The 67819-nt window shown below is 41.2% G+C and overlaps 1 long non-coding RNA gene across 1 annotated transcript; it reads left to right on the top strand.

The window, feature by feature from the left end:
• The first annotated feature begins 7497 nt into the window (after positions 1 to 7497).
• Gm39156 lies at positions 7498 to 31815 on the top strand. Its single transcript, XR_870306.1, has 3 exons — positions 7498 to 7584; positions 9478 to 9581; positions 31715 to 31815. It is a non-coding gene; the product is annotated as a predicted gene, 39156 (long non-coding RNA).
• The last annotated feature ends 36004 nt before the right edge of the window (positions 31816 to 67819 follow it).

The raw sequence follows: 67819 nt of genomic DNA, 5'->3' as shown, positions 1-67819 counted from the left end.
TTAACTGACAAAGCAATCACCCAGCTATAGCATCTTTGATGCTCTTCTGTGACAAAGGCCAGGAAGGAAATATTCATGTTTTGAAGCTTCTCTTGCAGCTATAATCGATTGTGCTATGAAATTTTAGACATAGAGTATTTTCTGGTGAAGTTTACAAATATGTTAGAACTGATTTCTCTTTCTGTTTGACTGCTTAGACTTGTCACAGTCACCTAGAACCTCTAAGGAGTTCAAAATGGCCTTAGGGACTCCAGTGCTCAGGATATTGAGCTGCTGGTCATGCATCAGCAGTTGGTTATCTGAAAACAGATTATGTCTGTTAAGTTTCTCTTGGTCCAAAAGCTGAAATAATTCCATTTGACACTTTTTTTCTTTCCTTAGTTTACTTTTATTTAATCACTTGCCCTTGGTCTGGGTTATCATGGCGTGATTGACAATGCCCTTTGTCACTTGAAACCAATCCTCTTCCTACCTCCCATTCATGGGTACAATGCACAAGTATCAAACTATAAATGATTAAAGGACCAAGGAGAAGCCGAGTGAGCATGAGGGCAACAGAGGGAACTTGCAAGTTTTCCTTCTCTGGTTAGTTCTGATTTCAGAGATCCAACACTCATTTTCTGAGAACTCCAAGGGCTGTGCATTTGGCAAGGGATGTTCATTTTTCATCTTCTGTGTTAATTTCTTAAGGGAGGGCAAGATAAATCTGAATGTCATTAGGATGCAGATGGAGCTGAGGACTTCGGTTACTTAACATTGTGCTTTCCAGAGACTCATTTTGTTGTTCTACTTCAGGAAGAAAAGTGATGGCACAACTTCCTTTCTTTGGAGTTGAAAGACCCCCAAATTATTATTCCGTAAGGAAAGTGATATGAGAAGGCTAAGATGCTTCTATAGTCTCCCCGTGGTGCTAGCAAATCTGAAAACTACTGTATTCATGTGAATACAATATTCTTGTAGCATCACTGAGGAAATAGTTTCCAATCATTGTGAGCACTGAAACATTTTAAGTGTTGCAAACTAACCCCAAATAGAATCCACTTAGACTTTGCCAAATTCAAGAATGTCACTTTCTTTTAAAAAGTTTAAAAATTAATTAACTTTACATCCTGACCACAGTCTTCCATCTCACCTCTCCCCACTTTGCCCCAGGCCTCCCCTCCCATCTCCCCTCCCACCCCCATCCACTCCTCCTCCCTTTCTCTTCAGAAAAGGGAAAGCCTGCCATGGATACCAACCAGCCTTAGCATATCAAGTTGCAGTAAGAAATGTCATTTTCTTGAAGATTGAAGAGAGGGATAAGTAATTTGGGAGCCAGAGAAGTCCTCTGCAATGTGGTAGTTTGCCTTCCTGAGGTTCAAAGTCCTAGAGTCTAGCAATGGGCAATTCAAGAGAAAAAGGTTTGCCCTGTCTTTTCCTGGTTACCTTCCTTAATCCACACTGAGAACTTGAGATGGACTTACCAATGTTTCCCCTAAGTTTGGGCTTATTAGTCTGACGTGACTCGTCAAAATCATGTTGAAATTATTCCAGGGTTCATCTCTGAGTTCTAGCTTGAATTGTTGGTAAGCCAACCAAACAGACAGAACTTATATTTTTATCACTTTTTTTTTCCTGTGGTACTGGGGATTGAATCCAAGCCTTGTGCAAGCACTCTAGGCAGGTGCTCTACCCCCAAACTAGGTTCTTGGAGACCTGTTCCAATTTTAACACGAAAGTATATGGGCTTGAAGATAGGTAGTCCTGAATTTTGTGGAGAGCACTCTCATTTCAGTGTGCGGATTAATTCCCTGGATGAAGGCATAGTTTTCTTTGAAGCTCATTCTATAAGATGGACCTGGAAGGTTTTTGGATCTCGTCAGGGACAAGGATGCTCAATGAATCTGAGGTTTCTCTTAGCTCATGTTCCAGAAAGTTGACCCTTGTTTCTAGGAAGAGTTTCCAAAGCTGTTTTCAGAAGCGAATTCCCATGAGAATCTATTTTTCTACTCTGTTAAAGTAGAATAAAGCACTTACAATTCGGGGACATTCTCTGACGGCGGGGTAATTACTCTATGCAGATTGCAGACTGGCAGCTTGTGTAGGTTCAAAAATGAAATTGACTTGACAATATCTAGCCAAACATCAGAGTAGAGCAGGCTGATCGTGACAATAAAACCAGATCTTGTTTTAGCAGTAGAGACAAGGAGATAAATTACTTGAATTTTGTTTCAGGATAAAAATAAACACTTGTTTTATTGAATTTTGCCAACTGAAAGTGGCATTCTACAGTCTTCTTAGTTTCCAGACAATTTCCAACGTTAGCTGAATGTCTATAAATTCCCTGATCATTAGAGTATAATTATCTTCTGTATGGCAGATGGAATTCTGTCATCATTGTGGCCTTCAATAAGTAATGACACAATTTCTTAATAAAGACAAGTTTATTTAGTAAAATTTCTAGCACAACCATGTTTTGAAGATCTGCAATTTATTTGCCCCAACTTGTTTGTTTTGAAACCATCTCCCTGGAATTCTGCTTACAGCGACAACACAAGATGAAATCTTAAACTGGTGGTCTCAACCCTTGTATCTCAACCCCTTCCTGGTCACATATCAAATATCCTGCCTACCAGAAATTCACATTACAATTTGTAAAAGTAACAAAATTATAATTATGATGTAACAACAAAATAATTTTATGGTTTGGGGGTCACCACAATGGTGAGGAGCTGTTCAAGGGTCTTAGCATTAGGAAGGTTGAGACCAACTGATTTCAACTTGATTTACTTTTATTCTAGGAAGTTATCTTTCAAGCATGTGTCTTTATTCTTCTGTCCTGCCTTTAGGATTCCTGAAGGAAGTCAGAATAAGTAGATTTCATTGAGACAGTTGCTTAATGGTAATAAAAATAAAGGAAGGCTTTAATGATTCAGGAAAGCAGAATATAACCATGAGTTCCCAATAGCTATTGCTGGTCTGTGGCAGACTCCAGAAGACACACAGTTTAATCATGGGGTGATGAGGAAGGTGGAGGTAGATAGTGGGCTGCAACTGTATAGAATCCGGATGCTCTCAATCAGACTGATGGTCAGAAATAGAGCCGTGGAACTGGTCAGAGTCTGAAATATTAGACCACAGCAGGCAGTTTCACCATCAGAGGAAGGAGGTAAACACTTACTTTGATAAATGGCAAATAAGAGAGGCAGTCAGGACTATAACCTACAAAGCTATGAAGATACTAAAAGATACCATCTTTTTAGGGGCTAGATGGATAAGCAGTTAAGAAGGATACTGCATAAGTCATATAACCAAAATAAACTAAAGATGAATGGTTAGAATGCTAAGGGCAATCTCCTCAATGAAAGTCCTTATTCATTGTTCAATTCTTGGATCTGGGGTCAGGTCTCATATTCCTCATCTATAGACTCAAGTAGAAACATGAGACCTACGAGGAAGAGCCTTGCAATTCATGAAGTAATTCTTTATATCCTTTATAATCTGTACCACTCCACCATATCCTTTTTCAAACAGACTATAGACAGTTACTAGGATAAAGATCAAACACCAGGGAGAGGGGAATTGCTAGATGTTGAAGATGGTTGGATGAAGAGTCTGATTTGCATTGGTACCTGGGGATTCAATGCTGTCTCCAAGACCTCAGTAAAAGGAGCCTTGGCTATGAACTAACTGCCTTAGTATGAATCTACCCTGTGAACCTACATGGGTGATGGTTCCTTGGTCCTATCAGTATGCAGTGGGACTTAGTACTTGGTAAAACACTCACACTGGCTTCCTGACCTGTGAGGCAAGATATATTATGAAAGAGTAAGGCAAAATGGAGGCCTCTGACTTTGGCACAACCTGAAATCTCTATCCTTGGCCCAGAGGGAACAAAATATGAAAATAAGCATCGTGCCCATGGGAAAAGTTTACTGCCAATCTGTTGAGTACTTACTGAATGTGAGGATGCCTTTGCTCATCTCTAGACTCCTATCAGAATCTGAGGGAATTCTGAAAGATCTGGACTGAAGTTGGACTGTGACCCAGTTCCCCATCTCTTTGCTCATTTTCAGACTCCCATTGAGACCTGCAGAAACTAACTCACCCACACTGAAGCTGGGCACGAGACCTTGTTTCCTGTCCCTTACTCATTTCTAGATTCCTGTCAGAACTCTTAGGGATCCTGATCGACTCTTGGTCAGGTCAGAAATACATATTTGTTCCTTTATCTTCTGGCTTGTCTTCAAAATCTTGCTAGCACCTACAGACACTCTGACCCAGTTGAAGTCAGAGATTCCCCATGTCTACTCCCAGTTCTTTATGGCCCTCATTTTTGTGCAGGTTTCTGCTGAGATCCACAGAAGCTCTGATTGATCCAGAGTGAGGTGAGGTTAGAGATCTACAACTTGGTTACCTACTCATGTACTCACAATTAAGATCCTACCAGGGCTTCTGGGTCCTCTGCCTGACTCTGTGTGAGATCTGTAATCCACAACCCATAACCTAGACCCAGTTTCCACCTACATTTCTAGGCTTTTGTTAAGACTCACAGGAATCATGACTGTCTCTCCAGTCATGATCTATATAGGTCAGAGATCTATAATCCAGCATTCTAACTCATTGACTGATTCAAACTCCTTGATGGGACTACTCATGTGAAGTCTGAGACCCCACAATCCTATTCCCATGCACATCTCCATAGTGAGACATTAGCTTGCTTGACATTCTCATTATGAAAACTAGATTAAGCCATGTGGATTCTGCACTGAAGGAGGCTCACTTCACTGTGGGCCCAAATTTTCCTACTTACAGTTTGGTTCCCTTTGAAACTTTTCATGCTGTGGCTTGGTGTTGCCTGAACAACACTACTCCACCATAACATAGGTGTGTTTTAAGGTTATTTCAAAGACATTGTCAGTAGAGTCTCAGGAGTAACTCTTTCACTGTGCTTCTTACAGCCATGAGAAGGAACCAGGAGGCATGAGAAACCTAAGTCTTCATTGGTTGTTAAAGCAACCCATGGATTCTTAACACCTGTGAACACAGAGAGAGCAATCCCTTGTGTTGTCTGCCTCCCACTGCCTGCCCTCTTGGCCCTGGTGGTATCCTCGACTTCTTCAGCCATATGGACTAAAGCCAGAATCTGAGATGGGTAGACAACCTGCTGCAGACGGACCTCAATTGGGGCCTCGATCTGCAGGAAAACGGGGTTCTGGTGGTTACAGGCAGGCAAGGAGTTGACAATGAAAAGGGTGACAAAAAGACACAAACACAAGGGAGTGTGGTATCTGAATGTAATTTGTCAAATCGAGCATCAAACTTTTAATACAGAAGAAAATAGGGACGTTAGGTGACACATCAGCAAGGTACAATGAAGTTACCGGATGCTTAATGACTCTTACACAAAACAGAGGAATGCAAACACAAAGACTGGCAGAAACTGGGCAATAAAACAACTGAGACAAAGTCAGCTCTATCTAAGGTCAGCTATAGTCTTAGAAGCCAGGTGTGAGGTCTTTACACTCCCGGGGCAAGGGCTTTCAGGCCCAAGTCATGGTTCTAATTAGGGAGTTCCACTCTAGCTAACCTTCTCATGAATAATGCAATACTCTAAAGCCATAGCCCGTTCTACTTCCTAAACCATTGTAAATTCCTGTATATGGGAGCAACTTGGCTTTTATTCTGAGTGATAGTGTGGGGGACTTTCTACTAATAAGTAATATAATCTGCCATACATAACTATAATAAGAATTCTAAATTTACGCTGCTAAGCTTGCCCTGAGATTTCTAACTCTATGTAGTAGATAGTAATGCCTGATTTCTTTCACTATCTCTCATACAATACTAGAGGCAATTCTGAATGTCACTGAATAGGCAACATTCTTACTGAATTCTAGGCTCAAGGACTACCTAGGGCATTGGTAAAGCCCAGGAAGCAAAGTTCGATTTTGCTTAGGTACTTGGCAAGTCATTGCTTGGAGGCACCTATAATAAAACAATACTGAAAGAAAGCACACAGATCCATTTGCAAGGACAAGTTTGGACCATTTGTTATACAGGATGCCATGGTTCCAGGAGACTAAGTTTCCACGAAACTCTTTGCCTCAGGACTGCGTCCAGGTTTCTAGTCCTGTCACGAGTGTCACTACTGGAGGATGTAGCAACAACCAAGAACTAAATGTGGACCCAGAGCCACAGGCAGGGAAGAGAAATATGGGAGCTGCAGAATGAGCTTCCTGGAACCTCAGATGAGTAAAACATTCATGCAGCAGCAATACCAATGCATACAAGGGTATAATTCTATATTTCAAAGGAGTTTCCTTCTAAGTCAATAATTGGGATGGATTTTGGAAGAAGCTTTCCTACGGCACTTTTCTTACTACTACACCCACTCCACCCCTGACATCATACATAAATACATACAAACACACAAATAGAAACAAACACACAGAATATACACACATATACAAACACTTATATATAAGAACACATACAAACACACAAAAGAATTTTAAACATACCAACACACTATTCATGTTATATTCTATTGATTATTTGGGACATTCTAATACCCCACTCCAGTTTTGTTGGATTTGAGTTTTTCAGAGCTATTTCTAACCAGCTGAAGGATTTGAACTGGATAAGGCAAATGGAGGTGAAAGATATTCCTGACTTATTGTATTGATGCAGAGATTGAACACATTAGTATGTCATCATGGCCTTGTTTGTGCTATGAACCTTGTAATTTACAAAGACTCCTGAGACTTTGGTCACAATGAATGTGTTATGTTTAGGGTCTGCCTGGTTTATAGGCAATGGTTCTTATATTTGCAAATGGAAGATAGAGGGTTTTAGTTTTAAGCCCTAGAAACTGAGAACCCTGCCTAAGTAGTACCCACTATAAAGTTATAAGATCCAACTCTCAAGAATTTGTTAAGGGTTTATCACTTTATTCTTAGAACATCTGTGAAGCAAGTTTTGCATTTATATGACTTTTTTCAAATTATCTTCCACTAATTTTATTAAAAGGGCTAATCATTTCTTGGTAGAAAGATGGAAATGTCTGATGATGGAATTTTCAAATATTAGTTAAACCTTTTTGTTTAAATATGTGAAACAGATATTAAGTTGTCCTGATCCATTGTTGCACTGCTATTCTGTAGTTTAAATGTGAAATGTCACCCAGAGGTTCATATGTTTAAACACTTGGTATCCTACAATTTCTAGAAGGTTATAGGATCTTTAGGAGGTATGAGATTTAAAAATTTGGTCTCTATACCAACCCAGTCAGAAACTTTCAACTCCAAATTTATCCTGTCTACAAAAAAGTCAAGCACTGGGGATGGAGCAGTTACTGAGACAATGGCCAACCAATAACTGGCCCAACTTGAGACCCATCCCATGTCAAGCACCAGTGCTTAACACTATTAATGATACTCTGTTATGCTTGCAGACAGGAGCAAGTTGTCCTCTGAGAGGCTCCATCAGCAGCTGACTCAGACAGATACAGACACCCACAGCCAACAGTGGATGGAGCTTGGAGACTCTTATGGAAGAACAGTAGAAAGAATTGTGGCCCCAAAGGGGATAAGAACTTGACAGGTAGACCAACAGAGTCAACTAACCTGGACCCTTGGGGCTCTCAGAGACTGAAGCACCAACCAAAGAAATACATGGGCTGGACCTAGGCCTCCCTGCACAAAAGTAGTGGATAAGCAGCTTGGCCTTCATGTGGGTCCACAACAACTGGAGCAGGTCTATCCCAAAAGCTGTTACCTGTACTTGACATATGTTCCTGTAGCTGGGCTACCTTGTCTGGTCTCAGTGGGAGAGGAAGTGCCTAGCTTTGCAGAGATTTGAAGTGACAGGATGGAGGGATTCTTAGGGGGTTCCCATCTGCTCAGAGGAGAAGGGGAGGGGTGGATGGACAGAAGGATTGTGGGAGGGGGTGACTGGGATGGAGGCAGTGAGTGAGATAAGTAAACAAGTAAAAACAAAAACAAAAACAAAAACAAAACCAACTAACCAAACAAAAAACCCTTGGTCTCTAGTTAGTGTCATTATTCTGGAAGGTTATAGAACCTTTAGAAAGTGAGGCATTGCTAAAAGAAGAGTCACTGTAGCAAGACCTGAGGTAGCACTGTCCAGTGTCATGTCATGTTCACCCTCTACTTCATGACCATGGATATCATGTGACCCTGGGTATCATCCTTCTGCCCCAGGCCATGATGGGCTCTGTCTCTTTAAACTGCAAGCAAATAACACTTTCTCCCTTAAGTTTCCTCTTGTGAGGTCTTTAGGCCTAGGAACAAGACCTGACACAAGCAGATGCATTTTGGAACATTCTATTATGTCAGATGCTTTGTTAAATTTCTAACTATATAATTCCACTTTTCATCAGACCCCTGTGAACTAGGAGTGGCCACTGCATTTTACAGATGAGGAAATCTAGTTTCAAGAGAGGTTAACAATATTAATCAAGGTCAAATTATACTAAGTGTCTGAGCAAATCTTAAGCCTGGAGATGGCTGATGTCAGTGGCTGCACTCTTTCCAATAGAAGATGTTGCATCTCTAAGTTATAAATTTTATTACAAGTCTATGAGTCACCATATCAATGACAAAGGTGAAAGATTCTGTAATTTGGCTCTTTCTCCTTCTGAACCACGGCCAGCCTACATTTCTAAGCTTTGGTAGCGGTTATTTACAGCTTGGCAATTAAGTGCTGGCTGATACACTACACAAAGAGAAAATGAGCATACGGTTATCAGGTGTGAGTCACAAATTCTTTTACATAACTTCTTTTTCTTTTATATTTTCTTACCCATATTCCAGGGAATGACAATATTCAAAGTAGTCTTGGAAGTTGTACAAGCCGTGTGTAGATGATAGGACAGCATTTGCCCACCTTAGGTCTGAATGATCAAATGGAATAGCATTCTGTGTTGGCAGCATCTTTTGTAACAAGTAAGCTTTGTGTAGTGAGTTTACAAGTAAGCTTTGTATAGTGAGTTTTGGAATGTATAGGTGTACTGGCTAGTTTTGTGTCAACTTGACACAGCTGGAGTTATCACAGAGAAAGGAGCTTCAGTTGGGGAAATGCCTCCATGAGATCCAACTGTAAGGCATTTTCTCAATTAGTAACAAAAGGGAAAGGCCCATTGTGGTGTGGGTAGTGCCATCCCTGGGATGGTAGTCTTAGGTTCTATAAGAAAGCAAGCTGAGCAAACCATTAAGCCATTAAGTAACATCCCTCCATGGCCTCTGCATCAGCTCCTGCTTCCTGACCTGCTTGAGTTTCAGTCCTGACTTCCTTTGTTGATGAACAGCAATGTGGAAGTATAAGCTGAATAAACCCTTTCCTCCCCAACTTGCTTCTTGGTCATGATGTTTGTGCAGGAATAGAAACCCTGACTAAGACAATAGGTTAGAAAATTGTCTTAGTTTGTTTTTCTGTTGCTGTTTGTAAGGTACAAATGTTTGTTTTCTTCTCAAGGTTGTGCTGACAGAGAAGTCCAAGACAATGATGAGCCAGAGCCTCGTTTGGCCTCTCTATTCACTGTAGCATGACAGAGAGTGTTACGTGTTGAGACAGAGCAGGTATGCTAGTTTGGCTCATTCTTTTTTTTTTAAATAATAATTTTTAAAAGTTTTTTTAAATGATAATACAATGACATAATTTTCCCCTTCCTTTGCCTCTCTCCCACCCTTCCCATGTATTCTCTTATTCTCTCTCAAATTTCATAGCTTCTATTTTTGTTTTTGCACACACACATACATTTTATACATGTGTTTTTAGATGTTTATGTTTATACCCTTATATACATTGCCATGTATATGCTTTACACACACACACACACACACACAGACACACAGACAGAGACACACACAGATGCACACACATACATACACACACAGAGACACACAGACAGAGACACACACAGATGCACACACACACATACACACACAGAGACACACAGACAGAGACACACATACAGAGACACACACACACAGACACACACACAGACACACAGAAGCACACACACACATACACACACAGAGACACACAGACAGAGACACACATACAGAGACACACACACAGGCACACACACAGACAGAAACACACACAGACACATAGACACACAGACACACACAGACACACAGATGCACACACACATACACACACAGAGACACACATACGGGGCACACACACAGAGACACACACACAGACACACAGATAGACACACAGACACACAGACACACACAGACACAGACACACAGACACACAGACACACAGACACACAGACACACAGACACACACACACACACACACACACACACACACACACACACACACACACACACACACTCCTAAGTATATAAATACAAACTGCTCCATCTGAGTACTGTTCCTTGAAGGTGTAATTCCAGGGCTGAGCACTTGATATTGGATGACTGCCTGGTGTGCTCTCCCCTGGTGATGATGGCTGTTTCTCTAGCTCTCAGCTTTTCTTCCTTGCCTGTAGTTCTTTGTTTAGGCTTGAAGCCTCATGATCTTCCCTATTCCATGCTGCCATGTCTATGGCTGTTGGTATCATCTCTGGTCAGGTCTTGTCTAAGCAACTATGCTATTGAGACTTCATGGATGTAGTATCTCTGCCATTTCTAGGAGACAGTCACACAGCAACCTTCTCATTCCTCTGGCTCTTACAATCTTTCTGCTCCCTTATCCCTCACTCATCCACAATGATGCCTGAGCCTCACATGCAGGAATTGAATTGTGTTATCAGGTTGGACTAGAGACCACACAGCCTTTTTTCCTTTCATTTTGACTGGTTGTGGATGTCTGTAATGCCCTCTGTCCACTGCAAAGACACCCACCTGTAGTATCAGTTGTCTCCCAACTCCACTGCTTAAGCAGTGTCACATGCTTTATTATGTCACAGAAATTTATACCTCAGAAGTGATAGTAGCTGTTTGTTAAGGTGTGATTATGCTCACTGAAAGGTTTTGTATTCTAATTCATATGTTAATCATATTTGGAGAAAAAAGTCCTTTTGACAGGTAATTAGGATTAGATGAAGCTATAAAGTTGAAGCCCCCGTGACAGCATTAGTAACTTTATAAAAAGAAGCCTGAAGGACCTGAGGTGGGCCCCAAAGAAACCTCTTTTATGATGAGTGAGAACCACACTTATCTGTGTATATAGGAATACAGATTTATACTGTCATTCGGGATTATGTTGCTTAGTAAAGTGTTGGCTGTCGATTCTTCTTTAAGATCTATGACCCAGCCAGTTCCTGGTAACTGGCTAGATGTCAATCCCAGGCATCATTTCCATCTTGTTAAGAGAGCTGTTAGTTACCACTGAGGTATGGGTGCCACTTCTCCACCCTTAGTTGACATTCCATTATGGTCATTGTGTGTCCTAGGTGTCACAGCTGGATAGGACTCTGCCTGCCTCTCTTCTTTGGATGCTTGCATGGTCCAATGACAGCAAGTCTCAGGGAGAGAGTATTCAGGTCAGGGGCAACCATTTGGATAGAGCCGCTAACCTGAGGAAAATTGAACTCAGTCTTAGGCTAATTGAGTCCGTAGGTGCAGGATGCAAGGCTGGAAGGCAGCGTGTTGGGAGTGCATGTTGGCTGTTATTGGTTGTCCTTGGTAAGATACCATAAGACAGAGATGAGTTTAGGAAGAAAAGTGGCTGATTTGGAAATTAAGAGAAAAGGAAAGGGCAAAGTCCAGAGATCAAAGACTTAGGAGAGCTGAAAGGTTTTACTCTGTCAGTGAAAACAAATCAAGAATGTTGGGAATGATAAGATCTATTAAAATCCAGCCTCTGGTAAGAATTCTTTCAGTAGTGGAGATCATTTCCATATCTAAAACCTCACTAATGTGTTTGCCAAATGTATCTAAGTTGATATAAGTTCTGTTCCTTTAATGTTATAATAATCTGGTAGAATCTATGAAATTCCAATTTTGTGGGAATGTGTCAATTTATCAAGCAGACTCCTGCCTAAGTAGAGAAAACTAGAATTGTAGTTGGGCAACGATGAAGGTGATTCCTCACGACCCCCCCCCCCCCTTAAGTTAGTGATAGGTAAAGGGTACTTATTGCAAGAAAGGCATCAGGCTGTATCAACTGTAGCAAGACTCACTTAAGCTTCGCTGAAGCAGATACCATAAACTAAGTCTTAAAATATGAAGCAAAACATCGAAAACTGTTCAAAGAGAAACAGAAACTGTTATGGGACTTCAGAAGACAAAAGTAACTAGCTATGCACGTGTGTATGGTGCATTCTGTAGCTAAGAAAGCATTTGAATTAAACTGAGTTATATAGGTAGAGATGGGCAAAGGTATTATGAAAGAAACATGGATATGATCAGGATTGAAATGGCATCACTTGTGTCCCTAGTTTTGAAGAGACAGGTTGCGATGTGAGAGAACCGTCAAGCTCCAACAGCCTGGGAGTATGGTAGTGTAGCAGGCATGGGCACATGCATCAGGACAGCCTGGAGCGAGTGCAGTGGGTGTGGGCACATGGGACAGGACAGCCTGGGAGCTAATGTGAGGACTTTGATCAGTTGCAGGGCTTCTTTGAGTTAACAAGAAGTCAGATGTCCCATTCGGACATACAGAAACCTGCTTCCCAAGGTCTCTGGGGAGTGATGATGTTAGGCTTTTGTTAATCCACTAGCAATCCTCTGTTTAGCCCATCAGAGTCTAGTCTGAGCTAAGCCCAGATTGTCATTTGGGACATTGTGTGAACAGAACTGCCATCTCAGGGGCCCATTTTGGCTCTAACACTAACAACAACAAGAAAGGAAGTGAAGCTAAGAAGTTATACAGAACGAGTTTGTAACCAGCCCCTAGACCTTAGCACAAGTGATATCATGATGGAAATACCATTCAGGCCTTGGAGCCCAGCACACAGGCAGCAACACATGCCAAAAACAAGAACAATGACCTAATCCATCAAAGTCCAAAGTTCTGGCAAGTCCCTAAATGTACTAACCTTGGCTTCTGGCTTTGTAGTTCTGCTTCTGGCTAACTGTTCCTGCTAACTCGAGGGGTGTCAACCCAGGATGTGGTTTTTATTCTTAAAAATCCCACCCCAACAGGAGAGTCTCTGAAGTTAGGTTTGCGTTGCTTTGTATGGTTTTTAATTTCTGACTTCCTGTCTACTAATGGATCAATACATTTTATGCTACCATTGGAGTATAAAATAAGTAAGAAGTAGATGAGTTTGTTAAGGTATTTATAAATTTAATTTGGTATGGACTTCAAAAATTAACAACAAGAATAGCAATGAAAAACAATAAAAAAGAGGAAAAGAGGAGCAAATTTCTTTTGTTTACAAACCAAACCAAACCAAACAAAACCAAACAAAACAAAATAAACCCAAAAAACCAAAAAACCATCCCAAGGAAGGTCCCAAGGAAGGATTTGGAATGTACTTAGGCCTTGAACACCTAGTGTAGTTGCCATCCAGTTAATAAAGACTTTCTATTGGATTTGAGCCAATAGGTATAGGTATAGGTATAGGTATAGGTATAGGTATAGGTATAGGTATAGGTATAGGTATAGGTATAGGTATAGGTATAGGTATAGATATATCCCTGCATACACCAACATTCTTCCCATTTCAAGGAAGAATTAAACAACCAAGTCACATAGATGTTACTTGCAAGTTGGCTTGGAAATGTAGTTTGCAGAGAAAGAATACTGGGACCATCACTTCCTGCTCTGTGTTAAAGGATAGAACTGCATTGGTAGCTTGAAATTGGCCACCCTGCCAACAGTTAACTGCATGGAAATTGGAAAACACTACAGATCAGGGTTGCTCAAACCTGTGGTCAATGGTGTTTAAATTTGCCAGCACACTCTGATTTCTACAGCCCAGTAGATGCATCTCCAGCTTAACTCTATTACATTGGATGATGTAGAGAAACCACCAACATAATAAAACAATTGCATCATATCTCAGACTGTCCTTGACACTTTGTAATACACGTCTCCGCCCATTATCATATCTCTGTCAGTATAGAATTGTTTGAGTGGTTAGAATTTTATATAAGTTGAACCATAGTATGTGTACACCTTTGGCATGATTTCTGTAACTCAGGGCAATGATTTTGTGGTTTTTCAATCTATTGCACTTATCACTCTTTCTTAAAAAATTGTTTAGTAGCCTCCTACTGTACATACACATTATAGTTTACAGAAACAGTCACTTGATGACAGCAACGGTTGCTGGTGTATTGTTTTCAGCTTTTAGTCAACAATAATAAAACTACTCTGAACACCCTGGAACAAATATTACAGTAGAAGAATTATGCTTGAGAGCTAACAAAGTACTCTCCAAAGTATCAATTTCTCTATTTTTCTTTGCAGTGTACAAAGGTTTTGGTGTTTTCTCAGCCCTGCCCCTACTTACTTTACTGGTCCATTTTTTTTAATTAGAAGAATATCTATTTTCTCTGTTCCTTTTGTCTCATTATTTTTCCTATACCCCTGCTTTCTTTTCTTTTCTTTATTTTTTTCCATAATCTATTTTTGGGGGCGGGGGAAGAGTGCTCAAGGAATTTTGCCCTTTATCCTGATTTTTCTATTAATTTGTCTGCCTGTGGTAATATCAAATCCAGATTTAAGCTCTTCTAGTAGATGGCTGATTTTCTATCATTTTAGATAACGCCCTGCGGGCCATAACTTGGTTTACAATCTGATTCAATTAAAATTTGTGTTGGGATACGTGTGTGTGGTTTTTGTTTGTTTGTTTGTTTATTTGGTTTGTTTTGTTGTTTCAGTTTTCTTCCCTTGCTGGGGATGGAGCTCCACACTGGGTTATGCTATCACTGAGCTAAGTCTCCATTTTTTTCCCCCATTGGGATGACTTTTTGAGGCCAGATCTGGAAGTATGCTGTTTTCCTAGTGGCTTTGCATTAGCTGCAAGTCTTTTGGTAATGTCTGTCAAACTAAGCTTCGTTTTCTGCCCTCATGCAGATTTTTGTCTTCTCTGAATTGTTTACTACTAAAATTTCTTCTGATTTTGAGAGTTCTGCTAGGCATTTCCCTTTCAATAAAGTGAGCCACAGAGGAGGCAGCATTCAAGATCTCTGTTCCTGGAGATTGTCCTTCCAAGCTGTTGCTGAGATGGGACTGGGGAATAGAGAACCATCTTTCTGGAGAGACACCCATGCCTTAAGAGTGCCCATAAGGGAGGGAGCCTCTGGTCTGTATTGCTTGCTTCTTCCCTATGAAAGATCAAGGCTGAGAGTGACCAGGGACCAACTATTTCCAAATTTCCATCTCTGTGAGTATGAGCTAGAGATGGGTAAAGGGAGGGAGCCCCTGGCTTCTTTAGTGTACTCTCTGGAAGTTTAAGCAGTATAACTCAGGGCAGGAGATGATGGGAAGGAAGCTGATGGCCTCTCCTCCCAGGGACATTGGGCTCCTTTGCTGAGCACCCAGGGAGAATAGATCTTTGTCCTTTTGGCTATAGTTGCCCCAATAAACTTTATTAAGCTAAAGTAGAGCACAGGGAATGATGGAGTGAGCCCAGGTTCAAGTGCCTCAGACTCTCATAGTTCTTACTAAGGCATGATAGAGTTTTAAAAGGATATATTTATGTGTCTATACACCACACACACACACACACACACACACACACACACACACACACCCCACACAGATATGTAAACACATATACATACACACACTCACACACTTAAGTTATCAGTATCTCTCCAGAAGGGTAGATCTCTGTTCCCCAGTCTCCCCCCCCCCCCACACACACCCACACACCCACATGAAACATGCTCCTTTACGCTCTTAGGATAATTTTCAAAGAGTTTACACATGTATTTAAGAGTGGACTTTCCCACTTACAGCTCGCTGGTGCCCACCCGTGGGTTCCATACATCACCATTCCAGATGTGAAACACTCAATAAGCTTCTTCTCAAAATTGACCCCACACATCCTTGACTGTGCTCAGCCAATCGAGGATGACAATAAAGAACTCATTTACAAGACACATTCATGTAGCACACAATGTAGTTGGGAATGCGAGTTGTTTGAGAATGAATGGAGACAGTGTCTCAGGAGAAAAGAAAGTCAGTGTGCAGCATGATTGTTAGGAAAACAGACACACAAGGCAGTGAAGGTAGAGACAGTGTGGGCCAGTGGGAGGAGCACTGACCTCACCACCATCAAACCTGGGTCCCAGTCTTGGTCCTCTCTTAATATGTGTGAGCTTCTTGGCAGATATAAAGAGGGGAAATAAAACATGAAAAGGCTTTTTGGGGCTATAGATAACTAGACAGCCACACCCCTACTGGCAAAACGGGCAAAGGACAGGGGATGGCTGTCAGAAACGGAAGAGAACCGGACTGCTGGTGAATTGTGGTCAAGTGCTTCCCTGCAGGAAGTTGAGATCTCTTCTTTCTCCTGCATTTTCAAACTCCAGAAAAAGAAAATAGGCACAGTCTTCCTGTCGCAAAGCAGACAAGGAACCAGGTCATGAATTGCCTTCATTGCTGTTGTCTTCTCCTGCTTTATAATTTCCCGTTGTCTCACATTGACTCAAGTCTGTAGAAGCTAGAGGACAAAGATAATCAGTTTATATGGTGCATGGAGGCCAGCTCCCCGCTCCACAGCTAGGGTAGAGGAATGTGATGAATGGACAGATTTGGAAGGTGGTAGAAATGTCGTGAGCAACCACTGACTAGTGATGTGACCTTCTGCCAATTGCTTTCTTGTACACTCATTCTCCCTAGCTATATTAACTATAAAATATTAAGGTGATATAAAGCAAGAGGCAAAGTTAAGGATGTAAATAAAATTTTCAATACTGTTCTTCAAGCACTTAAAACATCTACAGGTGTTGGCCCGACTATTACCATAAGAAGCATAGCGTTAGTGATACTTTGGAATTCACAGTCTCTGTCCAGTAGTGCTACATGGAAGCTTTGCTCCTGAACTCACTGCTTCTGGAGCAGGATGATGTCTGTAAGCCTATATCAGCTACTTAGGTATAAATAATTCCTTTTTGAAGCTTTATGTGTAAAAAAGAAGGGACATGGTGCATTTATGGATAATTTGGAAAGACACTTTTAAAATATGCTAACTGTCTAGAAGCACATACATAGCTGGATTGTTCCACTTAATATGCACCTCCAGGGGTCCTGACAGCTGCCACCCTCTCACGTCTTGTAGTTGCTTCTAAGGCAGCCCAGTGCACTTGTCGTCATGGTGACATTCTGAATGGGGAGGGGACGACTGAAGGAACGGATACAGATGATAGTGTCTTTACCAATGAAGCATATGACGACTTCATACAACAGGGACCTCTTAGGATTGTATGGCTAAGTAATTTATATAGTGTTTAATTCTTATCATTCTGATAGATCATCTATCTCTGCAAATAACATTTCTGAATTCCAGGAACAAATTGAGTTAAGTCCACTTTGAATTGTATTTGAATAGTTGTTGTCTGGGTGGAGCTGCCTGGAGAGATAGCAGCAGCAGGGTATGGACGCGCATTTGAATGCTTTCAGTGTGAGGTTGGCAGTCCTGAGATACCCAGGCTTTTAGCCTGAGAAGACCCAGATCACTCTGACTCTCCACCAAGCAGACAGCCATTGCTGGACTACCCAGCCTCTACTGGGTATTGTTCTTTTGTGTTTGTGGCCCTTGAGATCTATTCCTCTAATGATTTATAAAAAATATATGGAGATGTTGTGAATTACAATCATACTGATTTTCTTCAGAACACTAGATATTATGATCCCTACATAGATGTGTTTCAGTAGCTATTAATACATTATCCCACTCCTAGGGTATAAATTCAAAAGAAATTATGTTAGTATATTAATTCCATGTTTATGTGTGTTGCTGTATTATTCATACTAGCTAAGGTGTTGAATCAATCTTGGTGCTCATCAGTGGACACATAGGAAGAAGTGATCTGTCTATCTATCTATCTATCTATCTATCTATCTATCTATCTATCTATCTAATAATGGAATATTATTTAGTCATCAAAAGAATGATATCCTATTATTTGAAGTAAAGTGATTGGAACCTGTCTTAGTTAGGGTTTTACTGCTGTGTACAGACACCATGACCAAGGCAACTGTTATAAGGACAACATTTAATTGGGGCTGGCTTACAGGTTTAGAGGTTCAGTCCATTATTATCAAGGTAGGAACATGGCCGAATCCAGGCAGCCATGGTGCAGGAGGAGCTGAGAGTTCTACATCTTTGTTTGGAGGCTGCTAGCAGAATACTGGCTCCCAGGCAGTTAGGATAGGGGTCTTAAAGCCCACACCCACAGTGACACACCTACTCCAACAGGGCCACACCTTCTAATAGAGTCATTACTTGGGCCAAGCATATTCAAACCATAACAGAACCTAAGGATATCATGGTAAGTGAGGTAAGTCAGACCCTGTGGCACAGACCTGTAATCCCAGCTACTTGGAGAGCTGAGGCAGATGCATTCCAAGTTTAAGTCCAGAAGTAGAAGACAGTGAGTTGCTCGTTAGCTTGGGCAGCTTAGCGAGACCGTGACTCAAAATTAAATGGGTAAGTAGATTGTGATGTAGATCAATGGTAAATTTGGTACTGTTAGCTATGCCTTGACTTTTTCCAACTTAATATTTTTATTGAGTTGTTGGTAATTTCATATCATGTACACCATCACACCCACTTCCCAGGCCTCCCTGTCCTACCAACATCTCTTCCCCAAATAAAAATAAACAAAGTCCAGTTAGTGTTATCTATATACTCACTGGAGCATGGTAAAACTCTCAATGACCTGCCCCTTTAAATAGAACTGTGTCATTCCCCTTCCTCACCCGTACCAGAGCCTAACTAACCTAGCATCATTGTCACACTTTTAAGAGATTTCCTGATGTCTTCCTTGTTTAGGCTGTTACTTTGGTGGTGATGGTGGTGGGGGGTTGGATGTGGGTAAGGCTTGTCATAGAAGCCTTCTATGCCTTCTTTTCAAACCATGTATCTGTAGTCACTGATATCACTGCAAAAGTAGCTTTCTTGCTCTTTGTAGTTAGCAGGAACATGAATCAATCATTTCCATACCCGTTTTGCCAACAGACAGCACAGGCCATGAACCCAACCCCAGCTGCAATAGGTTCTGTGACCCAGACAAGGCCGTTGGAGACAGCCTGGCCCAGATCATGGTCTCAGGTGGCAGCAGAGGCCATTCAGATCAGTATGGCCTCAAGTGGCAGCATAGCCCTTGGGTATCAACATGGTTTCAGGTGACAGCACAGAATGCAGGTGTCCTCACAGCCTTGGCTGGTAATACAGGCCACAGACATCAACACAGACGCTATCTGTGGTATGACCTCAGCCCTGGACATGCCTTCGGCTCGAGCACAGCGTGGATACCATCAAGGTCTCAGGTGGCGGTGCAGGCTACTCTCATCAGCCTGGTGTTCATTGCCCTTGAGTCTCTGGTTCTGCCTCTTTCCAGTGTGCATGTTGCTCTGTGTTTCTATCTGTCAATCTCCCTATCACATATTTGTCCATCATAGTGGTACCCTCTATCCATGTCAGGAAGGTAGGCTGGCCCGCAATGCAAAGGCGGAATGCCCTGGCTCCTGTTTGAATCCATAAAAATTTCCAGTCCATTTGGTTGACCAAAGATATAAAACATTGCTCAGGTATAAGTGATGGTGAAACTCCCTAATTTGTATCATTAATATGTGTTAGTAGTTATAAAAAAAAATCATTGCTTAAAGTGAGAAGGTGGGTAGACCACTGAGTTGGGGGGCAGCCACGAGATGATCTTGTGATTTTGAATGAAGACAATGATTTTTTAAAAAAAGAGACAGGGTCTCACTGTATAGCCTTGACTAGCTTGGAACTTGGTATATAAATATGGTTAGTCTTTAACTGACAGATCTGCCTGCCTCTGTCTCCTGAACACTGGGATTAAAGCTATATACTACTACATACAACCCAATTTTGAATAATTTTAAAAACCTTCTTTAGAAGTCATTTCCTAATTTAAAAACGTTTGTTACTTCCACAGGCTCCTTAATAATTCATTATTTCTCTCACAAAGTTAAACATGATATTCTCTATATTTTATCTTACATTAGAATTAAGGATTTTAAATTATACAGAGATTGCACAAGAAGAACTGAGGTCTTTACCTCCAGACAGAAATATAAATTCAATGTATTTACTTAAAAAGACGTTGAATTTCACAGTGCCAGCTCCCAGGAATAGGCTCATCATTCAGTGTCAAGTGAGCAAACTCCGTGTTAGGAAGGAAACCAGCCCCCCCACAAACTCGCTGATTGTCCTGATACATCTTGCCTCTTGACATTATCAAAAAACCTTTTTAAAACTCTAGACTCTGAACATGAGAGCTGTGTTTTTTTAGATTTAGCTAAGGAAGTAAACATTGAAGCCATACAGTTATTTCTCCCATCTAAGTCCTCAACATATCTGAAAAACAGTTGGTCGCAAGTTTCTATTCCCAACTTTCTAGATATTTGTGTTTCTAGAAAACGTCCTCTGTGAGTACTGCTCTTATTACTCTGGGTTTTATTTTATCTAGAAGTCTCTTGCTTTGGAACACTGACAGAATCAGGGATTATTCTGGTTTTTTGGACCGTGATTCACTTTAACACATCACTGAGTATGACAAAATAAGAATTACTGCAAGGTTGAGTTCCCCAGAATCCCGCTGGGATGAAGGAGCCATGAGTTAATGATGCTGGGGAGCATCCCTGAGCAAACTGAGATCTGCCAAGCTGAGCACTGTTGAGCAGGCTGGGAGGGGAAGAGCTGAAGTGAGGCTCCCTAGCAAGCCAGCAAAGATGGCAATGGTAGTAGGCTTGGCTCAAACCATAGAGAATTTTGGAGACGAATGGAAGCCATACTTACTGTTAAAGACTCAGGAAATCAAGACCCCAGTTTCTGTTCAACCAGTGGGTTGCTTTTCTATTTTGACTTCAGGATCTCAATAATTCTTAATTAAATTCTAAGATGGAAAAAAAACCTCTCATAAGATTAAATTCAATTGATATAATTCAGTTTCTTTCAATTAACTTTTGTGTTTTATTTTTAAAGATATCAGTCCCTATGCTATAAGATATGTAAGGTTCATACCGAGTACTCATGAATTGAGTCAGTTGATGGAACAACGAATTGTTGCCTTTCTTTAGGTGGTACACACAGTCTACTCTGGTGCAACAATTTCATATCAAAGATGGTTGCCATTATAGCAGCTGTCAACAATTGACAAGCTCAGCCTCACTGGGACTTCCAAAGTTTTTCCTTCAATTAACACTTCGCCATGACCAGTTACAGGTGATCACTTGGTTAGTTGCACTGTCCCTGCATGCCACAAGTTAGTGACATGCTATTTGGCTTTGATGAGTAACTTAGTGCCAAGTTCAAGTTTAAGAGAATGACCAAATTAGTAGTCACGTCTCATCTTTAGAAATCTGTGTCCTGGGATTATATCAGTCATGGTCTCACTGAGGCAAAGAAAATACATAGCAATAGGAAAAGGGAAGGCTCCTACAGATCTTTGAGGAACAATGACCCTCCCCTCCCCAAGGCTACCCTGGCATAATTTTGGTTGCCTCTGGTTATCTACGGTTTGAAACATTAAATGGACGACTCTAGAAATAAATTATAAGCTTTAAGTTGTAGGCTGCTTTGAGTGTCATGATAGAATCAGATCTCTTGGTGTAGCTGGTCTGGGCTGTGGATTATTCTTTCGGTCATGGCTGACACCTTTCTGTGCCAGTCTCTTCAGTTTGCTTAGGAGCCACTATTACCAGATCTACCATGAAAGAGTTATAGAGAACACACTCAAACACCTGTGTTAGCTAGTTTTCTCATCATCACTGGGACAAAATGTCTGAGAAGAATCATCTTTTGTTTGTTTGTTTTTTGTTTGTTTTTCTTTTTTGGCTCACAATTCAGAGAAATGAAGCACATGAGGGAGTGACTTGCTTAGTGGTAGCAAGCAGGAGTCAGGGTGGACTGGAGATTTGTAGCCTACTAACGTATTATCTTCTTCCAAGGGCATTATCTCCTGCTCCTGAAAATAAAATACAACGTGGGCAGTTCTCATAAACCTCAAATGAGATAACATATTACAGACACTTTGCAAAGGCAACGGCATCACCCTCCAAGCGTAAGAGGTTGTAGTAACATGAACATCATTGACACCCCAGGGTGGCAGTCAGCTCGTTCCATTTTTTTTCCCCTTTGCTGGTATTGTGGCTGGGAGGGAGTTTGACAGCTATTCAGGTAAGAGATGAGGATTTGTATTCCTGAAGGATGCTGCCCGCAAATTGACAATCATTCAAATTAACCTGTGACGTTAATTGCTGTGTCTGACACCATGCCTTTCGGCTTGGGCGGTTATGTTCTTGACCAGATCAGGTCTTCCTTTTATTAGTTTCTGAGTCACAGGGCAGGCGTGGGTTTGGTACTGTGAATGCTAAGTTGGAATCAAGAAGCTGGCATTGCTCCTGGCCTTGAGAAAAAAAAAAAACCTCTTTTGGCATATCTAATTTTGATATGCTATGAGGGAAGGAACCCTGTTTCTGCTCAGGGTGCAGGCAGTCTTTGAAGTCCTCGGACTTGGGGTCTGCTGTGACCTGTTCCCTTTTCATCGCTGATGTTCTGGCTTCCAGGGTTTGGAGACTATGTCAGATCTTCGCCATTTCTTGTGCCCCCTCCTCTGCCCTGCCCCCTCAGACCTCATTGCCTCTCACAGGAGGATTGCATCATCCTGACCACAGACTGGCTGGAGCTTTGGGTACCCTGTAGCTGCTAATGCCCTTTCCAGTCAGTTCCTTCAACCGAGGAGGATAGTGACAGATTGCTGGCCGAGACCGCCAAAATGCCTGTTGCCTAACGATTGCTATAAATTCTGACAATAATAGCAATCATAAATAACATAAAACACTAGTGTGGAAGCAGAAATCACCCAGGCTGTTCTGACTTCTATTTGGAGAATTAAAAAAAAAATACAGAGAGCAGACTTACAAGAATTTGGGGCCATGTGGTCCCATGTGACACAAAGACTTGATAAGTAGTGATGAGTAAGGTGTTTCTTGAAGGGCAGGCAGACAGAAAGACAAAGGAAGTCACCTACCAGAAATGAGAAGTGGGGAATGTTACACAGCCATGGAGGTTGTAGCTTTATTACAATGGTGTAGCATAAAGCATATGTCCTGTGAACACAAAAACACACACAGACACATAAACACACAGATACACAGACATACATACACACAGACACACATACACACAGACACACATACACAGAGACACACAGACAGACAGAGACATACAGACACACATGCACAGACACACACAGGTACACACAAACATAGATACAGACACAGGCACACACACACGTAGATACAGACACAGGCACACACACACACACACACACACACACACACACACACACACAAATTATTCCTATTCAACTCCCTGTTATGATCTTTCAAGTGTTAAGCACTGGGGACGTCTCCATGAGTTACCTTTAGCTGAAGATGTTTGTCATTCATTGTACTATTCTCTCGATAAAAGGTGGTATTTTGAGATACTTCCCATTCATATTGTAATTTTTAGTAACTTGGAAACTACAGGGACATTGAATATATTTTAATTTTAAATTCTAAATAGATGGTCATTGTGTTGAAAGAGTTAAGCCGTTCCCAACTCCCATTCACATCTGGTTGTTTCAGAAGCAAAGTTTGTTGATCACAAAGAACAATTTGTATGCTTTGTGTCTATAGTCTACTTAAATTCAAAAAGCAAAACCATAAGTGTACTGACTAACTTTTTGTCTAGATAACATTCTATAATAGGGAAAAGTAGCTACAGGTGTCCGAAGTTCTACATTTGCCCTGTGGAGATGACATCTGGGCTCCTGATTGCGAACAACAGAAACTTCCCTGCATCCAGTTGGGTGCCTGTATATCATCATAGGGTCTGCATCCAGACGGATGTTCTCATATCATTATACAGGGGCCTGTATTTACAGTGGTTGCTTCGCATTAGATTCTGAATTTCTGATGTATTGATCACTCACTTAAACTGTCATCATTGGGGGAGAGAGAGACAAAGAGACAGAGAGACAGAGGAAGAAGAGGAAAAGGAGAAGGAGAGGGAAAAAGAAGAGAGAAAAGGATAGGAGAGCATGTTAAGTAATTGAAACCTGTGTTTTCATCTACCTAGAATGCTAGGGAAACAAAAATAAAAGGATCCATCCTAAGTAAAAACACACACACACACACACACACACACACACACACACACACACACACACACAAACAAAAAAAGACAAAAAACAAACAAAAAACCCCAACCTTCCATTGAAGTTCCAAACAGAATAACTGCTTCTCTTTTGCATGTTAATAGAAATGGGGATTTATGTCCTGTGATATGATAATCAGTCTCAACTTCATTTTTGTTGTCCTAGCAGCTGTGTATAGGGGCTGGGCCTGTCATTGCTGTCATTGTGGTGATGTCATTGCTGGCAAACTCCACTCTGATGTGCTCTGAATGATCTAGTTGTTCTCTAAGCCTGCACTTACCCTGAGGCGTGAACAGTGAGTGGTCCAGCGCCCCATCTCTCTGTCAGCATCTTCCTCAGCCATGGAAAGTTAGATTCTCAGTCTCTTCTTCATCTCGTCCTGATTCTATTTTTCTGGAGGTCCAGTGAGAAGTGAAGGAGAAAGGGAAGGAAGCAGGAGAAAGGAGGAAAGGGGATCTTTCAAGTATAGATGAGGAGGAAGGTTACTGTAGAATCTTACATACTCTCAGGTGACATACTTGAGACAGTGTCATGGTTTGAGTGTGATGTGATTAGCTTTTGTTAAAATTCATCATGAAGTTTGATTCCTGGAGGAATGTTAGTGAGATTTGGTGGCACTTCACCTTCATGAAGGTATCTAGGTGGATCTTGCGTGGATCACCTAAGTATAATTAGGACCAATTCTTAAAGAGACAGTACGGCCCTTCATCATCCCCTCTTGGGTATGACCTCATTGTCTAAGTTTGACAATGGTTCTGCTTTTCCACTGTGGATTATAGCTCATAAGACATGTGACAGAGATGGCTCTCTGCTCTTGCCCCTGCCAGTCACCAGGACCATGGGATTAAAGGAACTCTTTTCCTTGTTACCCAATCTTAGACATTTGTTACGGTGACAGAAAATGAAGGGAGAAGACCAATGTCAACATCTGACTGGCTCTTGGGTCCCAGGCTGTGTTCCAGAGCAGGGATGTAAGCTCTAGGCTTAGTCACAGGGAACTCAAGAACTTCTCAGCACCTGGTATCTTACAGGTCCACTGGGTATGGTTAACTGGGTAGTTCCATACTCCCCTATCCTTAACAGTCTGAGAACCAAGCTGGGAAACAATCCCAAGAACTTCAGGTGAAGAAATGACTGCATGAGGTAGACAAGAGTTGATCCAGGTATATAGTGAAAAGTTACTGCTGTGGGCAGCTAGAGCTCAGAACCCTTAATGGACACGCAGGTCCTATAAGGAGACATCAAAGAGAGAGATACTCATTCTCCCTTGGGTAAATGGTGTCATCTCATATTTATGGTTATAACTGGTCATAGGTAAGGTCTCTTGGTGCCAGATAAAGGACATGAAAGACACAGAAGCCACACAGAGGTGGAAGACTGCCTAAAGCCCAGGGACTTGGTGCTTATACCTGCCAGTACAGTTATCTGGGTCAACGGATATGGCCAAAGACACCAGCAGAGGCTGCCACATCCTAGCATTTCAAATGGCGTCAGGCACTTGAAAGAGACTCAAGAAAATTAATTGAATCTGTTGGATATAAAAGCAAGTCATTGTAATCTAGACTAAGGCAGTTTACAACTAGGACAGACTTCTTAGGTTGGAGGGTTTGTCAAGGAGAAAAAACAGAGAGAAATCTCAGAGAGAAGAAAAGAGTGTGGGAACAGAAAACCAATCTCTGTAGGTTGGGAAAGACAGGTTCATTCAGAATATACTTGTCGAGGGCCTCTTGGGCACTGGGTGATGGTTTGAGCTGTAAAGAAATAAAGCAAAGAATAAACACTATGCTCTGTGCTCACCTGAGGGTTGTATTCAAGTGGGAGGGAGGAAAATGATTATTAAGAGAAATGTTTCATTCATATCTAGGCAGAAAACTTTAGCAGAAGTGGGGGTTTTGGGAGGAGGCACTGAGGCAGGGGATAGAGGCACACTCAGAAGGTGACTGAGTGGGGTCAGGGGTCAGGGGTCAGGGATCAGGGATCAGGGGTCAGGGCCTTGAAGATAGCTAGGGGGAAGAGTCCCAGGTGCAGAAAGAGCAGGTGTGAGGAACACGACTGGCATGTTTGCCAGCTGCTGCGGGGCACTATGAAGAGTAAGAGTCCAGGGCCGTGAGTCAGAAGAACACCGCAATACACATTAGGCACACCACGGGAGGGCCAACCCCACAGCTCCTGGCAGATCCTCCCCATTTTTAAGACAGGAAAGACAAGTAATTTTATCCATGTTCTTAGACCTTCAAGTAGTCTTGTATACATATTTCTCATTTATGTGCATAGAACTGCTCATTAATTGCCCGTTAAATGGCTAGCTACTGTTTTTCTATATTTAATTTTTATTTACTCTGATAAAATAAAATTATCCTTTGAGATACTGACAGCAGAATTACAGTGATAACTCCTTCTGTTTTAGGGTTTACTGTGTCAAGGAAGGGTGCATATATTAACTGCAACCATGCATTCTGAAGCCGGGAAATATACCAAACCATCATTCAATTGATAGGCTTATTTCACCCTTAGAAACCACAGCTTGCCCTAGTGGGATCCCACTGTAACGTCCAGTGTGATGCCTTCGATCAAAAAGCACTGTCTGTAAACCCTGCAGGGTTTAGTTAGGCCTCCCCCACCCCCCTTTAAAACTTTTTATTACTTCTGTGAGAATTTCCTGAAGAAGATGTTTTCACTCTGCATGAGACAGGAAGCCACTGGAGGGACTTCTAGCAAAGATGTAATGAGATTTGAAAACATCAGAAATCACTGGACCTTACAGAAAAATGGGAAGTGCTAAAGAGAACAAGGGGTCTGGGGGAAATTTAGGCATAATCACTCCTGCTAACGTCTCTATTCAGTTTTACTTTATGGGGAGGTGTTTTTGTTTTTGTTTTTCAGGCAGAAAGACAAAAGAAATGCTTAACATTGTATTTGAATAGAGTTGAATAAATCTAGAGATTATTCAGAGAGAGAGAGGAAGAGAGGAGGGGGAGAGGGAGGGGAGAGGAGAGAGGGAGAGGGAGAAACAGAGAGGGAGAGGAAGATGAGAAGTGGAGAGGGAGAGGGAGAGAGAGAAGGAGGGGCAGGGGGAAAGGGAGAGGGGGAGGGAGAAAGAGAATGTCTGTAAAATTAGCTCTTGGAATTTTTCTGACTCTCCTTGATTCCTGCCATGTTTTGGCACTGTGCCATCATATATCTTGGCTAGGCTATTTCCAATTCATAGGGGATAGTTTAACTGACACAGCGTGAGGCAATCTTTAGGGAAGTGGTGGCTTTGAAAACAGAGAAGCTTAGAAGAAGCAAGTGCTGGAGAGAGGACCCAGAGATGCCTCCAACCCTGACCTGCATCAGCTCCAGACAGTTTAGTTTTTTTTGTTTTGTTTTGTTTTGTTTTTGCTCCCAGTTCCTGTAAACTCAGAATTCAAAGTCCTGGCAGGAAATGTCAGCCTCTGGGCTCACTGGAGTACCTATGGTCTAGAGCAGAGGTTTTCAACCTGTGGTTTATGACCCATTTGGGGTTGCATATCAATATCCTGGATATCAGATGTTTACATTATGATTCATAAGTGTAGCTAAATTACAGGTATCTAGTAGCAACAAAATAATTTTATGGTTGGGGATTATACAACATGAGGAACACTCCTCCATTGCTGGTGAGATTGTAAGCTGGTACAACCACTTTGGAAGTCAGTTTGGTGCTACCTCAGAAAATTGGACATAGTACTACCTGAGGACCCAGCTATACCACTCCTGGGCATATACCCAGAAGATGCTCCAACTGGTAAGAAGGACACATGCTCCACTATGTTCATAGCAGCTGTATTTATAATAGTCAGAAGCTGAACAGAACCCAGATGTCCCTCAACAGAGGAATGGATACAGAAAATGTGGTACATTTACACAATGGAGTACTACTCAGCTATTAAAAAGAATGAATTTATGAAATTCTTAGGCAAATGGATGGACCTAGAGGACATTATCTTGAATGAGGTAACTCAGTCACAAAAGACCACACATGGTATATACTCACTGATAAGTGGATATTAGGCAAAGAACATGTAATACTCACGATACAACTCATGGACCACATGAAGCTCAAGAAGAGGGAAGACAAAAGAGTGGATGCTTCAGTTCTATTTAGAAAGGGGAACAAAATCATCTAGGGAAGTAGAGGATAGGAGGGACTTAGGAGGAAGAGAAGAGGGGGAGGTGAAAAAGAGGAGAAGAATCAGGTATAGAAGGAGATGGAGGAGATGTACAGAGGGTCAGGAAATTGAACAGAGGTCTGTAGCAATGGGGAATGGGGAACTGGGAATAGCAACCAGAAAGTCCCAGATGCCAGGAAAGCAAGAGCCTTCCAGGACCCCACGGGGATGACATTAGCTGAAACACCCCACAGAGGGGAGGTAGAACCTGTTGAGACCATATCTAGAGGTTAGGCATGCCCTCTCCCCTTTATTGAAAGATGGAGCCTCCCACCCATCTCCAAAATTTTAATCCAGAATTGCTCCTGTATAAAGGAAATACAGGGACAAAGAAGGGAGCAGAGACTGAAGGAAAGGCCATCCAGAGACTTCCTCACCTAGGGATCCATCTCACATGCAGATATCAAATCCAGACACTTTTGCTGATGCCAAGAAGTGTTTGCTGACAGGAGCCTGATACAGCAGTCTCCTGAGAGGCTCTGCCAGATACTGACCATACAGATGTGGAGACTCACAGCCAACCATTGGACTGATCACAGGGACCCCAGTGGAGAAATTAGGGGATGGACTGAAGGAGCTGAAGGGGTCTTATCTAGTATCAATGGGAGGGGAGGCCCTTGGTCCTATGAAGGCTTGATGCCCTAGTGTAATGAGGAGGGAGAGGGTAGGTGGGTGCAGGAGCACCGTCATAGAAGCAGAGTAAGGGGGGATGGATTAGGGAGTTTGCAGAGGGGGAACTGGGAAAGGGGATAACATTTGAAATGTAAATAAAGAAAATATCCAATTAGAAAAAAAAAAAAGATAATCCCTCCATGTTAGTTAGTTTACATGTCTGTGACCAAAAGACATGATCGAAACAACTCAGGGATAGAAGCATATAATCTGCCTCGTAGGATTTAGTCAACATGGGGAGACATATTGAATAGCTCCATCCCTGTCTAAAGTAGAAGACTAAGGCTGTTCATAGGGTAGTGAGCCAGGAAGGAGAGAACAGTTGAAGCCACGGGCTCAGCCACACCCTTCAAAGGCTCCCCTTTAGAGGCCTCCTCCTGTAGAACAGGCTCCACTGTATGAAGGTCCAAGTCTCTCCAAATGTCATCTTTTGTTGGGAATGAGCCTCTTCGAAACGTGAGCCCGAGGAGACAGTTCACATCCACACAAGGTTCCCTTTAAGAAGAACCTGGACATTATCCTTGGAGAAATATGAAATGAATGTAGGGCAAGCTCAAACTGCAGATTGCCTCTAGTTTTTAATCTGTATCCAGTGGTCACTTGCCGTGTGTCATTAAAATTATAAAGTGATGGTAAAGAACACAGAAACTTGACTTTTTAAATTACATTCTCCACATTTCAGTTGCTCGGTAGCTACTCTGTACCAGGCAGCATGTATACACAACAGTTTTGCTGCCAAAGAAAGTTCTTTTGTACGGTGTTGTTCTGTGATATATTAGCTATAAACCGGCACTTACCTGTTATTTCAAACTAGACCTCAGTCTCATTGAATCAGAGTTGTGATCAGTGTAGATAGTATGTGTTGTTATTTGTACCTTGCACTTGTGGAAACTGAGGCTCAGTTGAACAAGTAACACTAACAATCACCCAGATAGTCCAGTATCACACAGTCTGAATTCCAGCCGAGGCCATTTGCTTTCCAATACAGACCCCTTCATGCAAATCCAAGCTTAGCTGCCCCCCCTGGCAGTGCAGTATCACTGTAAAACAACCAATTCGTTGTCTCAGTTTCAGCCCTTATAAATTCCCCATCAATGAAATAACTTTAGCAAATTATCTTTTATGGGATTTTTCAAGGCTTTTTTTTTTTTTTTGCCCAAGGGCACCATAACCCATGACATAAAATACCAAGATGTATTGACAGATAGAAAATTGTCTGTCATTGGCTGGAGCAGAAAACAAGGGAAGACATTCCTATATCGTGCCCTTCCAAAGCTGTCTACATATCAGAAGCAACCTTCCCTAGTGTACTGGGGCCTGTCTACTGGTGAGGATGCGTTTGCAGACTGAGGAAAGTGCAGCTTCCCAGGAAATCAAGTCAAGACAGAGCTTACAGATCCTATCATGTAACTCCAGTCTCTTAAAACATTTATTTATCTATAATTATTAATTTATTTGTGTGTGTATGTGTGTACGTGGGAGGAGTATCTAAATGCAAGTATGGTGGTCAGAGGACAGCTTGTGGGAACTGGTTCTCTTCCTCCCTGGTGAGGATTGAACTCACGTTGCCAGGATTGTGGCAAGGGTTCTTAACCCTCAGGGCCATCTTGCTGTCCCTAAACCACAGTCTTGATAACGAAATTATATAGAAGTTAGGTTTGTTGTAGCAGGCACTGTTGCCCGTGTCCTGGACTACTCTTGGGGGTTGTAGGTGAGGTAGTGCGGAGTCAGCAACATGGACTCTGGAGCAGGTAAGAAACAACACAGGGAGCTCATCTGAATGCTGCTGGAAGCTCCTTTAATACTCTACGCCCACGACTCATTGGCAGTTCCTGATTGGCTGGCATTGTCTGCACCAGCAATACTTGGTCTCTCAGGCAGTCTTCAGTTATGTTCTCATGCAGGAGATGCCTGCTTTTTTTGGCTGCCTGGCCCCTATTGTTTACATAGAGGTGGCCCCACTATTCCTGTTACAGGGCATGATAAAATTGGGCTAGTCTGAACACTGCGGGGATCGGGACTAGAGCAGAACTGGATTCCCATGAGCTGTGTGGATAAAATGATTTCAGTTACAAATGGAGACGAGCCCGAATCGCATCCTCCTTTCCAACTTCAAACACCCATCTATGAGGAGCAAGCCCCTCTAGTCGTGGCTCTGCCCAGTGGGTCTGAAGACATACCCATGTCTGCCGGTCCACAGCAGGCGAGTGCTGGTTCCAAGACCCTTGTCCTCAGTGGTAACTGGACGCGTCTTCATCTGGGATGGAGTTTGACTCAAATATCTCAGGAAGCCATTGAGAGCAGGCTTTTCATGCCGCCCCTCGCTTGTAAGCTTAAGGGTTTCCAGACAGTTCTAAGCATCTTGTAAGTAATGCATCTCCTGAAATGTAAGAAGGAGGAAACAGTTGTGTTCTGAATAGCCCCACAGGAGCCTCTGCATGCTGAGGAGCGTCCATTCCTCAGGCAACCCCCCCCCCACACACACACTGTGGATGTCATTTTGTAGTGACATGCTTGATGTCTTTCTGTTCTCTGCAGGTCTCCGTCTCACATCCTGTCCTGTGACCTAGTTGAGGCTGTGTCAAGCCTCCACTCTCATGAATTCTTTCTCATAAGACCAAGAGCACATGTAAGATTGAGAATCGACAAATGGGACCTCATAAAATTGCAAAGCTTCTGTAAGGCAAAGGACACTGTCAAAAAGACAAAAAGGCCACCAACAGATTGGAAAAAGATCTTTACCAATCCTAATCTTATAGGGGGCTAATATCCAATATATACAAATAACTCAAGAAGTTAGGCTCCAGAGAAACAAATAACCATATTAAAAATGGGGTACAGAGCTAAACAAAGAACCATTAACTAAGGAATACAGAATGGCTGAGGAGCACTTAAAAAAATGTTCAACATCCTTAGTCATCAGGGAAATGCAAATCAAAACAACCCTGAGATTCTATCTCACACCTGTCAGAATGGCTAAGATCAAAAACTCAGGTGACAGCAGATGCTGACTAGGATGTGGAGAAAGAGGAACACTTCTCCATTGCTGGTGGGATTGCAAGCTGGTACAACCACTCTGAAAATCAGTCTAGTGGTTCAACAGAAAATAAGACATAGTACTACCTGAGGACCCAGCAATACCACTCATGGGCATATACCCAGAAGATGCTCCAATATGTAATAAGGACACATGCTCCACTATGTTCATAGCAGCCTTATTTATAATAGCCAGAAGCTGGAAAGAACCCAGATGTCCCTTAACAAAGGAATGGATACAGAAAATGTGGTACATTTATACAATGGAGTACTACTCAGCTATTAAAAACAATGAATTTATGAAATTCTTAGGCAAATGGATGGATCTGGAGGATATTATCCTGGGTGAGGTGACCCAACCACAAAAGAACTCAAATAATATGTACTCACTGATAAGTGGATATTAGCCTAGAAGTTCAGAATGCCCAAGATACAATTCACAAACCACATGAAACTCAAGAAGAAGGAAGACCAAAGTGTGGATACTTCAATCTTTCCTAGAAGAGGGAACAAAATATCCATGGAAGGAGTTACAGGAACAAAGTGTGGAGCAGAGACTGAAGGAACGGCCATCCAGAGACTGACTCACCTGGGAATCTATCCCAAATACAGTCACCAAACCCAGACACTATTGTGGATGCCAACAAGTGCTTGCTGGCAGGAGCCTGATATAGCTGTCCCCTGAGAGGCTCTGCCAGTGCCTAACAAATACAGAAGTGGATGTTCACAGCCACCCATTGGACTGAGCACAGGGTCTTCAATGAAGGAGCTAGAGAAAGGACCCAAGGAGTTGAAGGGTTTTATAACTTTTTCATATATATTGACCAAGAGTACAATGAAAATAAAACTAAGCAGGTAGCAATATCTCCATTTCATTTCACTAGGACCCTCTATAGTACCAGCCCCTGGAGGAGCCTTGCCAGATCTCTTCAGATCTTATGGCTGAGTTACAAACTTTCATTATTTCATAACCACACCGTGGGGCATCTTATTCCATCTGAGAATTGTGCTTCAGTGGTACATTTTGTTTAAAGGAAGGATTTAAATATGCAGCCTGATCTTTTGTTAAAACGAGGCTACGTCATCGCCCGAGGGAAACCATCCCTACTCGTGGTGAGCTATGTTCACAATCTGATTGCTACCCAGGAACAGCTCAAGCAGCTGGAAGGTGCAGCCCTGAAGGACATGGGGAAGAGGGAGTACGTAGGTGGAGAGGTGCACACTTGGCCCATATGTCTAAGAATATGGGCACAGGGTATCACCCACTGGTTCTTTTTTAAGATAATTGAAAGTCATCGTCTTGAGTGGGGCTGACATTAGAGGCCATGGTTGTATTTTACAGACCAAGGAAGTGAAATCTAAGTTCTGACAGGCCAGGGGCAATTTCTTTTCTTTTTTTTTTTTTTTATTACTTTCAATTTTTTACAGTCCAATCATTGCCTCTTCCCGGTTCTCCCTCCCACAGTTCCTCATCCACCTCCCTCCTCACCCCCCATCTTCAAGAGGCTGTCCCCCTACCCTGCCCACTCCCCATTCCCTGGGGCCTCAGGTCTCTCGAGGGCTAGGCTCATCTTCTTCAACTGTATGTGCACACGTACATATTCCTAAACACCTAAGTACAACCTGCACAGTCTGTTGAATGTTACTTGTTGGTTGTATGGCTTCAGGGCTGACCATTTGGCATTGGACAACCAGCTGGTGTGCTCTTCCCTGGGGAAGACTCTTTCTTTCACTCGTAGCATTCCTCAGTTGCCTATAGTTCTTCCTGTGACATAGAGGTGGGCTTTGGATCGTTTGCCACCTTGCTTTTTAACGCCTTTGCTATCTGTACCACAGATCATACCTTTGCTGCTTGAATTATATGGAGGATTTTTGTCTGCTTTTCACTCTCCTAGTTTTATTAAAATTAAAAAAAGATTTATTTTAAACAAATAAATATTTTGCTGCTGTACCATGTGCATGTAGTGCCTGCAGAGGCCAGAAGAGGGCGCCAGGAGCTCTAGAATTGCAGATGGTTGTGAGCTGCCATGTGAGTGCTGGGATCCGAACCCCGGTTCTTAGGCACAGCAGCTGGTGCTCTTAACCACTGAGCCATCTCTCCAGGCTCAACTGTTCTAGTTATTTAACTTAATTTTACAATGATTTCAACAACTGTTCTATTCTGAATGATCAAATAAAGGAATACTACGTTTTCAGTATCATGTGTATCATATGTATCTGTATCTTTAACTCTCTATATATCAGTTTGTAATGTATGATGAAGACCTTGACACATCTTTCCTCTAGGCAACATCAAGTTTTGGCAAAATATTCACTTTAAAGGGCTTTAGATTTGTAGCTATTATTTCTGAAAACTAGACACACACACACACACACACACACACACACACACACACACACACACACACACACACAGAGGTCCTGTGCATGTAAACTATGCATTTTATCATAAAGGATTTGAGCTGACAATTTTTCTGTGCTAGTTATTTCTATAAGGTAGAAACATTCAGAGAGTTGATAGGCTCCTCAACCAGCAGCCAGCATTCTTCCTGCTTTTTAGAGAAACTTCCCTCACACTGGACAAAGGGTCAGATCCAAAGAACTGTCCAGAATCACAGCTCTAGGCTAGATCCTATGTCTAGATCGTCTGGATCCTAGGTCCCAGAATAGACTCTGTCTCCTGTGCCATGGATATGTGCACAGCAGTCAGTAATTCTGAGGCCAAGAGGCAGGCACAGATAAAGATGCCTTCCTTAGGAAGTGAGATATGAGGACGACACCACCCTAAACCCTCCAGTTCCTGATCCCTGACAGCCCCTTTAAGATTCTTCCTTCTGTTGAACTCTTGTTTGGCAAGAAGCATGCATTTAGAACATGCTGGAGCCCCTGCTGCACGATATGCTTGCCCTTGAAGGCCTCGACTTTATTTGGCTACAACGTTAATATATTTTGACAGGATGCTGTCTCTTCTTTTGTGTAACACTAGGCTAAGCAGGAAACATGACAGGCAGCAGAGATGTCAAGCTGAGCGTGAAGGCCTGGACGAACAGCATCATGCCAAGCTGATGTCAGAGAAGGACCAGGCAGGAGTCAGGTGATAATGGGACTTTGTCTTCTAACAGTGTGGTCCTGCCTCTGAGGTTTATCTTTTTAACGTTGTGGTCTGAAAGACTGACATGTGATTGGTGTAGCAACCATTTTCAAAGGGAGACAGACACACTGTTATTTACCAGTAATATTGCTGCTGTAATTATTCCTGGCTAGTGTATTGTTAGTGTTTTCTGAGTGCCCAAAATTATAATGTTCAAAAACAAAAAAATGTGCCACAAAACAAAATGAGGTGAGAACAACTGAGCTGAAACTTTTTTTATTGTTAGTTAGAGACAGAGCCAAAACAGCTAATGCCTAGAGAAATGGATGGCGACTGCTAAAAATAAAGCTACATAGTTTCAGAGTCACTTCTATTCATCAACCCAGCACAGTGTTTTGGTTCTAACAGCTTTTAACCACAGGAGAGATCTTCCGTCAGATAGTTACATCTGATAACAAAAATTTCCATTTTCCCGAAAAACATTCGTTTAGTCTCCATTTAAACTGCCCTCCTCTCTGGGAGATTCTATTGAGGGTGTACAACTATAGAGGCAACTTTTATTTAGATAACTCAAATATTTTCAGTTTCCCAACTTATTTTTTTTTTTAAATCTTAACTTCTGAGTTCTTAGATTCTTAGTTTTCAAATCAGATTTTTCCCCCTAGAGATACAAAGTGACTTCTCTTGCAAAAATAGGAGACTACCTTACATTACTATGACGGAATTTATGTTTCCGAGTTCCCAGTTTCTTCTTACCTACGTATGTCTCCAGGTCACGAACTTGCCATGTGCCGTTACCCTGCTGTCTTTTGCTTTGTGTCTTTTTGAGCACATGCCTCGGTGCACAGTGAGACGCACCCTCTCATTCTTTGCTGTTCTTCCTCCTGAGGTCCTGAGACCCAGGCTAACATTTCTGCTCAGATGCAGACCCCTCATCTTTAGAGACAGGTCTGTTAAATCCAAGTGTTACATCATTCCCTCATCTCGAGAGACAGGTTGACGGAGGCAGTGCCTAGAGTACTGGTTCTCAAAGCAGTCCTAGTCTTCACGAGGTAAGTCCCTCCCCACCCAATCTGTGGATGCTAATACATAAATGTAGCCATTTCCAGGGTTGGAAGCTTGGCTGGAAGACCTGGCTTTGGTTTGCTGCAGCTGTGTGGTAGCTCACAACCATGTATTAACTCCAGTGCCAACGGATCCTGCGCCCTCTTCTGGCCTTCACGAACACTGCATGCAAGAGGTGCACAAACACGCAGGCAAATAAACACTTAACATTGAAATAAATAAATAATTCATTTTGAAAGATGTCTTTGAAAAAAAAAAACCAAAACCCCAAACCCAAATGTACCCATTTCCCATAGAGAAGTGCCTGCCAACTCTACAAAAGGCCATTTACAGACCCTATTTCTAGAATCCTTTATTTCTAGTGATGAGGTCCAGCTAACAATAGACTGTGTATACCAATTGGTTCTTATTGGTAAATGATCTGGATAAAGAGTTCTTCTTTTCATGCTGTAGTTTCAAAATCTCTGTTGAGACTCCCCTGGCCCAGTGATTTCTTTATGTTATTTTGTCTTGCCTACAGTAAAATAATGGCATCAAACCCCATATATTATTTACACTACGGAGATATGGCTAATCTTGTTCTTGTAGAACTCTGAGAAGAATTCTTTTTCAATGTATAGAAAATCATTGATATTAGTATTTCCATCACCTTAGTAGTCCTCTCTACTTCCTCCTCCTCTTCCCTCCCTCTCCCTACTTTCAAGCACACCCCTCCCCGCTCACAACATGCTCAGACGTGAATCACTACTGCTAAATGGCTTTGCCTGAAAGGCATTAGGCAGCTAGCCTTAAAACAATCAAGATGTCCTTGGCACTTGTGATTCAGTAGAAAATCAGATAAAACAGCCCTTTGCTGTATCAAGCTATATTTTCCATGGCTGAGGATTGGAGAATAACTATCCAATTCATTTACCAAGGTGGCCAAATGACAACTCTGTGATGATTGTCACATGAAGAAGCAAATAGCTGGCTGCGTTTAAACCACGCGTTCTCTAAGATCCCTATGCAATTATACTCTTTTCTAGTCCTGGACCTGAAAACGTTTCCTGAAACACTCTTTTAAAGAGAAGATAAAGTCTACTTAGTATTTGTGAAAGTCATTTCTCATCACGTGCTGCTGTCTATTTTCATCGGGAAGGAAATAGAGTGAATAAATCTACAGCAATTTAGAGGCCAATTTTAGCCAAAAATGATTCAATCTTTTTTTTTTCCAGAACTTAAAAACAGTCTACTGCTTTGAAATTTCTTTCTCTCTCCCTCTCTCTCTCTCTTGATCTACTAAGGAACAGTGAAACCATCCAAATAAAAACAGTAGAAATTAGACAGAAGGGACCTTAGACACAATTAATATTTGTTTCTTTTGTGTTCCTTAAAAAGCAAAGTAGTTATAGCTACATAGTAGATGCCTAATGCACACCCCCCCAGTCGGGGTCTCATGTAGCCCAAGCTATCCTCTAATTTACAATGTAGCCAAGGATGCCCAATGCACACCCCCCAGTCAGGGTCTCATGTAGCCCAAGCTATCCTCTAATTTACTATGTAGCCAAGGATGACCATAAACTCCTGGTCCCCCTGGTGGTGTTTCATATGAGTGCCATCATGCCTGGTTTTGTGCTATATGGAGGATTGGACTTATAGTTTTATTAGTGAGCATGTACATAATTAAAGATATAATCAGAATGGTAAGACTCAGAATCTTGATATATTTAACCTGTTTAAAGTTAAGATATATATACAATATCTGTAACATTATATATGTATAATCTATATATGAATGTAATATAAAATGTAACATGTAATATATTCATATATAATATATTCATATATATATATCCTAGGAACAATTTTAAGTGCTTGGAGGATAAAAAGGAACTGACATGTCACTTATAAAGAAAGCTTCAATGAAACATCCCAGCAGATGGACAGGAGCAATGACTTGTAAGCCCCAGCCTGTATTACTGGTGAGATGGGAAACTGTAGTAATAACTAAACAAGTCAGATGAGCCAGTGGCCATTTGGGCCATGTTGGACTCAATCTTGTCTACTTTCTCCGGTCACCTCCCATACTCTGCCTTTGTCAGTCAGTGATGCATAGACATGCTGAATGGACTGCCTCCTTCTGGATATGGGTGACAGGTCACATTCCAGTGTGGAGGCATACGGTCTTTGGTGTTTTTGTTTTGTTTTGGTGGCCCCTCAGGGAATTAGATGGCACAACTGAGGAGTGTATGCAAAGAGGGTTTTCAATGATAAAAAGAAATACAAATGACAGATGTGACTGCTCCTAGGTGTGGTGGAGGGGAAAGTTTACTGTAAATAAAAAGGAGCACATAGCCAGAGGCAGAGACGTCTGAAGGAGTCCAGAGTGGACAAGACCCTGATTGAGGCCATGTGAGGAGAGGGGAAAGGGGAGACTGGAGAGCCACCAGACTAAAGGGTAGACAAAAGGGCTTGATAACCAAAATGGTTAGATATTATTATATCAAGGAACATCTAGACTCACAGAACTCACCAGAGCAGAAGAAGAAAGAAGTAAGAAAGTCAGATATAATAGAATTGAAAGATCCTGACAGAACGTAAAAGGACACAGAAGCCCTGAAATTGGCAAGATAGACGTCAGTGTTAGCAGAACTAGCTTCACTGATTTAGAAAAATAGAGGTGCACAATGCTCTGGCCACTCCTCGAACCTGTGTGTCTGCCAATGTTTTGACCAGGTGTGTGCCCATTGCTGCACCTTCATTAGACTCTTTCCTTGTACCCCTCCCATACCCATTTCTTGAGAATAGACATTGTTTAGATCTGGAAATCCCCTACTCCCCCCACTTCTCCTTTCCCCCCTGAGGGCCTATAAAAACTGGGACCTCTTTCCCCTCGAGGTTGACTCCTCTACCCCTGTGTGGGATATGAGTCGTCCCCAGAGCTCTGGCTTTCCCCGAATAAAGCCTCAGGTTTGCAATAAGCTCGGTCTATCGTGAGTTCTTGGGTGTCCGCTATTGTCCTGAGGCCTGAGCGAGGGGCTCCTTTTGGAGTCTTTCAGAATAATTATGCACACCAAGGCCAACTGAAAAGCAGTCATGCACAAATGAAATCTATATAGCCATTGTCTAGGGCTAAGGTTAGGAGAAATGTGAACAACTGTTTTTTTTTTTTTTTAAACAAAGAGCTACCTCGGGCTACTGAGATGTCTCCATCTCAGCCTACTGCAGGCAGTCCCTGACATTGTACGTTGTCTCCAGCAAGATATTTTCCTTATTTACATTTCAAATGTTATCTATCCCTTTCCTAGTTTCCCCTTCAAAAACCCCCTATCCCCTCCCCCCTTGCCCTGCTCCCCAACCAACCCACTCCTGCTTCCTGGCCCTGGCATTCCCCTATACTGGGGCATAGAACCTTCACAGGACCAAGAGCCTCCCCTCCCATTGATGACTAACTAGGCCATCCTCTGCTACATATACAGCTAGAGCCATGAGTCCCACCATGTGTTTTCTTTGGTTGGTGGTTGTACTGGCTGGTATTTGAGTCAACTTGACACAAGCTGGAGTTATCACAGAGAAAGGAACTTCAGGTGAGGAAATGCCTCCATGAGATCCAACTTTAAGGCATTTTCTTAATTAGTGATCAAGAGGATAGGTCCCCTTGTGGGTGGTACCATCTCTGGGCTGGTAGTCTTGGAGTCTATAAGAGAGCAAGCTGAGCAAGTCAGGGGAAGCAAGCCAGTAAGTAACATCCCTCCATGTCCTCTGTATCAGCTCCTGCTTCCTGACCTGCTTGAGTTCCGGTTCTGACCTCCTTTGGTGATCAACAGCAGTGTGGGAAGTGTAAGATGAATAAACCCTTTCCTCCCCAACTTGCTTCTTGGTCATTATTTTTGTGCAGGAATAGAAACCCTGACTAAGACAGTGGTTTAATCCCAGGGAGCTCTGGAGGTACTGGTTAGTTCATTTTGTTGTTCCTTCCATGGGGCTCCAAGGTAACTCTTATAAGGACAACATTTAATTGGGGCTGCCTTACAAGTTCAGAGGAAGGAGATGATCTGAAGGTTGAGAATTGCTGTTCTAGAGCAAGTAAAGACAAGAATAGCAGAGGTTTCGTCTTACCTTCATTTATTCCATTAAGAGTGAGCCTGCCTTTTCATATATGCATATTAAAGCTTGATATTATATTCTATCTGAACTTAGGAACATCTCTTAAGACCCCTTGTGGAAGACTACAAAAAATATGGATTCCATGTCTGTTTTCCTGAGAGGGGAAAATCTATATTTTCCTTTATTTTGAAAAGCATTCTATATGCATATATTAATTATTATATGTGCATGTATACATACATGAACACACATATACATATATACAACAATATATATTCATATATATATAAACATGCATATATGCATATATATCATATAAATATATACATGTATTCACACACACCATATATATACATATATTGGGGGGGGCATAGAGTTTGTGGTCAGCTGATGTTTTTGGTCCAGCACCCTCATGCCATTGTCCTGGGTATCCTTTCAGGTCACATTGGCAACATTTGGAGGCAGTTTTCATTGCCACAACTGTGATGGTGTTGCACATGTTCAATAAAGAGCACTGTGGGATGCTGCTACACACACTAATGCACAGAACAGCTCAATACAGAGAAATCCAGCCCAAAATGTCAGTGTGACTAGCTTCCAGATCAAAATCAGTACTCTCAAAAACAATTTTCTAAAGAAAATCAACAAAACTGTATTTTGTGCCCATAACATCTGCCAAAATGCAGGTTATGCTAGTCCTATGATTTGGATGTGGTCCATTCCCATTGAAAACTCATGGAGATTTGTTTACATTGGAAGGTGGAGCCTTCAAGAGGGATTGATGGTTTAGTTCTCATGGGAGTGCAGTTACTCTCTTGAGAGTGGGTTGCTGTATATCATACGGCCATCAGCTGGATCCTTGTCTCCTCCCTCTTTGTGCTTGTTCCTCTTTTGCTATGTCTGTATGAAGCCATGTGTGTCTTTTACCAGAAGCTGATTAGTATGACCTCTGACCTTGGATTCACAGTCTCCAGCACTATGAGTTTAAAAACCATGTTTTGTTCATAATGTACCTACCCAGTGTCAATTATTCCTATAACAGAGAATGGACTAAGACAGACCTAAAGTACAAATTGGGACTACATTGCTGTCCATGATATTTTTAAACAACACAGGAGATATTTAAGATAGGCTTGTCAGGTACAGATGTATACTTAAAACCCAGGGCAACCCTTCAAAAGAACAGAGATAAAATAGAACAGTTGAATACTTCTAGCTCACAGAAGAGAAAGCTTAAAAGGGGGGATAAGCCCCCCAAATACCTCCCAGCCCCCCAAACAAACAGACACATAAATAGCTTGGAAGACAATGGGGTTTAATTTTACTGTTTCAATAATCTCACAAAGCTCATTTTATGAATCCTGTATTACACCAGTGCCCAAACCAAGTAGACATAACAAGAAAATAAAAAAAAAATTCATGCTAATATCCCCCTAACCTTTATACAACTATCTTCTTAAAACACTGGCAAATTGAATCTAGAAATATATGCAAAAGTACCATAGAATAAGGTTGGGTTTATCCAGAGTAGCAACAATAATTCTGAAGTAAAATAATCAGTAAAATAATCATGTTAATGATTTGAAGAATAAAAACCAGAAGAGACTTTGTCTCAGAAAATAAAGAAGAAAATGGTAGCATAGACACCCAAGTCTGATCTCTGACCCCCACATGTGTATGGATAGAGCAGGGAAAGTGTTTGATAAGATGAACCATCCAGTGATAATCAAAAGTCTCAGAAAACTGGCTACAAGAGGAACTTTCTTCAGCTGGGAAAAAAAAATCACTACAGATAACATCGTGTTAATGGTGAGAGGCTGAGGTGCTGTTATCTGAAATGAAGTGCGAAGCAGGCTTGTCTGGCTTAACACTTCTGTAATTTATAGAACTATTTGTCTTGTCCAGTGGAGTGTCAATAAAAACAACTAAAAGCACACGCAATGAAGAAAAAAACTGTCCTTTTCGCAAAAAAGCATGATTATCTATGAGCTATCAAGAAATTTACAAAAAAAACATTCCTAGAACAAATAAGTACATGGATCAAAGTTGTTGGCATCAATGTCTGGACGTAGAAATAAATTATATTTTGATACACTAGCAACGGTGAATTAGAAAGAGTGATTTAAAATAGTATCATTTGCTATGGCTTAAAAATAAACACGTGCAATGCCTTAAATACAAATCTCAGAAAACGCGTATAAGATTTATATGCTTAAGCATGCTAACTACTGATGAACAGAGTCACAGAGGACATTGATGGGGAGGCATGCTCTACTCATTGGTCGGATGACAACATAGAAATGATGTCAGCGTAGAAGTGATGTCAGCATAGAAATGATGTCAGCATCTCTCTCAACTGATCCATAGATTTAATGCAATACCAATCATGGCTGTTTGAATGAAAATGACCCCCATCGGTTCATATATTTGAATACTTGCTCCCCAGCTGGTGGAACTGTTTGAGAAGGATTAGGAGGTGGGACCTTGTTTGAGGACATACTAGACACATCACGGGGAGTAAAGCTTTGATGTTTCAAAAGGCTCATGCTATCTCGAGTCTCTCTCAGCCTCATGGTTGCTTTCAAGATGTAACCTTCCTTTTAGATGCCATGCCTACTTCCCTTGGTGCTGCTTGTCATAATGATCATGGATGTTAGTAGCTGAGAACAGGATATTGGGGTCATTGGCTGCCATCTTCCACCCACCAAAGATAAACCAGAAAACCACACAGAAGCAAAATAGTCGATGAAAATCTATAACCACCCACCTTTGCACTTATATATATATATATATTGGCTCCTACCTTTCCAGTGTCTGAGCATTGTCAATGGTTTAGGAACTGAACTTTTGATCTTTCTAATGGTGAACAAAGATTACTCCATTTTCTAATTTATGTATTCAGTCATCCACAAAATAATTATAGAATTAATGACTATCTCTCAAAAAAAGTCTTAAAACTTTGTTTAAAATAGAGGATTGTTAAAAATTAGCTAGAGGATTGACATGTGGAAAATGTGTTCGATAATTTAGGATTATATAGCAAAAATGAATGGGTATAATCTCAAAATAAAAATGAATTATAACAGAATTATTCTTGATATTTTGGGACTGGGAAATGTTATACTTTTTCTGTTATATTCTTTTACTCATCATTTAAAATACTAACTGGGTAGGTATTAATAATAGAAACGAGGGAGCCAAGATGATAGCCAGAGTACTTACTCTTACTTAAAATCTTAGAGTAGAGACTATATGTGCACAAATAAATGCTTGAACTAAAAATTCAGAGTGGTATAAGCAATACAAATATGTGGATTTATAATCTTTTAGAGCCGTATCAAGAAAAAGGTGCCATTTTGAAGCATATCTTTTGTTTTATAATGGATTTCTGTATTTCATAAGTGGGTACCGTGAATCCATTTTGGTTCTAGGTTATCAGGTAAACTACTTCTTATAACACAAGACTTGCAGTAATGTCTGTTCCCATAATAGAAAGAAGCAAAACATGACCCCTGTGTATTAGTCCCTAACTTATTACATTTCTTCACAGCATACAAAATCCCACAGGAGCTGAGCTGAAATCCCTTTAGTCAATTGCTTCACATTTAGCCAAAGTGAGCATAATTCCAGCAGCCTGCAGGCTACCCTCTGTTAAATGTCCTTTAAAGCTGCACCCCATCTCTGAGGCCACAGATAACGCAAACCACAGTGGCCAAGGATAACACAAACTGCAGACTTACAAATCCCCAAACTGCTTCTGTTTGCTGGGGCGCTTAATCCAGAGCCTCAAAGCTGATGCTGAGCAGGACTGCTCATGGGTTCAGTTTCCCACCGGGTCTCTCTTGTCCTTTTCTCTTTCTGGGTGGTGGCCCCACAGCGCTGTCCCTGGTGGGTCTGCTGTGAGGGACTTCTAATACTCTGTTGCTCTCTGCACCACAATGCCCTTTCATGGGCCTATTTGCCTTGGCAATCTCCCAGAATTTGAGACGTCAAATTCAGCATAGATTTCTGATATATATATATATATATATTCACACACACATATATGTGTGTGTATTTATGTATGTATATGTATATGTCTCTCTCTCTCTCTATCTCTATCTCCTTTTGGATTTTATTTATAGAAGGCCCAGTCTTTAAAATGCCGTGTCTTGAATGTCCTTTGGTTGGATCCTTCTTTCAAATATCTGTCTAAACCACCCCAATGAGTCTTTCCCTGACCAATCCTTACTAAGGTTACAAAGAACCTATTGTTTTTACCACCCTGCAGGGCCCTAATCTTCTCTGTCTTGCTGTTTTATCTTAATCTTCCAGTGCCTATCACCTAATATGCTATTCACTTTTCTTATTTGTGTTTACTATTTTGTTGGGGGTTGGTCTGGTGCTGTGCATACAAATGCTAAATTCTGAACCCCAAGATCTGGTTGCCTCCCCCCCCCCCCATGAGTGAATTCTATTAACTTGGCCTCTGTTTTGCAAACCTTGGCCCTCAATTTAAAGCTATTGGTTAAATAAAAGTGGCTGCAATCAATTACTGGGAAGAATAGAGGTAGGCAGGGCTTCAGTTACTGGGCTGGGGTTGTAGGTAGGAAGAGGGAGGGGACAGAGAAGGGGCAAGGGTGAGAGGGAAAGTGTGAGAGGGAAAGGGGGAGGGCGGAGAGAAAGGAGAGAGGAAAGGGGAGAGAGGGGAGAAGGGAGAGGGGATGGAGAGGGGGAGAGGGGATGGAGAGGGGGAGAGGGGATGGAGAAGGGAGAGAGGGTAGGAGATGGGAGATAGGAGGGGGGGGAGAGGAGACATTAAAATCTTTTGTCTGTTTGTTTGTTACTTTGTTTTTGAGACAGGATTTCTATGTGTCACAGCCCTGGCTATTCTGGAGCTCACTTGTAGCCCAGGCTGGCTTTGAAGTGCAGAGCTGCTCTTACCTCTGACTCCTCTGAGTAATGGGATAAAAAGCATGCCAGTTACTCTTTTTCCTGAACTTGAAGATGCTGGTTTACTGTCAGTGATTTTAAATGTTGGTGCTGATAAGGAAGATAAGGATATTCCTAGGCAGATAGCAAAGTGTTTTTCCTTAGCAGAGTTTAAATTCATCTCTTTACTCATGGAGTTATGAATGATATTAAACTATAACACAAGTAAAGTTATTTTCTTTCTTCCTGCTTGGTACTTAGTAAACACTTCATTATGAAGACTTGAGCTATTATTATTTTTCTAGTTCTGGAAGTCTGTGTAAGTATAACACCCTATGTGGTTATTTTACTGTGATTGTGATAAAAATTCCACAATGAGAAATAACTTACCGAAAAGCGTTATTTGGCTTACAACCAGAGTGGGAGTTGTGATGTCACATCTTCAGCTGATAACATGAAGCAGAAAGAGAATTCTCAAAGCCCACCCCAGTGATACACTCCCTCTAATAAGCCACACCTCCCTATAACCTCCTCAAACAGTGCCACCTACTGGTGACCAAGGTTCAAATATGTGAGACTATGGAAGACATTTCTCATTCAAAAATCACAGTTTACTCTGCCCCCCACCCCCACCCCTGTAGGCTCATGGTCATGTCAGAACAAAGTGGGCTTACTCCAGCTTTAAAATTCTTCATAGTTTTCACATTGTTTATAAGTTAAAAGTCAAAACAAAAAAATCAAATCACATTCTTCCAACATATTCCAGAATATGTGTTACCATTCCAAAATGGAGGAATGGGGGCTAATGAGAAAATACTAGACCAAAGACAGACCAAAACCCAGCAGGGCAAACAGTGAATCTGTAGCTCCATGTCCAGTGTCCAAGGCTTTTACAGAGTTTAAATGGGTCATTTTTTTCAGCTTTGCTACTTATAACACACATCACTCTCTGGGGCTTGTCCCTACCCCCATGGCTTGCTCAGCCTGTTCTCTTACACAACACGGGGCTACCTGCATACCTAAGAGTGGCACAGCCCACAGTGAGCTGACCCCTGCAGCATCAGCCATCAATCAAGAAAATGCCCAGACTTGCCTACAGGGCAACCTGCTAGAGGCAGCTCCTCAGTTAAGAGTTCTTCCCAGATTTGTGTCAACTTGACAGAAACCAGCCAGTCCAGAAGTCTATTGGTAAGGTTGAACTGTCAAATGTCCCTCTTGCCTCCTGTGTTGGACCCCTAGTCTCCAGCTGGTAGTTATTTTGGGAGGCTGTGGGACCTTTAAGAGGTGGGGCCAAGATGGAGGAATCAGCTGCTGGTGCGTGTCCTTAGGTAGTATATCTTGTCCTGGGTTCTGCCCAACAGAGGGCCCAGAATTTGTGCAGCCTAGGACTATTAACTGAAGCCTCTGAAGATGTGAGCTGAAACAAGTCACTCAGTTCCGTAAGGTTTTTCGGTCAGGTACAGTGTCAGAGTGAGGGATACAATTTTTCTCACACACTTCTCCTGTGGTTGGGGGCATGCAGGCTGCCAGATTGCTTGTACAAGGATGTAATCTTTGGAGCATAAATTACTCTCAGGGAGTATGAAGAATTGTTTTATGAAGATGATAGGAGAGGCTTTGAGATTCCTCAGTGTCTGGCTTTCCTTACTGAAAAAGCCAACCCTTCATCCCGAGGTTCAAATACCGTATTTCAGAGAGCTGTACCCAGTGCTCTAGTTAGAAACTAAAGCTAGAGCCACGCGGCTTTCTGTTGCTTTCTTCCTTTCTGTGTGGAAGTCTCTGCATTGTGGGGTTTTCAGGCTCCAACCTTTCCTCCAAGTCTGTGATCCTCGCCCTCATTCACACATCGGAAGCACCCAAGCGGCTTCGGAAACCACTCAAGTATTTGGTCGGAGTTGCAGCTCGGGGTTGGGATTTTTTTTTTCCTTTTAAATTCTCCAGCTGATTCTGATTTACAGCCAAGGTTGCTAACCACAGAGCTAGGGAACGACCTATGTAGATCTCTCACGTAATCCAGAAAGCCGTGGAGTTTATCTTAGCTCCGGAGCCATAATTCTTTTATTAACCATTGTCTTTGTACCGCAAGCTTTGTATGTCTTGAATTCAACTTGAAGTATCTAAACCTAGTTAATACTTTAGTGGTTTTTGTTTTCCTTAGTTTTTCAAGCTGGAACCTCTTTCTTTCTTTCTTTCTTTCTTTTTTTTTTTTTTTTTTTTGGTCTCCATCTATTTGCTATTAATGGTGTTTCATTTTCCAAAAGTACTCAGAATTTCTGGTCCCCCGATGGGCATTAGCACTTACGTTTTTAGCGCTGTCGTAAATTTATTTTTATCCATTTATCCCTCTTGTTATTGCATTGCATTTGAAGAGGGGAAAGCCGTACACATCTGTGTTCAGGCTACCAAATGTATTCCCCGCCCACCCCCAGCCGACTGCTCTATTTGTCTTTCACCCCTAATAGATCTATAAAATGTGGAAAAGGTATTTTACAATCTCTCATGGCAGCCCCATTTCTGGTTTTTTAATTTGATGCTTTTATGTGATCCATAAAGGTTCATGGCCATTACAGAATTTATGTAGATTTTTTTGTCTTTTATGAATATAGAACAGCCAATTTCCCATGGAAAGCTTTTTGCCTTACATTAAATTCTGTTTGAAATTAAAAATACCCGCATTCTTTCCTTCTAAAAGATCTCACATTTCAGATGAGCTTTTGTTTACCACATTTGCTTGATCACATTTCTTGTCAACTTGGTGGCTTCTTGAAGTTTCAATCCCTACCTAGAGTTAAACATTTTTCTTTTAAATGGAGAGTTGAAGTAATTGGAATTTATCATCATAGCCACCATACTTGGCCTCTGCTATTTGCTTTATGGTTTTAGATTCCGTATTCCTTGTTGCCTTTTGGTTTATGTCTTTCATGTCACACATCATGCGTCTTTGCTCACACTTCCTTAGGTGTTCCCAAAGATGAAAATCTCTCTTCAAATTATAGTCTTTTGGGTTTTAGAAAATTATACATCCAGATTGCGTCGCCAGTCCTTCTGTTGTTTCCACCAGACCTTTTATCTGCAAATAATATAAGTGGAATCTGGGCAAGTTAAAAAGAGAGATTTTTCTTTTTCTTGGAAAGACAAGTAAGGGGTTGCTCATAGAACTGAGAGGAAGAAAGACAGATGTGTACGGAGAAGCTACTCGCAGCCATGTCACAGGGCCAGCCATGCCATGAACAGCGGCTCCCTGAGCCCCATGATGCCTTTGTGACCTCTGTGAGACCTGGACACTGCCACCAGACATTTGCTTTGCCACAGCAGGGCTCTGAGCTATAGCTTGATGATGGCTAATTCTTGTCATGTTTTCTTGGGTTTCTGGGCTTCAAATCAGTCTTGTAGACTATAAAGTATAAAGGAACTCCTTCTGGATTGATAGTCCTCATAGCTCAGGCTCTGGCCCATAGCAGAACTGGATGATAATCTTGAGTGTGCATAATCCAGCCTTCGTGCTGGGTCCTTGTATGCAACGTTCCGCTAATCTCACGTATATACTCAGTCATTTTATGAAATACGGCAAAACATCTCAGTTACCACTTATAAACACTGAGGATTAAAGGATAGTCACAGTAAAGAAAGAAGTGTAAACGATCGTGACCTTGATTCTTCCATTGTTCCATTGTTCATGGGACCGTAGATCATTGCTGCCCAATAAAAGTCCTTGAGCTGATGGAAATGGTAGAGACATCCACTGGCGAGTGCAGCAGTTAGTAGCCACATGTGGCCAGTACACCCATGATGGAAGCAAGTGAAACGAAGGGATGGAGATTATAGTTGTACTCAATTTAAACTTAACCATGGTCGTGCACAGCTCTAAATAGAATGATGACCCCTCGTTTGATTTCAGCCATACTTCAGCCAGTCAGGTCCTTAACTACAATACTTTTTTTTTTTTTTTTAGTCTTAGCATAACCCTAAGGCGTAACTAGTCTTGCCTCTTTAGGCTTTCTGTATCATCTGTTCAAAACGCATCACTAAACATCTCAGGGAAGTGTCCAACCATACTTATCTGTCATTATGAAAACTTTATTTCCTCTTGAGAAGGCCCGTCAGTTGCTACCAGGTTCAATAACACCTCATTTTAAACTATTTACTCAGGCTCAGGAGGAACTAACATTTCAACGAGATGACTTTTCCTATATTGTGAGCAAGGCTTTAAAACTGGTAGAATGCATGGAAGTTTTATAAATACATTTAGTTTTAATTTAGGAATATTGCACTCATTTCTGCTCACTGGCTTGTGGATCCATGGTCTGAATATACAGGCAGGGAACCACACAAGCATCCTATCTGTCTACATCTGGTAAGGTATTGTCTCTCAGCTGGAGGGACTCGGACTTCTGTAGCTCCTCACATTGTTCTGTAAGCCCAGCTGTTTTCAGATAACAGACACATGATATAAACAGCAGCTGTTTTATTATCTTTTTTCCCTTTACTATAAAGTGAGATACATGGTAAGAAACAATAGCCTTTGGGATCCATGGCTGTGTATAAGCAAGGCAGTAATCATAGTACTTGTTGAAGTAGGGAAGAAAGAAAATCCAAAGGTAAGTAAAGAGAATAAGTTGGTACCACTGCTAAGAAGGAAGGCTCTAAGATGGTTAACTTTCTGCCAGGTATCTGACTTCTGGATTTCTACTGGCCTTTCTAGTAGGCTGAAAATATTGAAGCTACAAGATCTTTTATTAGATCCACCAGAATCAGGAACTAAATAATTTTCTTCTCTTTCTAGGTTCATTGCCCGTGGTATTATATGAAGTTGACTAATTCACCAGGCTGTATACTTGCTATCCACTCAGCACTGAAGAATTGCCGTAAGGGGCCACTACTACACACTACCACTGTGGATCTCTGGCAGTTAATTGCACCAGGTAGCAATAGTGAGCACACTATGGTGGAACAACCACTTGTCCTTGAGCCAGGAAGCAGAGAGACTTTGAAACACATGGTTCCACAGTCCCTTTTGAGGGCATATCCCTAGTCCTTCAATAAGGTTCTCCTTCCCAGAACTACTTCCAAATCATACTATCCACTTTAACACACAGACCTCTGAGGGATGCTGCAGATAATATTCAAGTCTCAGCACTTGGCTAGCCTTTGTAAAGGGAAGTCCCTACTAACAAACCTCGGGAGAAACGAGGGGAGAGACTACAGGACTGGCTCGTATAAACAGGGTCCCTTTGTTCTATCTGATCATCAAAAGCAGCTTTGACAATGAATATTCATGTGGTGTACAGATGTGTTTCCTTCTTGGCCCATTCTGAGAGCTGTCTAGAATGACAGCTCCTGCCAGGTTTGACAATCTAATTTTCTAAGTACCAGACGTATTCGCCAGGGTCTCGGTTTGATCTTGCTTTTTAATGTTATCGCTAAGCCTCTGGCATTTTAGTGTTGGATGAGGTCCCTGTCATGTTCGGATCTTCCAGTTTTATTTAAAACCAAGGAAACAAATCTTACTGTATTATGTTCTACTCCCCATACCCTGTAAGATAACTACTCAAGCTCAAAGAATAAGAATGCTAATAATAAAGTTTATATTCATACATATAGCCTTATCCAATGTCATCTGCCATTCTGGTTCAATTGGGTTTAAATGCATTTCCATATTATATGTATGTCATATATATATGTGTGTGTGTGTGTGTGCGTGTGTGTGTATGACATATATATATATATGTATATATATATATGTGTGTGTGTGTGTGTGTGTGCGTGTGTGTGTGTATGACATATATATATGTGTGTGTGTGCATGTGTGTATATGACATATATATGTGTGTGTGTGTGTGTGTGTGTGTGTGTGTGTGTGTGTGTGTGTGTAACAAAGAAAGTTTATATTGGGCCTGATCTGATTATAGATCTCTAGAGAATACCTAGGTTTGCTTTTTACTAAGCATGCAAGAACACAGAGGCAAGGGGACAGCTATGGTCTGAATAAGAATCATCACCCAGAGGCTGAGGTCTTGAACACTTGGTTCCCTAGAAACAAGAGCGCCAGTTGGAGGAAGGTTGTGGAAGGTTATACGTGGTCTCTTCTTCCTGCTAGGAGTTGAATAGGTTCTTCCTCTATATGTCCCACACAATGATGATCAGCCTCACTCTGGGCCCAGAATTCACAAAGCTGAAGACCTTGGTTCACGTGAAACTGTGAGCCAAAATAAATCCTCCCTCTCTTAGATTGCTTCTTCCAGGTATTGTGTCAGCAGTGAAAAAAGTTACTAATACAGGTTATAAGTTTTTGTGCAGGTAGTGTTACATGTATCTAAGAGATGAGAGTTCTAGTTTAGGAAGGCTTTCTGGAAGTCGAGGAGATGGGGATATGGTTGCTGGTCACGTGTCTGCAGTCAGGAAGCAGAGCGTGATAGGAGATGGGCTGGGCTATATTATCTGCTTTAGTAACCTACTTTCTCTAGCAAGACTCCACCCCTAAAGTTTCCACAGCCTTCCAAAGTGGTGCCACCAGCTGGACACAAGCATTTAAACACACAAGCCTCTGTAAAGCCTTTCACTTTCAAACTACACAAAAGGCTGTGTAGGAATAAGTATTCTATGTATCACTTACGTCAGTACAAATATGCAGTTGATAATGATCATGTAAGATATCTAGGGTGTACCTTACAAAATCCAATCAATCAATCAGTCGAACAAACAAATGACTAGTCAGGAAATGACTAAAAAATAAAGTAAAAAAATATACACTCCTCAATTAAATACCCTTAACAGCAGCAAAACAGGAAAGGAGATTGGACAAACAAGACTATTTGGGATATACAAGGCAACATGAAACGGTGGATGGAAATCTCACCATATTAACAATAGCCTTAAAGTTAGGTAAAATAAATAGTCCAAACAAGAGGCAAAAATGATCAGACTAGATAAAAAAAATAATGCACATGAACAAAATAGATAAACTTCATTTTTATATTTATTTATTTGTTTTTGAGAATTTCATAGATGAGCACATTTTATTTATCTACTCCTTGTAGACTTGGTATTTTCATGGTGACCCCAAATTCCTGCACGTTTTTTTCTTTATTTTTTAAAAATATTACTTTTGTTGACAGGGTGGTCCAATTCCTTTGCTTCTTTGTCTTCAAGCCCAGATATTCTGTCTTCTCCACTGTCTGTCCTATACTGTTAAGCCTTTTCTAACTGGCTCGCTGAGGTTTTATTTCTGTCTTTATTTCAACTTGGGTTCTCCTCAATATTTTATCTTTTTACTGAATTTACTTTTTAAATTTTGAATTATCTTCGGTATTCTGTTCAGCCGTTGTTTGTATTTTCTTGAATTTAATCACAGGTATAATCACACTTGAAGGTGTCTGTGTTCTCTTTGAACTCCTTAAATTCTGTGTGTATAGTGTTCTCTTGAATTCAGCGTCTTGAGTTTCATAAAATTCCCACTAGCGAAGATTTCTATAGGACACGTGGTCTTCTAGAGGTAGCATACTGTCTTGCTCGTTATATTTTTTTATGTGACCTCGGCATGTGCATCAGTTCATTTAATGTGTGGAGGATATGGATTTCTAGCTGGCCTGTGTTGAGCAGGGGTTTGGGTCTGTTTCCTTGTTGCCAAATTTTGGTTCCTATGACATTTGTTAGGGAGAGTTTATATCTCAGTTCTCAGTTAATCAGTGTGGATTTTTTGAGAGATTTCAGAGAGATTGGGGTGATTTCAAGTTAGTTGTTACTGGTGTGTCGGGGAGCACTTGGGGAGGGTCTTAGAGGTGGTGTGTGTGTGTGTATATGTGTATGTATGTATGTATGTGTATGATTGCTTGTGGGATGTTCAAGGAATCCCCATAGTACATGTATATGTATATATATGTATATATGCATTTTAATTTATTTATTTTCCCTGGGCATAGGTTGAGGGAAAGTCAGCATGGGAAGAGTGACCTAATAGACCAGCCAGCAGAGCACAAAAGTGCGTGGGGAAAGGTAATGGCAGATGGACTTAGCAGGAGAGACACAAATACATTGAAGGTCAGAGGACGGAAAGAGACAGTCTGTGAAAGCACCCTCAGAATTGAAGTAGAAATAAAATAAAAATGTTTCTTGAGATAAAGATGGAACTTTAAGTGGAATAAAAGGGCCAATCTATCAGGAAGTTCTGACAATGATCTAAAATGTTCCATGAGTTTTGAGAAACCTTTGCCACGACTTGTTCCAACTGGCCTTTAACTCATTTTCCTTCTCCCTTTTTTTTGGCAATGCCTCTTGCCTGTTTGTTCCATCTCTTCCCTGATTCATATCTATCTTGACTACCCTTTGTGTGTGTGTGTGTGTGTGTGTGTGTGTGTGTTTTCCTCCGCCTCCATCTCTTTCTTATCTATTTATTCATCAATATCTTATATCCTGCTGTGTCTAATATGTTACTCTCCTTCCTTTCCTCCCTCCTTTCTCTCTCCCTCCTTCCCTTCCTCCCTTTCTTTCCTACCCTGTCTAGGTTTATCTATTTATCAAGTGCTAGACCTTATATTCTGCTGTGTCTAGTGTGTAAATGAATCAAGCTAGTTAGTTAGTTCTGACTCTAGGCATTATGTCCTGTTGTTTTAGAATTTCCACTCAACACCTTTCTACAGTTTGGAATATATGCATGAAATTACTATTTCATGAAATATTAAAAAAATTGCACCATCCCAGGCTATCACTGGCTACAATCTAGCCCTGGTGGTCCTGCCACCTCTATGGCTAGCCCCATGCAGTGACTGCCCTTCTCAAGGTTCTCTTGCTGTGGATTCTGCTCACATTCCCAGCCATCTGCACCATGCAGTCAGTGGCCCCAAATTCCTGTAACCCAGTAAAATCAAAACTCTAGAGACTTGTAATTTATTAGTCAGATTTATACCAGTAAAACATCCATACAATTACTCAGAGCCAATTGATAAGAATATTAATTGCCCACCTAGATAAGACAAATTGTCATGCAATTATCCATCCCTTATAAGATATTTATAGCTACCTGTGCCTATTAATGAATGTTACACGGAATCTGGATCATCTTTCTCTTCCTCCATCTTCCTTCCTTTTGTCTTTCTTATCTCTCTCTTCCATAAAACTCCCAGCCCACCTTCTTTATCCATTGCCCATTGATTGGTCCCTTGAAATTGTTATTCATTAGGTGAAGGTTCTGCCACAAATTACCAACTCATATTGGTATTTGTTTATGTATTAGGATTCTCTAGAGTCACAGATGTTATGGAATGAATCTCTCTCTCTCTCTCTCTCTCTCTCTCTCTCTCTCTCTCTCTCTCTCTCTCCACACACACACACACACACACACACACACACACACACACACACACACACACACACACACATAAAGTTGGAATGATTTACAGGCTGTAGTCCAATGAATCCAACAATGGCTGGTTATGAATGTAAAGTCTAGGAATCTAGTAGTTGCTCAGTCCTATGAGGCTGAGTATTTCAACTGATCTCTATAAGCTGGGATCCCAGGGAAGTCTGCTCCAGTGCCAATGAAGAAATGAATGTGCCGGCAGAGTGAAGGCAAACAGGCGGAGAATGAATGGATCGTTCCTTCTTCCATTGTCCTTATACAGGCTTCCAGAAGAAGGAATGGCCTAGATTAAAGGCATACAAGATCTGGATTAAAGGTGCGAGTCATACAGCTTCAAGATCCTGATCAAAATCATGTGTCACCCTACCTCAAGATCCAGTCTTGCCTGTGTCTTTGACCCTCAAGATCTGGATCAAAGGCATGCTATCTTCTTGCCGCGGGATCTGGATCACAGGTGTGCCTTCCATTTCTTGATTGCAGTCATTATAGACATAGTCAAGTTGACAACTGAGGATAGCCATCAGAATCTGCTTTCATATTAATCTTGCTTACTAATCATAATTACTTTGAAGGTCCTTGTAGTTAACTCTAAAATTGGGATTGCTCATTGTTTTATTCACAATGGCCATTTCAATCTTTTTTATTTGTAACAGAATATTTCAATGGCTACTACCAGTGGTTATTAGGCTCCAGGCTTCTGGGTGCTAACTCTTCCTCTTGGATGGGTCTGTAATTTCAATATAGTGTTAGTTTGTAAGATTCTGTGCTAAATTTGCAACTTAAGACACATATTCCATCACCTCTGGCTCACACCTGGCACATCACATTTCCATCAAGGATTCTTATTTGGCTTTGGGAGTGAGCATCCCATTCCATTTCCTTCTATTCCATGGCCCTCAGATCCTATTCTCTTTGATGGGAGACCCAAACGCACCTCTGTGCCAATTTTCTGATGTAATTGATAACTAATATCTGTGGTCGATCAACTAATAAGAAAGAAAGGATCACTTGACTCATGATTTGTGTGTGTGGGTCCATGATTGTTAGGTGATGTTGCTTTAGGGCTTGTGCAATGTAGACTCTCATGACAGATGTCTAGGGGAACATAGCTATTTGGTGAAGAAATAAAGGAGGGAAAAATCCCTGGTTCCCAACATCCCCTTTAAGAGGGTATTTCCCCAAAGAACCAACTTCCTTCCATTGATACAGACTCACAATGCTTCTATGTCCCAGTGGAACCCTTGAGCATATGAACCTTCAGGGAACGTTTTGTGGAGAGCCGTGCCGCGAGCAATCGCCATTATAAGATGGCTCTGGCCTCCCCTGTGCCTAACTAGTAAACAAGCCTTGTACGCAGGTGCGAGAGTGAACTCACTCCTAGTCACTCCCATTATCGGGGTGTAATAGTGGGGTGATGGGTGAGCAACGAATCAGGAGCTGTCACGCCATATCAGGTGCTGAAACGTCACGCTGCGGCACCATTTTCCGGTTCGGGGTCTTCCTGAAGAAATAAGCAATAAAGCTTTTGCCGGGGAAGATTCCGGTTTGTTGCATCTTTCTTGCCAGTCGAGTGGGACGCAATAACGTTTGAGACCTTAAACATAATAGTTTTATTTCTCAAAAGCTTCCTCCTTCTCCTTAGGCTCCTTCCACATATTATTTCAGGTTCTGGCACATATTCTGGGGAAGAAAATCTCTCAGGTGCTTGAAACTTTCCATATCTCTATTCAGACATCTGTGGATTTCTTCCCACCTCCACGGCAGCTCTCCTCCAGGTACGCTACTGGGTTTGTTCTAGACTTTCGCTCCTGTAACTTCCTTAGAACTTTAAGGCAGGCAGCAGCGACGGAAGCCAGTCTCCTTCTCTGTTTCTCCTCTTATGTGCAGAATACTTTCGTTGGCTTGGTACCTCTCCTCTGCTTTCAAAGTGGAGTTCTTTTCTTTGGGGCAGGGCCTTTATGTGTAGCCCAGGCTGGTCTTAACCTCGTGATCTTCCTGCCTTGGCTGCATGGCCCACTCACTATACCCAGCCTTTGAAAAGGCTGCTTTTCATATCTTACCTGACTTTTCGGTTCTAGATGGGAGTGCTGACGTTTGGAAAGGTATGGCATACATCATGGAGTAGTTTAAAATACCTTTCTGCTTAGTCATCTATGATTTTGAGTTTCAGCAGATTTCAGTATTTGTGAGACACGATTTTTCCCTTCTCAGAACTATAAATAAGACTTTCTACGGCCTTTCTGAGGTTGACAATTTACTGTTTGATTTTTATTTCTTTTTTATAGGTTTTAAAAAGGATCAAGGGGTTTAAAGGCCTATTATTTATTTCAGTAAAAATAAGATAGTTTTGAGGCTGTAATCTATGTGTGCCTTTTTGCAAATTTGGAGTTTGTCCCCAGTCTGCGTGGAAGGTCTCCTTGGGGCTTTCAGCTTTGTTATGGCCTCTTCTCTAAATGCATCTTTCTAAGCATCTCTACAACTCTCTGGTCCAGTCTTTAGTTCTTTCTTATTTACCAGTTTTTGTGCACCACTTGTTGGAGCCACTCTAGATTTTGTACTGCATTTTTAAACATTTATCAAACTACTTCATTTCTGTCTGTTTCCCCCAGCTTGATCTTAATATTTAAAATAACTTTTTGTTTAAATTTTTATATTGTTTACTTATCATCCTTAAAATTATCATAGCTTATGCCTCTCTTATTTTTCCTATTAATATGGATCTCTCATTAGATTCCCCCTTTATATTATTTATGGTGTAGCTTAAGAAGGCTCAAATTCTGATGTGTTGCAGGCCAATTGAAGCTTCTCTTCACTTTACACATCACTCTCAGAAAGTTGTTACCCTTGTGCCATTTTAGGATAATCTTTTTCTATTAATGTCACAGTAGTGAAGGATAGTTTACATTTATTATTATTATTATTATTATTAATTTGTGTATGTGTGCGTACATATGTACCTGAGCTATGGTTTATACATGGAGGTCAGAGGACAACCTGAGAGGTTAATTCTTACCTTCCACCCTTTTGGAGACAGTGTCTCTTGTCACTGGGGGCCTGTGAGCATCTGGGCAATCCTCTGAATCTACTTCCCATCTTGTCACAGGAATATGGGGATTGTAGACATGTGCCACCATGCCTGGCTTTATTTGGGCTCTAGGGAACTGAACTCAGCTCCTCATGATGGAAGACAAGTGCTTTACCCACCAAGCCACCCCCCTGGCTCTTAAGTGGAACTTTTAGTAGGTTAAATCTTCACACCTCGCTTACTTTCCGTGTTTGACGTGTTTCTAATATGATGACGTTTCTAGGTAAAGCTTTGGGAGATAAGTGGGTTACACGAGGTCTTGGAGTTGGCTCCCATGATGTATCTGGTGTGTTCGAAGGAAGAAGAGAGAAGAGCTGTCGTCCCACTTGCCCAACATGAAGGTCCAGTAAAAAGATGCGTATTTGCAAACCACTAGGAGGATTCTTACTGGAAACCTGATCATATTAACTCCAAAATTAGTTACCCTAACCTCTAGAACTGAAAACAGTCATCCATTGTTAAAGGCACCTAAATTCATTTTGTCATAGCTGCAGCATTTGAATGATGAGTGTCTGGCTCCATCCCCTTTCTCTCAAGCTTTTTACAGGTTCTGTGTTATGGCATCAATTCTTTTCTGTATCATGGTACTTTCAAAGTTCCCTTCGATGTCCCTTTTAGAGTCAATACAGAATGATCTTCACTCCACCTTTGTTTTGACTTCATTCCCCAGGCTTGGACATGTTGGGTCTGTTTGAAGATGTTGAAAATGTTCAAATGTGCAAGAGTGTCTGACTTGGCTAGTTTTATGACAACTAGACACAAGTTTAAAACATTTGCTAGGAGGGAGCCTCAACTGAGAAAAATCCTCCATGAGGCCAGGCTGTATGCAAGCCTGTAGGCCATTTTCTTAGTTAGTGACTGATGTGGGAGGGCCCAGACCATTGTGGGTGGTGCTATCTCCATAGCTCATGCATCGGCTCCTACCTCCAGCTTGCTGCCCTGTTTGTGTTCCTGCCTTTACTGCTTTGGATGATGACCTGTTATATGGACCCGGGAGTGAGATAAACCCACCACAGACATAGTAACCCTAGCTGAGACAGCACCTCTGCGTTCTAGTTGGCCACAACACATGCACCTCCCATGCTCCCTCAGAGGATTCAGTCTTCAGCTTCACACATTTTTAGAAAATCATGGCTTTCTTCTAAGAAAACTTCTTTGAAACAAAATGATCTAGAACCAGTGGCAAGGCTGTTTTTAAATTATGGGAGAAATGTCAAAGCTATCTTTCAGGAAATAGGTGTCAAATTTATACTTCTGCTGTGAATATATCCCCCTTCGTCTTTTGGTGTAAAAATTGGGAAGCATTAACATTTAAACCAGAAAATCCTCTCATTAATTTTTTTAACACTGAATTTTTCCTGTTCCCAATTATTTTTCAAGATCACCTGCCCTCACATTTCCTGCTTTTCCATTGTGTTATATATATATATATATATATATATATATATATATATATATATATATATATATATATATATATTTGCATGAATAGCAATTGCTTCCTTAGGGTTAGTTTGTGAACTTGCTGTTGGTATGAGACATTTTCCCCCTGAGTCTTGCTTGGTGACCTCAGTCCAATGATTTGCACTTGATGGGTTCAAACAATATGATAGTCATCTGGACAGTGTGGCTTAAATTATTGCTAGAAATTAAAGAAGGCTTTGAATTGATATCCCCTACTTAACTGTGATGATGATTGATATCTCATATACTGTTTCCTTTTAGTTTTTTTTAAAACCTAAATATTCCATTGTAATTTAAGTTCATGTTTGTACAGGAAAGCAATTTACAAGGCCCAATCTAGTTTATGTAATAAAAAAGATATTGAGATGATTTAAGAGATTTCTAAAAGCTAATACTCGGTCTCTTCCTCGAGAGATGTTTCTACGCATCACGTTCTCTTTTATACCAAACATGAAGTCATCTTAATCAACGCTTCAAAAATTCATAGCTCTCACCATCCTATGGGTTCTTTAGCAGGCTTCCCCTGAACATCTGTATAGACAACTAAGACAAGATTTCTATCTTGATCTTTGGCTTTAGATTGTAAGCTTTAAAATAAAACAGAGTGTACATTAATGAAAGTAACTACAAAGTTAATATTGATTTTGCCTTTCTCTTTCCCGTTCTTTTGGATTGTTTTCAGTATATCGTTTCCCTTCCTGTTTACGCACGATACTCTTTCTTGCTTGAGGCCTTTCACTGTGGTGAAACATTAAAGGAAGCAACAAAGACTTTGATCATGGCAGTCTGGGTTCTCACTCGGCAGTGGCAGCTCATGGACTTCACCCTCACCCTAAGCTTGTGAATATAGTCCAGGCACTCAGTCCAACATTTGTCTGTACCCACCATGATCTTTTTTCTTTACCCGAGTTTTGGAAGAGGATCACTGAGTGACTATAGGATCATACTTGGTATCAAGAATACTACAGAAAACCCTTTTCTTGTGGTATTTTATTCTACCTCTTAAACTTTGTATTCATTGGGGCTGGACAGATGGCTCAGTGGTTAAGGGCACTGGCTGCTCTTCTAGAGGACCTAGGTTAGATCCCTAGCACCCACATGGTAGCTCGCAACCTTCTGTAACTCCAGGTTACAGGAGGGGATCTTTTCTGGCCTCCATAGACACACCACACACATAACACACAGGCATGCATGCAAGCAAAGCACTACACACATATATTTATGTTTTAATGCAAGTGTTCTGGTTGCTGTATGTGTGTGCAGTACCTGCGTGCCTGATGTGCACAGAAGTCAGAGAGGTTACAGGGCCATCTGGGGGTTGCAGGTGGTTGTGAGCTGCCACGTGGGTGCTGGGAAGTCAAGTCAAGTCTTTGGCAAGCGTGGCAGGTTCTCTTAAATGCTGAGCCATCTCTTCAGCTCCTTATTGCATCACTTAACGCCATTCTGATCAGATGCCCTTGATGGGCTTATTAAAGCCTAGGAATGCAGATAACTTTGGGTAAACTGGATTAAGCGTGAAAGGATATAGTCATGATTCTTTTGCATGATAATATCTGTCACAGCCTATTTGCTCATTAAGGTTAAGAAACAAGCTGGCCAAAATATTGTGTGAGCTCCAGATGGTCCTGTCTTAAAATCTGACGTAATTTGGTCAGATATTTAGCCTCAGACGATTTTCCTTACATCCTAACAATTCATCTATTGTTTGTTACTGTATATACTTGAAAAATTTCCAGTGAAAGGTATTGGAATTACTCACTGTATAAAGACATATTTTCAATGTCCTTATAGACCTAACATCTTCATATAGTGTATTCTAAAATAAGATAACCAGAAATTAAGTTTGAGAACTCCTCCCTAAGTAGTATTTCTAGGTAATGTTAATTATTGTTTTTTATAAAGACTGACTTTTTTCTTTGCTTCTGTTTTTCTTTTTTCTTTTTTTTAAAAAAAATTAGGTATTTTCCTCATGTACATTTCCAATGCTATCCCAAAAGTCCCCCATACTCTCCCAACCACCCACCCCCACTTTTTGGCTCTGGCGTTCCCCTGTACTGGGGCATATAAAGTTTGCAAGTCCAATGGGCCTCTCTTTCCAGTGATGGCTGACTAGGCCATCTCTTGATACATATGCAGCTAGAGTCAAGAGCTCCGGGATACTGGTTAGTTCATAGTATTGTTCCACCTATAGGGTTGCAGTTCCCTTTAGCTCCTTGGGTACTTTCTCTAGCTCCTCCATTGGGGGCCCTGTGATCCATCCAATAGCTGACTGTGAGCTTCCACTTCTGTGTTTGCTAGGCCCCGGCATAGTCTCACAAGAGACAGCTACATCTGGGTCCTTTCAGCAAATTCTTGCTAGTGTATGCAATGGTGCCAGCGTTTGGAAGCTGATTATGGGATGGATCCCTGGATAAGGCAGTCTCTAGATGGTCCATCCTTTTGTCTCAGCTCCAAACTTTGTCTCTGTAACTCCTTCCATGGGTGTTTTGTTTCCAATTCTAAGAAGGGGCACAGTGTCCACACTTTGGTCTTCATTCTTCTTGAGTTTCATGAATTTAGCAAATAGTATCTTATATCTTGGGTATCCTAAGTTTTTGGGCTAATATCCACTTATCAGTGAGTACATATTGTGTGAGTTCCTTTGTGATTGTGTTACCTCACTCAGGATGATGCCCTCCAGGTCCATCCATTTGGCTAGGAATTTCATAAATTCATTCTTTTTAATAGCTGAGTAGTACTCCACTGCGTAAATATACCACATTTTCTGTATCCATTCCTCTGTTGAGGGGCATCTGGGTTCTTTCCAGCTTCTGGATATTATAAATAAGGCTGCTATGAACATAGTGGAGCATGTGTCCTTCTTACCGGTTGGGACATCTTCTGGATATATGTCCAGGAGAGTTATTGGGGGATCCTCCGGTAGTACTATGTCCAGTTTTCTGAGGAACCGCCAGACTGATTTCCAAATTGGTTGTACAAGCTTGCAATCCCACCAACAATGTAGGAGTGTTCCTGTTTCTCCACATCCTCGCCAGCATCTGCTGTCACCTGAATTTTTGATCTTAGCCATTCTGACTGGTGTGAAGTGGAATCTCAGGGTTGTCTTGATTTGCATTTCCCTGATGATTAAGGATGTTGAACATTTTTTCAGGTGCTTCTCTGCCATTCGGTATTCCTCGGGTGAGAATTCTTTGTTCAGTTCTGAGCCCCATTTTTTAATGGGTTTATTTGATTTTATGGAGTCCACCTTCTTGACTTCTTTATATATATATATATATATATATATATATATATATATTGGATATTAGTCCCCTATCTGATTTAGGATAGGTAAATATCCTTTCCCAATATGTTGGTGGTCTTTTTGTCTTATTGACTGTGTCTTTTGCCTTGCAGAAGCTTTGCAACTTTATGAGGTCCCATTTGTCAATTCTCGATCTTACAGCACAAGCCATTGCTGTTCTATTCAGGAATTTTTCCCCTGTACCCATATCTCCAAGGCTTTTCCCTACTTTCTCCTCTATAAGTTTCAGTGTCTTTGGTTTTATGTGGAGTTCCTTAATCCACTTAGATTTGACCTTAGTACAAGGAGATAGGAATGGATCGATTCCCATTCTTCTACATGATAACCGCCAGTTGTGCCAGCACTATTTGTTGAAAATGCTGTCTTTTTTCCACTGGATGGTTTTAGCTCCCTTCTCAAAGATCAAGTGACCATAGGTGTATGGGTTCATTTCTGGGTCTTCAATTCTATTCCATTGGTCTACTTGTCTGTCACTATACCAGTACCATGCAGTTTTTATCACAATTGCTCTGTAGTAAATCTTTAGGTCAGGCATGGTGATTCCACTAGAGGTTCTTTTATCCTTGAGAAGAGTTTTTGCTATCCTCGGTTTTTTGTTATTCCATATGAATTTGCAGATTGCCCTTTCTAATTCGTTGAAGAATTGAGTTGGAATTTTGATGGGGATTGCATTGAATCTGTAGATTGCTTTTGGTAAGATAGCCATTTTTACTATATTGATCCTGCCAATCCATGAGCATGGGAGATCTTTCGATCTTCTGAGATCTTTAATTTCTTTCTTCAGAGACTTGAAGTTCTTATCATACAGATCTTTCACTTCCTTAGTTAGAGTCACACAAAAGTATTTTATATTATTTGTGACTATTTAGAAGGGTGTTGTTTCCCTAATTTCTTTCTCAGCCTGTTTATCCTTTGTGTACAGAAAGGCCATTGACTTGTTTGAGTTAATTTTATATCCAGCTACTTCACTGAAGTTGTTTATCAGGCTTAGGAGTTCTCTGGTGGAATTTTTAGGGTCACTTATATATACTATCATATCATCTGCAAAAGGTGATATTTTGACTTCTTCCTTTCCAATTTGTATCCCCTTGATATCCTTTTTGGTTTAATTGCTCTGGCTAGGACTTCAAGTACAATGTTGAATTGGTAGGGAGAGAGTGGACAGCCTTATCTAGTCCCTGATTTTAGTGGGATTGCTTCCAGCTTCTCACCATTTACTTTGATGTTGGCTACTGGTTTGCTGTAGATTGCTTTTATCATGGTTAGGTATGGGCCTTGAATTCTTGATCTTTCCAAGACTTTTATCATTAATGGGTTTTGTATTTTGTCAAATGCTTTCTCAGCATCTAACGAGACGATCATGTGGTTTTTGTCTTTGAGTTTGTTTATATACTGGATTACATTGATGGATTTCCGTATATTGAACCATCCCTGCATCCCTGGGATGAAACCTACTTGGTCAGGATGGATGATTGTTTTGATGTGTTCTTGGATTCAGTTAGCAAGAACTTTATTGAGGATTTTTGCATCGATATTCATAAGGGAAATTGGTCTGAAGTTCTCTATCTTTGTTGGTTCTTTTTGTGGTTTAGGTATCAGAATAATTGTAGCTTCATAGAATGAGTTGGGTAGAGTACCTTCCGTTTCTATTTTGTGGAATAGTTTGTGCAGAACTGGAATTAGATCTTCTTTGAAGGTCTGATAGAACTCTGCACTAAACCCATCTGGTCCTGGGCTTTTTTTGGTTGGAAGACTATTAATGACTGCTTCTATTTCTTTAGGGGATTTAGGACTGTTTAGACCATTAACCTGGTCTTGATTTAACTTTGGTACCTGGTATCTATCTAGAAACTTGTCCATTTCATCCAGGTTCTCCAGTTTGGTTGAGTATAGCCTTTTGTAGAAGGATCTGATGGTGTTTTGGATTTCTTCAGGATCTGTTGTTATGTCTCCCTTTCCATTTCTGATTTTGTTAATTAGGATGCTTTCCCTGTGCCCTCTAGTGAGTCTGGCTAAGGGTTTATCTCTCTTGTTGATTTTTCTCAAAGAACCAGCTCCTCGATTGGTTGATTATTTGAATAGTTCTTCTTGTTTCCACTTGATTGATTTCGCCCCTGAGTTTGATTATTTCCTGCTGTCTACTCCTCTTGGGTGAATTTGCTTCCGTTGTTCTAGATCTTTTAGGTGTGTTGTCAAGCTGCTAATGTGTGCTCTCTCTAGTTTCTTTTTGGAGGCACTCAGAGCTATGAGTTTTCCTCTTAGAAATGCTTTCATTGTGTCCCATAAGTTTGGGTATGTTGTGGCTTCATTTTCATTAAACTCTAAAAAGTCTTTAATTTCTTTCTTTATTCCTTCCTTGAGCAAGGTATCATTGAGAAGAGTGTTGTTCAGTTTCCACGTGAATGTTGACTTTCTATTATTTATTTTGTTATTGAAGATCAGCCTTAGTCCATGGTGATCTGATAGGATGCATGGGACAATTCCAATGTTTTTGTATATGTTGAGGCTTGTTTGTGACCAATTACGTGGTCAATTTTGGAGAAGGTACCATGAGGTGCTGAGAAGAAGGTATATCCTTTTGTTTTAGGATAAAATGTTCTGTAGATATCTGTCAGATCCATTTGTTTCATAACTTCTGTTAGTTTCACTGTGTCCCTGTTTAGTTTCTGTTTCCATGATCTGTCCATTGGTGAAAGTGGTGTGTTGAAGTCTCCCACTATTATTGTGTGAGGTGCAATGTGTGCTTTGAGCTTTACTAAAGTTTCTTTAATGAATGTGGCTGCCCTTGCATTTGGAGCGTAGATATTCAGAATTGAGAGTTCCTCTTGGAGGATTTTACCTTTGATGAGTATGAAGTGCCCCTCCTTGTCTTTTTTGATGACTTTGGGTTGGAAGTCGATTTTATTAGATATTAGAATGGCTACTCCAGCTTGCTTCTTCCTACCATTTGCTTGGAAAATTGTTTTCTAGCCTTTCATTCTGAGGTAGTGTCTATCTTTTTCTCTGAGATGAGTTTCCTGTAAGCAGCAAAATGTTGGGTCCTGTTTGTGTATCCAGTCTGTTCGTCTATGTCTTTTTATTGGGGCATTGATTCCATTGATATTAAGAGTTATTAAGGAAAAGTAATTGTTACTTCCTATTATTTTTGTTGTTAAAGTTGGCATTCTGTTCTTGTGGCTGTCTTCTTTTAGGTTTGTTGAGGGATTACCTTCTTGCTTTTTCTAGATCATGGTTTCTGTCCTTGTATTTTTTTTTTCTGTTATTATCCTTTGAAGGGCTGAATTCGTGGAAAGATAATGTGTGAATTTGGTTTTGTCATGGAATACTTTGGTTTCTCCATCTATGGTAATTGAGAGTTTGGCTGTGTATAGTAGCCTTGGCTGGAATTTGCGTTCTCTTTGTGTCTGTATAACATATGTCCAGGCCCTTCTGGCTCTCATAGTCTCTGGTGAAAAATCTGGTGTAATTCTGCTAGGCTTGCCTTTATATGTTACTTGACCTTTTTCCCCTACTGTTTTTAGTATTCTATCTTTATTTAGTGCATTTGTTGTTCTGATTATTATGTGTTGGGAGGAATTTCTTTTCTGGTCCAGTCTATTTGGAGTTCTGTAGGCTTCTTGTATGTTCATGGGCATCTCTTTCTTTATATTTGGGAAGTTTTCTTCTATAATTTTGTTGAAGATATTTGCTGGTCCTTTGAGTTGAAAATCTTCATTCTCATCTACTCCTATTATCCGTAGGTTTGGTCTTCTCATTGTGTCCTGGATTTCCTGGATGTTTTGAGTTAGGATCTTTTTTATATTTTGTGTTTTCTTTGATTGTTGTGCCGATGTTTTCTATGGAATCTTCTGCACCTGAGATTCTCTCTTCCATCTCTTGTATTCTGTTGCTGAATCTCGCATCTATGGTTCCAGATTTCTTTCCTAGGTTTTCTATCTCCAGCGTTGCCTCACTTTGGGTTTTCTTTATTGTGTCTACTTCCCTTTTTAGGTCTTGGATGGTTTTATTCAATTCCATCACCTGTTTGGTTGTGTTTTCCTACAATTCTTTAAGGGATTTTTGTGCTTCCTCTTTAATGTCTTCTACCTGTTTAGCAGTGTTCTCCTGTATTTCTTTAAGTGAGTTATTAATGTCCTTTTTGATGTCCTCTACCATCGTCATGAAATATGCTTTTAAATCCGGGTCTAGCTTTTCGGGTGTTTTGGGGTGCCCTGGACTGGGCGAAGTGGGAGTGCTGGGTTCTGATGATGGTGAGTGGTCTTGGTTTCTGTTAGTATGATTCTTACGTTTACCTTTCACCATCTGGTAATCTCTGGAGTTAGTTGTTATATTTGTCTCTGTTTAGAGATTGTTCCTCTGGTGATTCTGATATGGTCTTTCAGCAGACCTGCGAGACTAGCTCTCTCCTCTGAGTTTCAGTGGTCAGAGCACTCTCTGCAGTTAAGCTCTCCTCTTACAGGGAAGGCACACAGATATCTGTCGTTTGGACCTCCTCCTGGCCGAAGATGAAGGCCCAAAACAGGACCTTTCCCAGAAGCTGTGTTGCTTTGTCCTGTCACAGAAGCTGTCAGCTTCTGTGGTGCACACTCTCACCTGTGCAGACTAAGTTCGGCGCAGTCCCGGAATAAAGATGGCTCCTGCCAATCCTGAGGCAAAAGCCTCCGGGGATGGGTGGACACCTGTCTGGAGCCCATAAAGGGTGCTGCCTCAGAAGCTCTGTGGCTCCCACCTGTCCCAGAAGCTGTCAGCTTCTGTGGTACACACTCTCACCTGTGCAGACTACTTCTGCTTCTGTTTTTATACCTGCAGACTCAGGAAAATACATGACTCCCCACTCCCTGAAGAACACTGAATTTTAATAATGTGCTGAAAGGGTGCATAACTTATTGAGAGCTATTATATTCTGGCTTATGGCCTATTATCAGCCAGGGGAGAGACAGATGGGCAAGTACCAGTTCAAAGCACACAACTTCCATTTGTCCTCTTGAATGGGGTCATTAGCGTGAACTCTGTCTGGGATGATTTGTAGCTGATACCACCAGTTAGGAAAGTATTGTTACCTGTCTCTGTGTTAACACTGAGACACAGTGACCAGGGTGTGTACCGGAGCTCAGTTAAACGTGGTTAGCTAACACATGCAGAGACAGAGCTGATACTGTGTGACCCCAAGCTTCTATCACTTCAGTGGTTAACAATCCTGTACAGAGTTAAAAGGAAGTCCAGATACTTAACAAGGTGAGAGATGC

This window comes from Mus musculus, chromosome 8, assembly GCF_000001635.26.
Source record: "Mus musculus strain C57BL/6J chromosome 8, GRCm38.p6 C57BL/6J".
Lineage (NCBI taxonomy): Eukaryota > Metazoa > Chordata > Mammalia > Rodentia > Muridae > Mus > Mus musculus.
The sequence above is the reverse complement of the archived record's forward strand: the minus strand, read 5'-3'. Positions and strand labels throughout refer to the sequence as shown.